This window comes from Lithobates pipiens, unplaced genomic scaffold (genome assembly GCF_037356315.1).
Source record: "Lithobates pipiens isolate NorthernLeopardFrog02 unplaced genomic scaffold, aLitPip1_a1.2 Scaffold_18, whole genome shotgun sequence".
In the NCBI taxonomy this organism is placed as follows: Eukaryota; Metazoa; Chordata; class Amphibia; order Anura; family Ranidae; genus Lithobates; species Lithobates pipiens.
In genome coordinates this window covers 82,218,244-82,290,332 of record NW_027507758.1, presented here as the reverse complement: position 1 = coordinate 82,290,332, position 72,089 = coordinate 82,218,244, and the positions used below count along the sequence as shown (strand labels likewise).

Here is a 72,089-nt window from a genome sequence, read left to right as displayed (position 1 = left end):
CTGTTCCTCCTCAGTAAGCTGTTCAGTAAGCTGTTCTGGCTGACTAAACACCGCTCAGATGATGGTGTGAAGTTTACTGAGGAGAAAAAGGAAGTGAGAAATTCAGACAAAGAAAAAAAAACATTTAGAAGGGAAATCGAAGGAAAAGGTAAGTGAACCAACAATGCAGTAGCTTAAAGGAACCTATTTAGAAAATAAAAAACAAAGCTTTACAACCCCTTTAAGACTTCCTGTGTCCTTCAATGGATAAAAAAGAAAATGTTTGAAAGGCCAAGTCCACCTTATTTAAAGCGGACCTTCAGTCATTTTTTCATCTTTCCAACTATTAAATCTTGTTGTTTTAATTTTGGATAGTAAAACAATTTTTTTTCTACCCGTAAATACCTTATACCAGGGGTTGACAAATTTGCTTGGAATCTAGGAGCCAGCTAAAAAAGTTAGGAGCCAGGTCCGTGACGGCGATCTAGACCTGTCCCTGGCCTGACATGGAGACGAGTGAGGGGAAGATAGCCCCCAGCCCCCCACCCGTCTCCAAGTCATTGCCCATAGCTCTTAGAGGGACATTTTTAAATTGCATTTTAGTGTAAATATGAGATGTGAGGTCTCTCTGACCCCAGATCTCATATATAAAAGAGGACCTGTCATGCTTTTTTCTATTACAAGGGATTTTTACATTCCTTGTAATAGGAATAAAAGTGACACACATTTTTTTTTTTTTTAAAAGAACAGTGAAAAAAATAAAAATAAAAGTTAAAATAAGAAAAAAAAATTGTTTTAAATGCGCCCTGTCTTGCCAAGCTTGCGTGCAGAAGCGAACGCATATATGAAAGCGGTGTTCAAACCACACATGTGAGGTATCGCTGCGATCGGTAGAGTAAGAGCAATAATTCTAGCCCCAGACCTCCTCTGTAACTCAAAACGTGCAACCTGAAGAATTTTTTAAACGTCGCCTATGGAGATTTTAAAGGGTAAAAGTTTGTCGCCATTCCATGAGCGGGCGCAATTTTGAAGCGTGACATGTTGGGTATCGATTTACTCGGCGTAACATTATCTTTCACAATATAAAAAAAAAAAAAATTGGGCTAACTTTACTGTTGTCTTTTTTTTTTTATTAAATAAATTTTTTTTCCCCAAAAAAAGTGCGCTTGTAAGTCCGCTGTGCAAATATGGTGTGACAGACAGTATTGCAACGACCACCATTTTACTCTCTAGGGTGTTAGAATAAATAATAAAAAAAAAAAAAAAAAAAATATATATATATATATATATATATATATATATATATATATATATATATATATATATATATATATATATATATATATATATATATATATATATATATATATATTGTTTGTTTTGTTTAGGGGTTCTAAGTAAAGGGATGGAGAAAGACTGGCCCATTAGCATTGTTGATTGTAATTCCAACGGCCACCACAAGAGGGCGCCAGAATCCAGAAGGAACCATAGGATCACAGAAGGCCTCAAAGCCGGGGGCTCAATTACCGGCCGCCTGCGGCGCGGCCCGACGCGATCGCGCGGGGGGGGGTCCACGGAGACGGGATACCCCCAGCTATGCTGCCCCAGGCGCAAGGTCGCTGATTCTAGTCGCCAATGCGACCTGGCGACCGGGTTTTGTCGAGCACTGCCTTATACAGCCCACTTACTGTTTCTTGTCTGGTAATAAGCCTAGGCTTATGAAATGCACAATTCTCTCTCTAACTCTTGTGGGAGTTTGCCAGGAAGAGAGGGGGGGGGGGGTGAGTCATAAGAGAGCCAATGAGAGCTGCAGGGAGGCAGAGCTGGAGGTGTGCCTCTGTATGTCTGTGTAAATGCTGGAAGTGAACAAGCAGCGGCTTTAGCTGCCCACAGTTAAAAAGATTGCAGCCAGACTTTGTAGAGGGAGATTTCTGTAGCATATTTGGCAAGTACACAATCACAGTATACATAGAATAATATGTGTAGCACCCTCTACCAGAATGTAGGTACAAGTAGGGGTTATTTTACTAGGTTTGTTCAGCACAGACACATTTAGGCAGGCTTATGCTGCCAACTAGGCCTGTCTGTTTTGATCTGGGGGCGGAGAGTGATCAGAGTAGCAGTAGGGGTGATCACCTGCATTTCGGTTCTTAGGCACCCCCCCCCGCTTCCAGGGAGAATGTTCTGGAAGAGGAGGCTGATCCTAGGGCTGGAGTGGAAGGCAGCACATGTGGGAGCTCTGACCAATCCCTAACTGGCATTGGCAGTGGGAGGGCCTCCTATATATGCTGAGGTCACATGCTGCTGGGGAGGAGTAGTCAACTGGGTGACGTGAGGAATGGAGTGCTAGACAGCCGCAGGAGCACACCCCCTTCTAGGGGAGGGGGGTGGGATCACAGGAGGAGGCCCGGGGAGAACTGTGAGAGAACATTGCCTTTACACGGTCACTGGCAATGTCTCTGTCACCACACGATCGGTGGCAGGGAACCCCTGGGGCAGAAGGGCAGGGGAAGCTGTCGGAACGCATGGTCTGGGAAAGTTCCTCAAGGACTCAGGGCTGGAAGGTTGGTGAGTGATACCACAGTGGATGGCTGGAGGATGTGCCAGGAATTCTGTAAGGGAACTCTGCTTCTACACGGTCATTAGCCTGCTAGTCTTTATCATGCACACGGGGATAGTAAAGAATCCTGGATCAGAGAAGAGACTGTGGGGATGTGTGTGTCAAATCAGTATGGCCAGAGAACACAATTTGCAAGTTGGACTGGCTGGGAGCAGTAGTCCATTTCCTAGAAGATAGACTTTAACCTACTAGGCCTCCGGGGAGAGGTTCTGCAGGCTTCAGGCCTAGTAGCAGCGAGTCACCAGAGCCAGTAGAGGGGGCTATTCAAAGTGAGTTCTTCATGCCCATTAGAAGAGGATGTGTTATACCCTAATGTAATTACAAGTTGTGCAGAAGGAAACCATGAGAGCAAGGAGAAGCAAGTTTGGGCAGGTTGTGAAGAGAGCTAAGACCATTACATTTACACGGTCAAAAGTGATGTTTCTGTCCCTCACATGTTGATGGATGGAGAACTCTCCATCGGATTTGTTCTGATGGATTTTGTCCTAAACTTGTCTTGCATACACATGGTTGGACAAAGTTGTCAGAAAATCCGATCGTTCGGAACGTAATGACGTTCGTTCGTTACGACGGGACTACGTTGAGGCTAGTAGTCAATAGCTTTGGTCTCGTAATTTGATCTGAGCATGCGTGGCACTTTGTCCGATTGGAATTCTCTAGAAATGATCGGAAAAGGTCTGATCGGATATTTTTGTCAGAAAATTTTAGATCCTGCTCTCCAATTTTTTCCGTCGGAATTTCCGATGGAAAAAGTCCGATAGAGCCCACACACGATCGGATTTTCCGACAATATAATCCGATCGGACCCTTTCGGTCTGAATTTCCGACCCTGTGTACAAGGCATTAGAAACAGCAGTCTGCATTAAGATGCAGGGAGCTATAGTCTGCATTGGAGATGCAGAGGGAATAACAGTCTGCAGGGAGCTACAGGAGAAGATTTCTACTTAGTCAAGTGTTCACATTCAATCTTCAGGCTCTAAATATGATCAACGTATGTTGAATTCTGTAAATATGATGGCAATGATTAATTCTATGGGCATCTCATATCCCGATCCCTATCCAAGTTGTACCCCCCAATAAAACAACAAAAACAAACCTTGCAAATGACTGTTCATTGTCTCTGGAAAGGATGCTTGAAGTCTGGCAGTGGGGTGATTTGGTGGATTGTTTGTCAGTAGTGCTAACACCATGGCTACATATGCAAAGCGGTTGGAAGGAAGCTTCAGAATGGCAAAGATGTCTTTATTACAAATTATGTGAGCAGACTGCATTCCATCTTTAACCACATGCCCACTGGGAGTTTTCACTCCCTTCCTGTCCTGGCGAATTTTCACTTTTCTGTTCTGTAGCACTTTGAATGGCAATTGCGCAGTAGTGCAACACTGTACCCCTCTGAAATTGTTATAATTTTTTTGAGACAGATAGAACTTTCTTTTGGTGGTATTTACTCACCACTGGGTTTTTTTTTTTTTTTTGCTAAACAAACAAAAAAAGCAGACTGACTCCTGATCAGCACTCTCAGCCAATGGCAGAGAGCGCTAAATGGAGTGCACTGGCGGGGGGCTGTCCCCCTCTCAGAACACAACAGCTCATCGGCAGAGATCGCTGGATTAACCTTGCATGGTTAATACAGTGGCTCCCGACCGGAGCTGTCTGGATTTTTTTTTTTTGTGCAACCCCACGTAGTATGTACCAGGCATTAGACACCATCCATGCACCAAAAACCTCACATGACCCTCAGGTACTGGACAGGTAAGCAAGGTGCATCGCTGATAAAGGTCACACAAAAAGCCAGAGGATGAAAGACCTGTGCAAACAGGTGGGTATTTCTTTGCCCTTCTATATCCTGACATCGGCCTCTGTCTACCCTGTCCACAGGTTAACAAAGCTGCTACACAATTTCACTGCCGAATGAACAGTGTTGTCATGCCGTTAAAGGTGGTTCAAATAATGAATGTATAAAAACTATGTTACAGGGGACTCAGAGAAACAAAAACTTTGATGGGCTGCATCATACATTTCATTTTTGACGTTGCCCACATAATAGATTGTCATTTGAGACATTTTTCCACTTCTTTTCTTCTTCCCTGTTAATAAGTAGAATTCCCCTAATCCACAGGGAGCAGGCAGGTTTAAAAAGGTGTTCTAAATAGTCATTCACAACAATGTCTCTGAGGACCAAGAAGCATTATCTTCCCTGCCAAACTGAGATACAGGTGCTTATTATTTTAACTACTCCTTCATTGCAGCCTACAGAATATCACTGAGGACTCATTTACAGATCAGTGTTTAAAGTTGAAGTTTAGGCATGGCTTTTTTTTTTTTTTGCATAGTTACATTGGCTCAGCTTGGAACAATGTAAGTATACTTGTGGCATACCTGTGGATGTTCTAAATCACTGACACAGAAATGCTCTCAATGAATGCAAGTTATTCTTTGCTTAAATGAGAAGGAGCTTGTGTTGTCACCTCCCTGCCTTTACACCTTCTCCATTCAGAGAAAGCTTTGCATTTATTGAGAAAATACAAAGTGTTCTCTAATTGGAACCCATGCTGAACCAGTGACCCCTTTGTTTACTATGCAGCAGGCCAGCTGCTCAGCATGGGACCTGGAAGCTAGTCCAGATCACTGCAGTAGAGGTGCCTACTACAGTGATTTGTAGCTTCTAACTTCTTCTTCAATGCAAAACAGTGGTCTCCAAACTGCAGCCCTTTGTATTCTTTTATCTGGCCTTTGTGGCACTTTTCCTCCACTGACACAAACAATGAGGCATAATTCCTGTTACTGACATCATCAATGGAACACTATTTTTCCGTCAGACACCAACGATGGGGAACAGTGGCGGCTGGTGTTTTTTTATTTGGGGGGTGGTGGCATACAACCACTCCCCCCCCCCCCCCCGAGCAGCACACAACTACCCCCCCGAGTGGCACACATCTACCCCCCGCCCACCCGAGCGACACATCCGGCACTCACCCCATCGTGGTGGGTGGCAGGCTGCGTGTAGCGGCTTGGCTGGGCTCTGAGTCCTGTCCTCCATGGTGGCGAGTGGCAGGCAGCGTGTATCGGCTTGGCACCGAGTCCTGTCCTCCATGGCGGCTTCCAGCTTCTCTCCTCCTCCTCCAAGGCATCCAATAGGATCACATGTCCTTTCGGCCAATCGGGTGAACAGTGTCAAAGCCCACTTCCTGATTGGCCAGGAGGAGGATCAGTGTTACAACGGCGAATGTTCATTCGCTGTAGTAAAACACCTGGGTGGGATCGGAGTGCACTCTCTGCGACCTGAGCCCATCCTATATTGAAGCCTATTAGAGCCAGAGGCTCCAATAGGTGCTTAAAAAAAAAGACCCCTCCACATTGGACACCATGGTCTGGTGTCCTGAAAGGGGCCTGATGCATGTATAGGGAAGGTCGCGCCCATGCGCCCTTAATGGATGGGCTGCCCCTGATGGGGAGCTACTCCTCCCACTGATACAAAGGGGCATTATACTTCCCACTGACACCAAAAATGGGGCAATATTCTCCCCACTGATACCAATGATGGGGCACTATTCCTTCCACTGACTCCAATGATGGGGCACTATTCTTCCCACGATTTTAGGATTTTACATATTTAGTATCTATTTACTCAATGCAAGCCCATCTTTTATATTTTACCAAAAAAAATGGGTACTATATTATGTGTGTACACTAAAATGTATTTTATTTTTTTCTGTGAATATGCATTTGATAAACAGTTGTGCCACATAAAAAATTGAAAATCCTACCTTTTTATCCCTAATGGTAATACTTTTTTATTTTATTATTATAATGTTCCTAAGCCCCATACACACTATCAGATTTTCTTCCGAGTTTTTCCCTCAGATTTACCAAAACCATATAATATGAGGTCAAACCTTCGGAGTTTCAATTTGTATGCAATCAGGCAGTCCCTTGCACTACATGGTTTTGACAAATCTGAAGACAAAAATCAGCAGAAAATCTGATAATGTGTATGGGGCTTTAGAGTTTTTTTGAGATAATTTTATACCCAAAATGCAGATTTTCTTTTTACAAAAAAATTCTCAAATGGCAAAGTGGTTTACCTCTTGCCACCCACTTAATGCATATGTGCGGCAGCAAAGAGGATGGGCTTTCATGCCCACATGACACACATGTGTCCATTAGCAACAGAGGTTTCTTTCCTGATGAGTGCATCCCCAGTAGGGATGAGCTTCGTGTTCGAGTCGAACGTACGTTCGACTCGAACATTGGCTGTTCGTGCGTTCGGCGAATTCCGAACGTTTTGGCCGTTCGCGTCAAAATTCGAGTGACGCGCGCGCGGACCATAATGCACTGCGTTGGCGCAGTGCATTGCTGCCCGATGATTGGCCAAGCATGCACTGTGACCCCGCATGCTTGGCCAATCGCAGCGCCGGCAGCGAGGAGAGCCATGATTGGCCACAGGCATCCTGCCTGTGGCCAATCATAGCTCAGGCTGTGTAGTGCACGCCCCACACTATATAAGGCCGCCTTTGAGGCGGCTTCGTGTAGTGTGTTACTTAGCATCTGAAGCAGTGGGTGTTCTGTGTACCTTCAACACAGTACACACCAATCGTTTTTGGCTGATTTCCTATCTTGCTGCTGTGTAGTGGTTGTTGTCTGTGCCCTGACTGCAGTATACACCACTATATTCACCTCACCTATATAGCTAGTGATCTAGCTTTAACCACTTAACAACTGCCCATTGCCGATTAATGGCTTCAGGGCGGTTGTTTAACTCTGAGAGGCCGTTAATTAACGGCCTCCCAGAATTCTGCTCTCGCGTGCCCCGAGGTGTGCGCACTCGAGAGCATCCGTGACCGCCGGGTCCACAGGACCCGGCGCATCACGGATCACGGTAAACGGCCGCTCATAGCGGCCGTTTACCACGTGATTGCTCTGTCAAATGACGGAGTGATCACTTGGAAACAAACCGGCGTCATGTTATGACGCCGGTTCCTCCCTCCCCTCTCTGTACCGATCGGTACAGCGGAGGGGAAAGAGATCGGTGTCAGCAGCGATGTGGGCTGCATCTGCAGTGCCCACATCGCTGCTCACCGAATTTAACCCCTCAATTCCCTGCCAATACTCTGCAATACCAGTGCATACTCTGCAGTACCCTGCCATTACTCTGCAGTACCCCGCCATTACTCTGCAGTACCCCGCCATTACTCTGCAGTGCAGTACCCTGCCATTACTCTGCAGTACCCCCCATTACTCTGCAGTAACCCCCATTACTCTGCAGTACCCCCCAATACTCTGCAGTACCCTGCCATTACTCTGCAGTACCCTGCCATTACTCTGCAGTAACCCCCATTACTCTGCAGTAACCCCCACTACTCTGTAGTACCCCCCAATACTCTGCAGTACCCGCCATTACTCTGCAGTACCCGCCATTACTCTGCAGTACCCCCAATACTCTGCAGTACCCTGCCATTACTCTGTAGTACCCCCCAATACTCTGCAGTACCCTGCTATTACTCTGTAGTACCCCGCCAATACCCCGCCAATACTCTGTAATACCCTGCCATAAATTGCCATACCCAGCCATACTCAGAGATACCCAGCCATACTCGGTGATACCCTGAAATACCCAGCCATAGACGCCCCCCACCCCTCACCGCCCTCCGGTGCTTCTACCAACTCGCCAGTACAATCAAAGCCAGAATCTTTTTTTTATTTTTTATTTTAGGCTTCCCAGCCTAGAGGTGAGATGTGGGGTCATATTGACCCCCCAGATTTCACTGTAAAGAGGACCTGTCAACCCATATTCCTATTACAAGGGATGTTTATATTTCTTGTAATAGGAATAAAAGTGATCAAAAATATATTTTTGGGGAAAAAAATGTCAAACTAAAATAAATAAAGTAAAATGAACAATAAAAAAATAAAATTAAAATTAAAGTGCCCATGTCCCCATGTGCTCGCATGTGCCACACATGTGAGGTATCGCCGAGAATGTTAGAGCGAGAGCAATAATTCTAGTCCTAGACCTCCTCTGCAACTCAAAACATGTAACCAGTAAAAAAAAAATTAAAGCGTAGCCTATGGGGATTTTTTAAGTAGCGACGTTTGGCGCCATTCCACGGGCATGTGCAATTTTGAAGAGTGACATGTTTGATATCTATTTACTCAGCATAACTTCATCTTTCACTTTATGCAAACATTGGACTAACAAGTGGTTAATAATAGAGCTTGCAGTCAGTAGTGTTAGGAGATAGTGCGTGCTGTCTGCATGCTCTGTACCCAGTACATACCGCTATAATATAGGGCAGGCCCCTACTTTCAAACATCCAACTTACAAACATCTCCTACTTGCAAACGCAAGGAGACAGCAGCAAGTGAGATGAAAAAAGATGGACGACAAAACAAATTATACAGGGCTGATAACCCTTCCCTATGTTTTCCAAAAAGCTTAAAGATAGTTTTTTTGACTGGAGCTACACTTTAAAAATGTACCGGTTGAAAATGACAAACAGATTCAACTTAACACAACAAACCTACACAGTCCCTGTCTTGTTTGCACCGCCTGTATACTGCTGTTCTGAGTATATAGGGCCTGGGGGCCACACGCATTTCCTTTTTTTAATATGGGTACGGGGTTCCCCTTAATATGCGTACAAGACCCAAATAGGCTGGTAATGGGCAGGGAGGGCTACCCATGCCATGTTTCTCAATGATTTTCAACCATATTGCAGGAACCAGATATAACATTAAAACCGCAAGCAGTTTTAAATGGTGTTATTTCCGTTTAATGTCATTTTGTGCAGGGACTGTTCTAAACACGGGAAACACGTGGCACTTCACAGGCATACTACAGACACCCCCCAGGCACCATATTTAAAGGAATATTTCACTTTTCACTTTTCACTTTAATCGTCATTAAAATCAGTGTTCCCGCCAAAACGGCAGTTTTTAAAACTTTTTTTTGCAGTGACCCATGTCCCCTGAGGCAGGAGGCAGGTCCCCAAACCCTTTTTAGGACACTATCTTGCATATTAGCCGTTAAAATTAGCACTTTCCACTTCGAACGTTCGAGTCCCATAGACTTCAATGGGGTTCTAACGTTCGTACCGAACGCGGGGGTCGTTCGCAAGTTCTGGTGCGAACCGAACCGGGGGGTGTTCGGCTCATCCCTAATCCCCAGCACAGATACTGAGCTGTCACAGTCAGGACCGGCTCCTGGTAGTGTGACCACTATGACAGCCAATCACAGTGGTCATGTGATCAGGCAGACCTTCCCACTCCCCAGGCATAATAGCCCAGTTAAAGGGACACTTGGGCTAGACGAGAAGGGATTAACCAAAAATACAGATGAGAAGTGTCTACAATAGATGCGTTATTATAATCACTTCTCTGGCAACCTGTATCTTCTAACTTTCTCCCATTCCAGTGCAGCAGTCTCTATCAATGTCTTCAGCATTCATCACTTCCTCCATAGGAATCATGGTGATGGGCAAGCACATTAGGGCCTGTGTTGATGGACTCTCGGCTTGCGTTGATGGAATCAGTTTGAGATGCTTCTGAGATCATTCAGAATTCATTGACACATGCATCTGGCCTGAAGGTGACCTGCTGACCTGCATTTCAGCTGCTTCATGTGGGTTTTGCATTCCTACAAACTTGTATAAGAATGCAAAATCAGCTTGAAGTGAACAAAAGCCTGTTGTCACAAGCCTTGTGCCATTAGTGGCTGCCTACTAAGAAGTTATGGGAGTCATCAAATGTTTGTTTGAAGTCATCTGTCTGAAATAACACCTACAGCTGCTCAAATATGAAAGCTGACATCTTCCAGCACACATTAGGGAATTCCAGGGACAGTCCCTGGAAATTAGTTCCAGCTAGTAGGGAGACCCAGGTGACACCTGTCACTGGGACTGGCATATGCACAAAAGAAACTACTAATTACAGCAACTGAAATTCTCATTTGATTTTTTTTTCCAAGACACCAGTGTGTTTTGAAGTGAGGATGACAAGTCAACCTGAAGCCACATCCTGTGATAAATTAATCAAGCACACTACATAGTATTACTTATATTCAAATAAGCATGCTTCCTGGCAAGTCCACTACCTGTCAGCAGGAAATAAAGCACCGTCATTTGGCATACTTGTCAGGGTTTCTGTGTATCCCCACACACCGCTGGGACCGGCGACATGTCTCCCGGAATAATTTCCGGGTTCACGGGCTTCGGCGCACACTCGCGGGACCTGCCGGTCACAGCAGAGACCTTTTAGAAACGGCACGATCAAGCCATTTCTCCAGTGCGCATATGGTAAATAAACCGTGCAGGTTTAGCAGATATTTAGTCCCGGGCAGCTGACACGCTTGTGCAACATCACTAGATGGAGATGGGCTCAGGTATTAGGGGGTTCTGCTGCACACAGAAGGCATTTTATCTTAATGCATATAATATATTGAGATAAAAAAAAACTTGTGACTTTAGAACCGCTTTAACTACTCTTAAAACTGCCCTCCCTAACACCTTTTCTGGGCAAGAAAAGATTTGTATACTTACCTATTTCAGGCCATATTTTAAGGCCACTCCGGTCCAATCATTTGATCTGACTCCCCTGTGTCAGCAGTGGCTGCAGGGGAGAGGAAGAACCACTGACAATGGATGGGCCATAAGAGCCTATGGGTGACGTCACCACTCCCAGGCATTACCAAAGTGCTCTCCCCACTCCCCAGCTGGCTAACACATGGGAGATCATGTGACTGGACTGGAGCGGCCTGAAAATAAGTAAGTATACAAATCTTTCTTATACAGATTAGTCATAATAGGTGTTGTGAAGGGAGCATTTTTGAGAGTAGTTAGGTTTTCACTGAAATTCTACTTTAAGCAGAGTTCAAGCTGCAAATATTAGAAAACAGGAATCGGTAGGGTTTCCAGACAGGATTGATCAAGCTCAGCTGAAGCCAAATTATAAAATAGGACTCACTTTAAGCTTTTGGCTCACAGTCTGAAACCATCGTTTTTTTATAAGCATCAGCATCATCAAACTCGCACCACAGATGAAACAGGTGTGTGGACCTAGACTTTACATAACGGAGACTAGACCACACTGCAACCCCTTCTGCAAACTTTCGGACTTGCCAGATGCTGGTAAAAATATCCCCTGCATGACTAAGTCTAATGAGGAATGTTTTCCCAGCTAAGCCACAAACAGGGGAGAGGAGGAAAGTAGCATTTGAAGTGTAACTTCTGCCAAGTGTTTTTTTTTTCTTTTTTCGGTAGAGTGGGAAAGCATTAGAACTTCTATCACAAACAGGGTACAGGGTTTGGTGTTCACCTGATCTGAGGTCTGACGTTTTTGCATTGGGGGCAATCTGAGGTCTGATGATTTTGCATTGGGGTTGATCTGAGGTCTGAAGTTTATAAATTGGGGCTGATCTGCGGTCTGAAGGGCATGTATTGGGGCTGACCTGGGGTCTGAAGGGCATGTATTGGGGCTGATCTGAGGTCTGAAGTTTATGAATTGGGACTGATCTGAGGTCTGAAGTTTATGAATTGGGACTGATCTGAGGTCTGAAGGGCATGTATTGGGGCTGACCTGAGGTCTGAAGGGCATGTATTGGGGCTGATCTGAGGTCTGAAGTTTATGAATTGGGACTGATCTGAGGTCTGAAGTTTATGAATTGGGACTGATCTGAGGTCTGAAGGGCATGTATTGGGGCTGATCTGAGGTCTGAAGTTTATGAATTGGGACTGATCTGAGGTCTGAAGTTTATGAATTGGGACTGATCTGAGGTCTGAAGTTTATGAATTGGGGCTGATCTGAGGTCTGAAGGGCATGTATTTAGGCTGATCTGAGGTCTGAAGTTTATGAATTGGGACTGATCTGAGGTCTGAAGTTTATGAATTGGGACTGATCTGAGGTCTGAAGTTTATGAATTGGGGCTGATCTAAGGTCTGAAGTTTATGAATTGGGGCTGATCTGAGGTCTGAAGGGCATGTATTTAGGCTGATCTGAGGTCTGAAGTTTATGAATTGGGACTGATCTGAGGTCTGAAGTTTATGAATTGGGACTGATCTGAGGTCTGAAGTTTATGAATTGGGACTGATCTGAGGTCTGAAGTTTATGAATTGGGGCTGATCTAAGGTCTGAAGTTTATGAATTGGGACTGATCTGAGGTCTGAAGTTTATGAATTGGGGCTGATCTAAGGTCTGAAGTTTATGAATTGGGGCTGATCTAAGGTCTGAAGTTTATGAATTGGGACTGATCTGAGGTCTGAAGTTTATGAATTGGGGCTGATCTAAGGTCTGAAGTTTATGAATTGGGACTGATCTGAGGTCTGAAGTTTATGAATTGGGGCTGATCTGAGGTCTGAAGTTTATGAATTGGGACTGATCTGAGGTCTGAAGTTTATGAATTGGGACTGATCTGAGGTCTGAAGTTTATGAATTGGGACTGATCTAAGGTCTGAAGTTTATGAATTGGGGCTGATCTAAGGTCTGAAGTTTATGAATTGGGACTGATCTGAGGTCTGAAGTTTATGAATTGGGGCTGATCTGAGGTCTAAAGGGCATGTATTTAGGCTGATCTGAGGTCTGAAGTTTATGAATTGGGACTGATCTGAGGTCTGAAGTTTATGAATTGGGACTGATCTGAGGTCTGAAGTTTATGAATTGGGACTGATCTGAGGTCTGAAGTTTATGAATTGGGGCTGATCTAAGGTCTGAAGTTTATGAATTGGGGCTGATCTAAGGTCTGAAGTTTATGCATTGGGACTGATCTGAGGTCTGAAGTTTATGAATTGGGGCTGATCTAAGGTCTGAAGTTTATGAATTGGGACTGATCTGAGGTCTGAAGTTTATGAATTGGGGCTGATCTAAGGTCTGAAGTTTATGAATTGGGGCTGATCTGAGGTCTGAAGGGCATGTATTTAGGCTGATCTGAGGTCTGAAGTTTATGAATTGGGACTGATCTGAGGTCTGAAGTTTATGAATTGGGGCTGATCTAAGGTCTGAAGTTCATGAATTGGGGCTGATCTAAGGTCTGAAGTTTATGAATTGGGGCTGATCTGAGGTCTGAAGTTTATGAATTGGGGCTGATCTAAGGTCTGAAGTTTATGAATTGGGACTGATCTGAGGTCTGAAGTTTATGAATTGGGGCTGATCTGAGGTCTGAAGTTTATGAATTGGGACTGATCTGAGGTCTGAAGTTTATGAATTGGGACTGATCTGAGGTCTGAAGTTTATGAATTGGGGCTGATCTAAGGTCTGAAGTTTATGAATTGGGACTGATCTGAGGTCTGAAGTTTATGAATTGGGGCTGATCTGAGGTCTGAAGTTTATGAATTGGGACTGATCTGAGGTCTGAAGTTTATGAATTGGGACTGATCTGAGGTCTGAAGTTTATGAATTGGGACTGATCTAAGGTCTGAAGTTTATGAATTGGGGCTGATCTAAGGTCTGAAGTTTATGAATTGGGACTGATCTGAGGTCTGAAGTTTATGAATTGGGGCTGATCTGAGGTCTAAAGGGCATGTATTTAGGCTGATCTGAGGTCTGAAGTTTATGAATTGGGACTGATCTGAGGTCTGAAGTTTATGAATTGGGACTGATCTGAGGTCTGAAGTTTATGAATTGGGACTGATCTGAGGTCTGAAGTTTATGAATTGGGGCTGATCTAAGGTCTGAAGTTTATGAATTGGGGCTGATCTAAGGTCTGAAGTTTATGAATTGGGACTGATCTGAGGTCTGAAGTTTATGAATTGGGGCTGATCTAAGGTCTGAAGTTTATGAATTGGGACTGATCTGAGGTCTGAAGTTTATGAATTGGGGCTGATCTAAGGTCTGAAGTTTATGAATTGGGGCTGATCTGAGGTCTGAAGGGCATGTATTTAGGCTGATCTGAGGTCTGAAGTTTATGAATTGGGACTGATCTGAGGTCTGAAGTTTATGAATTGGGGCTGATCTAAGGTCTGAAGTTTATGAATTGGGGCTGATCTAAGGTCTGAAGTTTATGAATTGGGGCTGATCTGAGGTCTGAAGTTTATGAATTGGGGCTGATCTAAGGTCTGAAGTTTATGAATTGGGACTGATCTGAGGTCTGAAGTTTATGAATTGGGGCTGATCTGAGGTCTGAAGTTTATGAATTGGGACTGATCTGAGGTCTGAAGTTTATGAATTGGGACTGATCTGAGGTCTGAAGTTTATGAATTGGGACTGATCTAAGGTCTGAAGTTTATGAATTGGGGCTGATCTAAGGTCTGAAGTTTATGAATTGGGACTGATCTGAGGTCTGAAGTTTATGAATTGGGGCTGATCTGAGGTCTGAAGGGCATGTATTTAGGCTGATCTGAGGTCTGAAGTTTATGAATTGGGACTGATCTGAGGTCTGAAGTTTATGAATTGGGACTGATCTGAGGTCTGAAGTTTATGAATTGGGACTGATCTGAGGTCTGAAGTTTATGAATTGGGGCTGATCTAAGGTCTGAAGTTTATGAATTGGGGCTGATCTAAGGTCTGAAGTTTATGAATTGGGACTGATCTGAGGTCTGAAGTTTATGAATTGGGGCTGATCTGAGGTCTGAAGTTTATGAATTGGGACTGATCTGAGGTCTGAAGTTTATGAATTGGGACTGATCTGAGGTCTGAAGGGCATGTATTGGGGCTGACCTGAGGTCTGAAGGGTATGTATTGGGGCTGACCTGAGGTCTGAAGGGTATGTATTGGGGCTGACCTGAGGTCTGAAGGGCATGTATTAGGGCTGATCTGAGGTCTGAAGTTTATGAATTGGGGCTGATCTGAGGTCTGAAATGCATGTATTGTGCTGATCTGAGGTCTGAAGGGTATGTATTGGGGCTGGTCTGAGGTCTGAAGGGCATGTATTCGGGCTGATCTGAGGTCTGAAGTTTATGAATTGGGGCTGATCTGAGGTCTGAAGGGCATGTATTGGGGCTGACCTGAGGTCTGAAGGGTATGTATTGGGGCTGACCTGAGGTCTGAAGGGCATGTATTGGGGCTGACCTGAGGTCTGAAGGGCATGTATTGGGGCTGACCTGAGGTCTGAAGGGTATGTATTGGGGCTGACCTGAGGTCTGAAGGGCATGTATTTGGGCTGATCTGAGGTCTGAAGTTTATGAATTGAGGCTGATTTGAGGTCTGAAGGGCATGTATTGGGGCTGATCTGAGGTCTGAAGTGCATGTATTGGGCTGATCTGAGGTCTGTGGTTTATGAATTGGAGCTGATCTGACATCTGAAGGGCATGTATTTGGGCTGATCTGAGGTCTGAAGTTTATGAATTGGGGCTGATCTGAGGTCTGAAGTTTATGAATTGGGGCTAATCTGAGGTCTGAAGTTTATGAATTGGGGGTGATCTGAGGTCTGAAGTTTATGAATTGGGACTGATCTGAGGTCTGAAGTTTATGAATTGGGGCTGATCTAAGGTCTGAAGTTTATGAATTGGGACTGATCTGAGGTCTGAAGGGCATTTTATTGGGGCTGACCGGAGGTCTGAAGGGCATGTATTGGGGCTCACCTGAGGTCTGAAGGGCATGTATTGGGGCTGACCTGAGGTCTGAAGGGTATGTATTGGGGCTGACCTGAGGTCTGAAGGGTATGTATTGGGGCTGACCTGAGGTCTGAAGGGCATGTATTGGGGCTGATCTAAGGTCTGAAGTTTATGAATTGGGGCTGATTTTAGGTCTGAAGGGCATGTATTGGGGCTGATCTGAGGTCTGAAGTGCATGTATTGGGCTGATCTGAGGTCTGTGGTTTATGAATTGGAGCTGATCTGACGTCTGAAGGGCATGTATTCGGGCTGATCTGAGGTCTGAAAGTTATGAATTGGGGCTGATCTGAGGTCTGAAGTTTATGAATTGGGGCTGATCTGAGGTCTGAAGGGCATGTATTGGGGCTGACCTGAGGTCTGAAGGGCATGTATTGGGGCTGACCTGAGGTCTGAAGGGTATGTATTGGGGCTGACCTGAGGTCTGAAGGGCATGTATTGGGGCTGATCTAAGGTCTGAAGTTTATGAATTGGGGCTGATCTGAGGTCTGAAGGACATGTATTCGGGCTGATCTGAGGTCTGAAGGGTATGTATTGGGGTTGGTCTGAGGTCTAAAGGGCATGTATTAGGGCTGATCTGAGGTCTGAAGTTTATGAATTGGGGCTGATCTGAGGTCTGAAGTGCATGTATTGGGCTGATCTGAGGTCTGCAGTTTATGAATTGGGGCTGATCTGAGGTCTGAAGGGCATGTATTTGGGCTGATCTGAGGTCTGAAGTTCATGAATTGGGGCTGATTTGAGGTCTGAAGTTTATGAATTGGGACTGATTTGAGGTCTGAAGGGCATGTCTTCGGGCTGATCTGAGGTCTGAAAGGCATGTATTGGGGCTGATCTGAGGTCTAAAGGGCATGTATTCGGGCTGATCTGAGGTCTGGAGGGCATGTATTCGGGCTGATCTGAGGTCTGAAGGGCATGTATTGGGGCTGATCTGAGGTCTGAAGGGCATGTATTGGGGCTGATCTGAGGTCTGAAGTGCATATATTAGGGCTGATATGAGGTCTGAAGTGCATATATTAGGGCTGATATGAGGTCTGAAGTTTATGAATTGGGACTGATCTGAGGTCTGAAGTGCATGTATTGGGGCTGATCTGAGGTCTGAAGTTTATGAATTGGGGCTGATTTGAGGTCTGAAGGGCATGTATTGGGGCTCATCTGAGGTTTGAAGGGCATGTATTGGAGCTAATCTGAGGTCTGAAGTGCATGTATTGGAGCTAATCTGAGGTCTGAAGTGCATGTATTAGGGCTGATCTGAGGTCTGAAGTGCATGTATTAGGGCTGATCTGAGGTCTGAAGTTTATGAATTGGGACTGATCTGAGGTCTGAAGGGCATGTATTGGGGGTGACCTGAGGTCTGAAGGGCATGTATTGGGGGTGACCTGAGGTCTGAAGGGCATGTATTGGGGGTGATCTGAGGTTTGAAGGGCATGTATTGGGCTGATCTGAGGTCTGAAGTTTATGAATTGGGGCTAATCTGAGGTCTGAAGGGCATGTATTGGGGCTGATCTGAGGTCTGAAGGGCATGTATTGGGGCTGATCTGAGGTCTGAACGGCATGTATTGGATGATATTTACTCCTGGCAGCACGCATACTAGGGGAAGAACAGGAAAGACCCATGATATCATGTGATCAGGAAAAAAACTGCAGAATTTGGGGTCCATTCCTTCCATTTAACACCCTATCACACTTAATGGGCAATGTGGCACTTAGAATTTCATAGATGTGGTGGCTGCATTTGTTTTCTTTTTTTTTAAACAAGTACATTTTCAGAAAGTATGGATAATACCTGCTTATTCTGAAATGTAGCATCCTTGTCACTTCCCGTGAAATAAATTGACAGTACAAGCATCTTTATCTTGCTTGTCTAAACTACTATTTTCATCAATCCACCGTGTAATGGAGATGAACAAAGGCTGACATGTTTGAAGTCCCAAGTCATATCAATTGCTGCCCCCATACAGTGGAGAAATGGGTATACAGTAGGCAGGGAGTGTGTTATTCAAAGGAGCACCAGGTAAAAATTAGACATGTGCAATTTGTTTAGTCCAGGTACTCTTATTGTCAAAATCAGTATAAAAAGGAATCTCTTACTTTGCATAAATCCAGAGAATAGCCATTCACAGCTGGATCCTCACCCTAATTGGATAGTCCTTCTCTCAGCAGGCCTAGCAGCCAACGGGGTACTCGAGTTAGATATAAGTCTCTGCCACAGACTTTGTTATAGAACACATGAGGGAAACTTGAAACTTGTAGAACACTCGTGTGATACCAGTATCTTGCAGTCGGTCCGGCGATACCGCACAAGATTGGATTCGCTTAAGTCCTTCAGCTTTTCCAGGCTCTTGTTGAGAAGCCAACCCTTACGTGGCCTTCTCCCGAAGAGTCCTACCCTGGATAACATCACAGTTGCTGGGCCTCTCCACTAACCGAGATGGCACCGGACCACCTTCGAATCCTTTTTTCAGTTTCCTTGCCTTGGGCTAGTCAGCCCCGAGATGCAAAGTCGGGTGGATCCGCACCCCAGGCCATGGAAGTCCTGGGGGCTGGTCAGGAGGACCAGGACCATACAGTCAGAACATGCTTCTGGAACGGAACCCCGAAACTCTTGACATCTGCACCTTAAGTACCCTCTCCCAGAAAGCACAGCAAGAGCGACACTCCCACTGGGCTGGCTCAGAGAGAAACTAACCTTAATGCACCCAACTAGACTGTAATTCCATGCCTGCCAAAAGTGACAGCGCCCCCTATGGCCAGGCGGAACACCCTGCAGTCCAGTCAGACTGGCGTTGAGGTCAAAATTTAGAGTAATCAAACCCAAACCAACCTGCGGTTTAACATTAAATTAAAAAAAGACACATAGCTCGTGCTCTTCAGGGGACGGCGCTAAACTAATTTTCCGAAAAAAGCAAAAAAACAAATGAAATACAAACAAACACATTTTTTTGTCAGTACACATGTCTAGTAGGGGTGCAACGAATCAGAAAACTCACGAATGTGGCTGGGTATTGCAGAGTATTGGCACTGGCAGAGTATTGGCAAGGTATGGTAGAGTATTGGCACTAGCAGGGTATGGCAGAGTATTGCAGAGCATTGAAGGGCATTGCAGGGTATTACAGAGTATTGGCTTGGTATGGCAGAGTATTGGCTGGGTATGGCGGAGTATTGGCTGGGTATTGCAGAGTATTGGCTGGGTATTGCAGAGTATTGGCAGGGTATTGCAGAGTATTGGCAGGGTATGGAAGGATCTCTCCCTTCCACTGTACAGATCTGTACACAGAGGGGAGAGAGGAACCAGCATCACCATGACGCCGGTTTGTTTACAAGTGATCGCTCTGTCATTTGACGGAGCAATCACATTGTAAACGGCCGACGGGTGCACCAAGATGGCCGCCACTCCGGAACTAGGCCAAGGCCGCAGCCTTTCCTAAAGCCGAGACCGTGGAGCTCTCCACGGATCGTGGCGTGTGCCGATCCGAATGGGGTGACCTGTTCGGATCACTGATCGATGACGATCCGTTGCAGCCCTAATGTCTAGTAGAAATAGAGGAAACAAAACCTGAGAAAAGAAAACTAGAGCAGCCACAACTATTGACTGGTATGCTGCATTATGTTACATTTTTTTGTTATGAGTTTAGGAACACTTTAACGTAGCATTAAATGCTTAATCTAGCAAGACTTAATTTTCTGAGTAAAGTTCCACTTTACTTTATAAGTAACTCAGTTTGCACTTTGAAAAGAAAAGCTAAAAGCTGATTGGTTACTTCAGTTTTGATAAATTCCCCCCAGAGTGTTTCCAGGGCAACAACTATGAGGCCTCAGGTGACATCTCAGGCCTGACTGACTCTCAAGCTTGGCGAAAAGTAATAAACAAAGGCAAATAGAAATCTTTCAGACGTACAACGATAACACTGACTACTGAGATTACATGAAGCCACTCATGACAGGCTCTCTCCAGTCTCAGCAGAGCATGGCGGTTCAGGCAGCTCTAACATAAAGCTCACAAATCCCTGAAGGAACTCCCAGCTGCTGCTGCCAAATCTACGTACACGTTACATAGCCCCGCCCACCAACACGAACCACCAATCACAGCAATATAAATCTCACCTCACGCCCTCTGCTGCTTCCTATCGACCATCTTTGTTATGGGCGCACTTACTCCGTCTCACAGCGAAAAGAATCGCCATACGAGACGCCAGATTCATTTACAATTCCACTACCTCAAGAAAAAAAAAGTCTTACCAACGAAATCATCGCTTTTTAAGACTAAACAATTAAACAGCAGTCAATACAACTTTAGGCGCCTGTTTATTTACAAAATTGACTCGGCTTTGTTTTCTGTGGAGGGCAGGCGACATTTTCTAGAAATTTCTCTGACATTGTGAAAGCCAAGCCCGCCTTTGGCTTTACCTCAACAAAGATGGCGGCTGTGGGAAGACGTCAAGGTCTTGCGTGAGCGACGGATTAGCGGTCACGTGAGCTCACGCCTAGCCGACGTTCTGTGCCTGGATGACGTTTCGGCGGCGCCTGTGTTTGGGGGAAGAAAAAGATGGAGGTGTCTGTGGTGCAAGTGTGGCGGAGGGACCCGGGGAATGGGCGGCTGTGCCAGGCGGAGCTACCACAGGGATCCACCGTGAGAGAGCTCCTTCCCCTCAGCAGCCTGGTGAGTGTCTGTGTGTTCATATTAGGGCGGGTAATCTACAAGGAGCTCCAGGGACGTGTATGATGGAGTCACTGACAAGAACACAGCAGCTTTTGGCTTCCCTGTGTAATATAAGTGTAGTTCTTCTGGATCTTGCCAGGAAGGCTGCTCGTTTTCAACTTCCTTCCAAATGTTGACACCACCGTTCATTCCCCAGTGATGTCACACAGCGGTGTTGTCACCCTGTGCACAGGATAGTCTCACATGGACATGGAGCTCTTTCCACTTCCCTTCTTATATCGCTTCACCCTCCATGGACCAGAGCAATGTTTACCGTTCTGCAATGGACTTGTTTATTTGGCAATAACTTTACGTCCTGCTGTATACACAGATGGCGGACAGGATCCACTCTCGTTCTGGGGCGATGTCATTTGATATCAGCCCATCCTCACTGCGCTTGTGTACACGAGGGGACGCAGTGATCGGTGGTGCGCCGTGTCACTGGGAACACCGTGTACTTTCGAGGAATGCCCTCCATTGCAAAAATGCCTGGAGTGCTTTTTTTTTTTTGTGGTGTGAACCAGCCCTTTTGCTTAATTTCTTTTTGATCGTTTTATTTGCTATCGCAAAAGAATGGCAATATGGCAAATTACAGGTCGTCTTTATGGAGAGATCTTTACTCTATAAGACCTCAAATCCCTCTGCCCTTAAAAACCTTCATAACGCCAAGATTGGTGGTTTTAGATTGATTTAAAAAAAATGGCAACATAGACATTAGGATGAATCGGAAGTGATGTCAGGTGATTGCTTCTGGGTTACCTTAGTGGAGAGCCGATTTCGGCTTTGTTTGGCTTCCTTCCAGCCTGCAGTCAAGTTGGCTGGTCTCTCGGTAGGACAGGAGAGCCGGAGAAAGCCACAGCGAGAGTGAGGGGGGGGGTCCCCTACCGCTGCTTTTAAAAGCAGTCCATCAGCTAGTTAGCCGATAGGCTTGCTTTTACAAGAGCCAACCGCCGGTGTTCTGCCGTATAGAGTCCAGCCATCAAATAGTGTCCGCTCCGTACTGCGTAAAATCTCCGAAGCTGAACGGCGCCTGCGCTGTGAGTGGAGGAGGTAGCCCCACCATCCAAGCGGACATAGGGTTGTGAATTTTAGACGGTCCCTCGCGGGCGAGCTTCACTCCCCACGCTTCGGGCTCGGCCTCGCTGTGCTCGGCTCTTTTTTATTCTAACTCTATGTCCACTTGGATAGTGGGGATAGAACCTGGACTCGCGGCGCAGGCGCCGTTCATCCTCGGCAATTTTCGGAATCTGTGTTCCTGTGTACTGCGCATGCGCAGTACGCAGGGGACACTATCCGATGGAGGACGCTATTAGACAAGACACCGGCTATAAAAAAAAAAACATTTAAAAAAAGGTACCGGGTGATTCCTGCCGGTGCAGGTATAACCACCCAAAGTCCAGCGACATACAGGTATGTTGCTGGTCCAGAAGTGGTTAAAGAATAAGTTCACCTTTTATAACAGTACACACATATTCAGGATGTAACATGTTGCAGCTGCCTGCACAAAAAGAGGTGCCTTAAAAAAAATTTTTTAGGTGAACTTTTTTTTAAAATGGGTAAATATATTAACCAACAAAAACAGTGTGTGTTTGACATGCGTTTTGGGTATCATTACCTCATTAACGCCTGCTGCAGATCGCAGCTGAAGTGCCTTCTAGTGTGAACCTAGATTTAAAGGACCTCATCCGCACATTGAAGTTTATCCCTTTCAACTGCAGGTAAATTAAACAGAAAAGATTCAAAAGTAATGATATTACTTCATATCTTTCTATTATGCTTTTGAACAGTGTTGTTGATGAACACAGTCAGATAACGCATTATTATTTACATATATAACGAGGGTTGCGCTAACGTTACTTTTTATTATATTATTGTATTTTCAAAGACCCATTCGGTAGAGTCTAAACACTGTGATTCAAGTTATGAACCTATAAATAAGTTGATACCACTACCAAACGCACCGCTTTTACAAACTATAAACCCCATAATATTTGATGCTACCACTACAGGGTATGCCTGTCAACCAGGTCACTGACCTCTGCACTGGTATTAAATATTTGAAAATTAATATATAATTAATCCTACTCGGACCACAAATGACTAAAGTGCTGAAATAAGCAAAGAGGAAGAAACTGCGCTACGGAATAAGAATGATATTGGTCGGAAGCAGCAATTCAAATGTACACCAAAAATACACGAAACAAAAAGAGAAAAAAAGAGAACTGCGCTAACCTCAAATACCCAAAGTGAATGGGGTATGTGTATGTGCCAAACCCACGATATGAGTCTTAGTGTCTTATTGTCTCTAAGACCACCTCAAAAATATAATGCATACTATTATACAAATACAAATACAAATTGTACAAATAAGTGAAATTAAATACAAAAATGGGACACAGATACGTGTCAATGTGAATTACCCAAATGCAATACAGATTGTGTAGATCTCTGTGCAAATACCCCTAAAATGAAAAAATTATTTTGTTTCCAATTTTTTACATAAAATAAATTGTCAAAAAATATATATATTCTGAGACACTCTATATAATGTCCATATAGTTGTATACCAAAATATTATAAAATGTCCATATGGTAAATAACACCGGTGAAGAAAAACTTCATGTGAGAGCTGGATTAGAAGTGCACAAATTAAAAATCTTCTCCAGAAATATAATGTGCTTTTCCCATCACCGAATGAATGAATTGGCTCCTTACCAGATCCAAGCGACCCCCCGTTACAGAGGGTCACCACAGGCAAAAACAATCAAAGGATATCCGGGTAACGGTTCCCCCTCAGGCGATCCCGAATCCTTCACGCAATAGGGCTGTGGCTGTTGTTCCAAATGTCACTCCCAACTCAACGTGATATCACATAGGGAAAAACATAGGCTCCAGATAGTGTAAAACCAATGATTTTAATTTGCAAAAAACGAACGTATACACTTACATAAAAGACTTTAAAAACAGGTTCAAAACAGAGGCGTGCACCGGCTGGACACACGCCAACGCAGAGACCAACCCGTCCTTCCTGGTCTGAAAAGAACGAGCACGACTGGGGTGACGTCGACACGTTCGCACCGCCCTACGCGTTTCGTAATAATTTACGTCGTCCAGGGGCACGGGCGGCGTGCGACGTCACCCCTTTTATAACCAACAACATAACCAAGCCTCGCTTTGGGTCAGCGGCCATCTTAGATATCACATAAGCGTTAGAAATCAATGACCATGGGCCAAGCCTCACTCTCGATCCACGAACGTCATGTGTATATATATATATATCCCCCAACGAACGTCCTATGATTATGGACCAAGCCTCGTTCCCAAACGAACGTCATATGGTTATGAACCAAGTCTCACTTCCAGGTGATAGCCATATTGGAAGAGAGACATGGCAAGTTACCCTTATTTTTCCTGTGTACAAAGACAAGGCAGAGTATAGGTCCCGAATGGGGCATAAACCAAAATAAAATATAAAAATGAAATGAATACAATAAAATAATAATAAAAAAATAAAAATAATACCGGTAATAAAAATAAAATGAGGTGAAGTATCCCAAATTGGTATAGAGATACACCAAAAAAAAAAATTTGTATTTCTTGGTGTATTCGCATATCCATCAAATTCAGTTGAGAGATAGGGCAACATAAACATGTATTTCCAATTCCTTACTACCCCACATATGCCCCAGAGATTAGCCTTGGGCATCCCAAACAAATGTTGAGGAATACGACTAAAAGTGAATCCCCGCATCTAGAGGGCCGCCTAACCCAAAGCTAGGCTTACCAACCAACAGAGGCCAAAGAGAGTGGAGAAAAACAGGAATATATTCTACAATAACATGTGCCAAAAAACAACAGAATAGAAACACAGTAGAATAGTATTTTACAATAACTGGTACAGAAACTGCAATAAACATACATTGCATCAGAAAGGGTCCCCTCAAGAATTATTAATAAAGGCATTTACATCGGTGTCCACATTGAGGCCAAACGGAGCATATGTCTTTAATTTGTGGATCCAGGCCATTTCGAGCTTGGATATTTCCCTAACCAAGGACCCACCCCTCCAGTGGGGCCTATATTTGTCTAAACCGACAAATAGGGTACCTGATGGATCTCTCTTATGTGTTTGGTCATAATGCCTGGACACAGGGTGTTTGTCAAACCCACGTCTAATGTTGCCTATGTGTTCATTCAGCCTGACGCGAAGTGCCCTCTTGGTCCGCCCTATATATTGGAGGCCACAAGGGCACTGTAAAAGGTAAACCACAGCCTCCGAAGAGCAAGTAATAAAAGACTATTTCATATGTTCTAGTGGTGCTTGAGGATACAATATTAGAAATCTTAGAGCCCCTATATGAATTCAAGGTACAAACCTGACAGTTTTTACACTTGTAATAACCAATTAGATTTTGAAAAAAACATCTATTGGCCCTAAAGTGCTGAAATACCTAAAATTATATAGGGTTGCTGTGAATAAAATTAATCCACAGAATACAACTTCAATAATGTGCAAAAAATGCTTTTTGTAAACTACATACAGTATAAACCACACCATAGCATAATATACCGTAAATATCACAAGTGCATTAATTCCTCCTGTAAAAAAAGTGCATAGTGCATGTGTGTATATATATGTGTGTGTATATTATTGCACTATATATATATATATATATAACAGTCCCTTCAGTGTCTGCGAATTTCTAAAATGGTGCTTCTGTCTCAAACCAAAGTGCTTTAATACAAACACCGACTGAGTGCTTCTACCACCACCGAATAGAATGGCCACTCACCAGACCCAGTCTGTGCTTTCGCCTTTAGTTCATTTAAGGATAACCATTTCTTCACTGATCACATCAATAGTTTCTCCTGACGGAAAGTAAAACCTCTGGTACTAGTTGATTCAAAGAGATATACAAAGGACCATCATAGTGTAGCAAATAAATGCAAATTTATTAAAAATTCGTTTAAAATCAATCAGATGTGCACTCGCATAGATGAGTGCTCCGGCCGGCACCAAGCTTGTCCAGCAATGTACGTGGGAGCAAGTCTAACTCTCCATCCATTCACAGCCTTCAGTGGTGACCTGTGGTTTTCCAGGAATATGTCCCAGCCTCCCTTCCAAATTAGATGGGGTTCAGACGGCCGCTACGCCTTTCACAAATCGGTATTGCGTCATTAGGTGGCATTATTATTATTATTATTATTATTATTATTATATATATTTTTTTTTCTTTTGGGAGGAGGTCCCATCAGCAGGACAGAAGGACTGGATGTGTTGCACACATCCTGTCTACTATGATGATGTGTTGTGGATTTTTAGTATGTCCAAAATCTTTAGTTAAATAGGCTAACGCATATCTCCAGCTTTAACACCTTCCCGTGAACCCTATGTATACATTTGACCTCACTGAAGTGGGTCTTCCATGGGGACCCGTATGTGCGTACTTCTGTGCTGAGAGCACACAGGCTACACTGTCAGATGGCTTCAGGTCCCATATTACTGATCGGGAGGACTAGCCCTTAAACGTCTTATTGGCTATCTGTGATCAGGCCCCTTTCTAGTGGGCTTTTACTGCCACTGATGCCAAACAGCAGTACAAGGATGTAAACAAACTCATGGGTCTGCTTACATCTTAAAGAGCCAACTTCATTATCACTAATAGAAATGATATGGCTCATGCCTGTAAAGATGTCTGCTCACAAGCAAATGTGCTATGTAAACAAACATGTATAACTCCCTTTTCCTATCCTCAAACCAACACACATGTCCAGGATCACCCGGGGCCTGGCTCAGTACATCCGTTGCAGCCTTTAGGATGGACAGCAGAGGGCGCAACATTTTAGATGTGATGTCGGCAGTTTTGGCACTTGAGTTGCTCTAGTATTCCCCTTTGTTCATCCCCTCACAGCCACATAATAGATTATGTAGGGAGGGGCAAAAGATCTGGGCCAGCACATAAATTACTTAGAAAATCCCCCCCCCCATGACATCACGTAAACAAAGCCTTTCCAGCCTGAAGGAGAGTTGTGGGGTCTTATTGATCGCAGTTATATTACTTGGGGTGTCTGATGGTATGGTGACCGGGGTCTCGCTGAGAGCCCTGTACTAATGATCAGGACCTGGAATACCTGATTTTGGGTCACCTGATCGCTGTTATAGCATCCAATTGGCTACCACAGTGATCGGTCACTGTGAAGCCTGACCCCATGTTTTTTTCTCTCTGAATGGAGGAGAGAGATGCAACATATCTCTTTACCTCCAGAGAAAAAAAAGTGTAGAAGAAAGAAAATACAAAAAATACCTAGATCAAGGATTCATCTAGGTCAGTGCCAGGGTTAGTGTTTGGGTCAAGGTCAAAGATCAGGGTCAGTATTTTTTCTTTTTTTTTCTTTCTCTAATTGGTGTCTGTGTGTTCTAGGTAGGCTAAAAAAAAAACACGCATAATGCACATTTGCACACTATTGTTTCTGGGTTGTACTACGGGTACAAACAGCTAAGCTACACATGTTGTATGACTGTGATGTCGGGAGTGGGAGAATTTGTTTTGGGTTGTTCTTTGGTGGTAGGTTATGGTAGCAGCAAGAAATATATGGAAATAAATGATATTTTGTACTATTTTTGGGCCAGTTTTTCTTTGATAAAAAAATAAAAAAATTAGGAGATATCCATTACCATTTATCAGCAAATGAAAGCCCAATTCGTCCTGAGAAAAAAGAGGTATAATAAACCTGGATGCACAAAGCAGTCGTGATATATGTGATTTTACTAACACATGTCAAAGTTGCAAAATTGTGCTTGGGCATTAAGATTTGTTTTACCCTTAGGTGTGAAGGGGTTAATTGAAAGAAAAATGCAGCAAATAATTAGATAAAATGCTTGATTTTTGATGTGCATTTGCAAAAGATTATAATTTTTTTTTTTTTTTGGTTTTTTAGTTGGTAGCAGGGTCCTTTTAAGAAATATTTGGTGTATTTTGATGGTTGTTTGGCTTCTTTTCAGGGAATATCTTGCTGTGATTTTTATGTGACCTGTAACGGGCAACGAGTTAGCAGAGATGAAGCTTTGCAGAATGGATTCACTTACAGTGTGGAGCCGCGACTCTGTGGCGGAAAAGGAGGTATGTGAAGTTTTTCTGACACACATAAGTTATTGGAAAGTCTTATCTACACTGTCAGGAAAATCATCAAATTATAACCCCTTATTGCCAGCTCATTAGGAGCTTATAATGCCACATGCGTTTTTAGGGCTTCCTGATATGTTCACTGTAATTGGCTGTCACAGTGATTATGTGGATTCTGATCTTCACTGTGTGGCTGGAAGTTGTATATGACAGTGTGGTCATGATAGAGCGTGCTCCCAGCACAAACTACGAACACACATAGATATATATAATCTATTAGCACAGAAGAAAGACCACCTTTGTGATATATATATATATATATATATATATATATATATATATATATATATATATATATATATATATATATATATATATATATATATATATAAAATACACGCACAGCTGGCCGCAAGAGGGTAAAAACATACATGTCCTAACCCCTAAATCTAGAATATAATGAAGATTGTATTGTATGTCTTAATTGTTTAGGATTTGCATTATGACCTTTATCTCCAGTCAGATTATCTGTTACTGCCTACTAGAGACTTGAAAGCAGAGCTTCAGGCACTCTCTGCTGCTCAATGCACAGTTTTTAAGACCTTCAGTCTTTTTTTATTTATTTATTTCCCAACTTTTCAACCAGTAAATCTTCTGTCCTTGTTCTAACTTGGTGGGGGGGGGGGGCGTAGAAATGACTCATAAGAGGGCCAATGAGAGCTGCGGGGCTTGAGGTGTGCCTCCTTTTATAAATCCAGAAAAAGAACAGGGTGGGACTTTAAATGAGACGTGCAGTGGACAGTGGTGGGTGTAAGAAGCGGCATATTTAATATACATCATAATTAAAATTCATAAAAGATAAGACAGCAAATTTCATATATATATATGAGTTTACATGACAGTATATAGCCCTTATACTACATTGACTGAGAAACTTCCTGTTTGACTGAGAATGTTATCAGCCTTTTTAAGCAATGTAGTATAAGGGCTATATACTGTCATGTAAAATAAATATATATACATATATAATCTTATGTGTATATATATTTATTTATTTTACATGACAGTATATAGCCCTTATACTACATTGACTGAGAATGTTATCAGCCTTTTTAAGCAAACAGGAAGTTTCTCAGTCAATGTAGTATAAGGGCTATATACTGTCATGTAAACTCATGTTCTTATTATATATATATATATATATATATATATATATATATATATATATATATATATATATATATATATATATATATATATATATATATATATATATATATATATACTGTCTTATCTTTTATCTTATTTTATGAATTTTAATTATGATGTATATTAAATATGCCGCTTCTTACACCCACCACTGTCGACTGCACGTCTCATTTAAAGTCCCACCCTGTTCTCCTTTTTTCTCACATAACCAGGATGGAGGTATTTACCTCATTTAAAGTCCCAACCCTTCCTGTCTGCCTTTTTATAAATCCAGGAAGTGACCAGGCAGCAGCTTCAGCTGCCTCAGTTAAAATGGTTGCAGCCAGACTCGGTGGAGGGAGACTTCTGCAGCATGTTTGGCAAATTATAAAATTGCAGTGTATATAAAATAGTATCCAAAATGGTTGGAGGGAAGCCTCAGAATGGCAAAGATGTTTTTATTACAAATTATGTGAGCAGACTGCAGTTCCTCTTTAAATGTATATTTACTGTTCAATATGCCTAAAGACTTTGTAATTCTGTGTGGTTTATGCACAGCAAGGCATTTAACATAGTTTGGGATTATTGTTATACAGCATTTATATAGTGAGAGATATTCAGTGCAAAACGGTGGCGTTAAAAACAAAACTAAAACCCCCCCCTAAATAGTCAATCAGTATGCGGGGAAAAAACATATGAAGTTCTTATAAAAAGTGCTCCGTATCCCCTGAGCGGCAAGGCTAGACTCCTCATCTGAATACTGTCACTGGAAGACACCTCGTGCACGGATAATCCCTGTTGGTAATAAACTCACTACAGGTAAACGATAAAGGGAGCCTTATATCACCATACACTGTTCAAAGATCTCCTCTCCTTTGATTCCTCCAGGAACTGTGCATCCTGGTGATTCTGGTGATCCTGATAACTAGGAAATTCCTCTCATTCCGGTTTTGGCTATGCGACAGTAAGGGAAGGGAAATCTCATCCCATTGGGACACAGATGACCAAATAGATCATCACTGAAAATCCCAGTTTCCTGGGACGACCTAAAGTGTGGTGACTTTATATAATTCCAAAGATTGGCTTTAACATATCGCCTATGAAGGATTTTGGGCACCAAACATTGTTGCTGTTTCACAGGCCCATGCCATTTTGATGCTTGAAATATTTAGTACCTATATACTTGACACAATCTCATCTTTTATAGTTTACAAACACATTGGTTATAGTGTTTTGTGTGCACTAAAATACATTTTTAGTGTAGCTCTTACTAAAAATATGGGTTTGATAAATGTGCACTAATATTGTGGGACATAAAAATTTGCAACTACCACCTTTTTATTGTCCTGGGTCTCTGCTTTCAGAAAATGAAAAGTGAATAAACAACTCCAGTATCAAATTGACTAAATGGGGAAATGTGAACACATTGCAGAGAAATACTGTATTTGTGTGTTTTTATTTATGAAAAAGGAGATAACTGGTGTATACTGTATTTGTAGGTTTCGGTTCCATGCTTAGGGCACTGGGGGCTCAAATTGAGAAGACCACAAACAGAGAGGCCTGTCGTGATCTCAGTGGAAGGCGATTGAGAGATGTTAACCATGAAAAAGCGTAAGTCGCAAATTCTTGCTAGTTATAATATAAGTGTATTATGAACTGACTGAAAAAAAAAATAATCCTGTATTTTGTTGTACTTTTCCTGGATTACACAATACATTTAGGCCTTGTATTAGGATGCCTATTTCAGTGCCTGCAAAGTGGAAAAGTATAACAAAACTGGGATCTGCATTGCAGTTCTGCTCATTATTGTCCATGCGATGCAAAAGAAATGTTTGTGCGTGGGAGTGCGTTTATTTGTAGAGAAGGCAAAGGCGTACTGAGTTAATCATGACATTGAAGGCAGAGGGTCAGTATGACAGCCAGTCAACTAGTAGTTTTTTTTTCTTAAGACTGAATTTAGCAATGGCAGCACCCCCCACCCACCTATCCATTCACTTGTCTGGAGTGATAGAAAAACCTCGTATAAGCGAAGTTGCTGGCTACTTACCTTTTTTATGCAGGGTTATTGATGCTCCATATGACAGAAATTAATGATTTCTCTCAGTGTTTTTGCGTGGGGGTTTTATTTTTATTTTTTTTCCTCGCAGATTATTCGTTTATTTTTTTTAAAATGACAAACATGTCATACTTGCCTCCACGGTGCAGTTCAATTTTGAGAGTGTCCCCGATCCTCGACTTCTGTAGTCCCCCGGCGGCGCTGGTAGCTCCTCCCTGCATTGTATAACCCCCTAGGATAAGTGTTCTCCTGGGGGGTTTCCTTGCGGGCGTGCGTGCGTGCTCCCGGGTCTAGCATTGGGCATCCATAAATGCTGAATGTAGGACTTGGCCCCTGACGCCCCTGTCATTGGATTCGATTGACAGCAGCGCAGCCGTTGACTCCCCCTGCCATCAAGCTATCCAATCAAGAGCTGAGAACCCCTGGGCAGAGAGGAAGAGCGCGTCTCCGGCGGGGGAGTACAGGACTCACTAGGTGAGTAAAGCGGGGGGGGGATTGGGGGGGGCGGTCAGTAACAAGTTTTTTCACCTTAATGCATAGAATTCATTAAGGTGAGAAAACATGAGGGTTTACAACTCCTTTAAAGTGATATTAAACCCTTAAGTGTTGTGCGTGTGTGTTTTTTTTATTTTTTCCCACGCCATTCCACGAGCGGGCGCAATTTTGAAGCGTGATATGTTGGATATCAATTTATTCAGCATAACATTATCTTTCACATTCTAAAAAAAAATAAAATTGGGTTAACTTTACGTTTTTGTTATTATTCAAAAAAGTAAATTTTTTCCAAAAGTGCGCTTGTAAAACCGCCGCACAAATACGGTGTAACAAAAAGTATTGCAATGACCACCATTTTATTCTCTAGGGCAGCCTTTCTCAACCTTTTCAATACAGAGGAACCCTTGAAATAGTTCTCCGGTCCCGGGGAACCCCTGCTAAAATTTAGAAATCTACAACTCGTGATACGTTGGTGTGATGGTCAGTTGGAAGAATGGTCTTTACACTTGTGGACATTGGGAGGAATTGCCTCTTTACAGATAGCTAAAAAGATCAGTTGTGTCAGTGGGAACTTATCTGAGAGGCAGAAATTGCCCAATGCTGAAGGAACCCCTAGCAACCTTTGGAGGAACCCTATTTGAGAATCACTGCCCTAGGGTATTAGAAAAAAAATGTATAATGTTTGGTGGTTCTAAGTCATTTTCTAGCAAAAAAAAACTTGTTTTTAACTTGTAAACAGTCTGAAAAAGAGGCCTGGTCTTTAAGTGATTAATAGTAATAAAAAGTGTCCTGTTGAGGGGGAAAAAAACAAACTATTTTAGATAAAGTGCAGGTAGGATGTAATAGCCATGAATTAAAAGATGGGCTTTAGCAAACGTGTATTAGTAAAAAAACATGGCCGTTTAGTATACGGACCACTGAACTAGGATCTGGCGTGAGAGGTTGTTTCCAGTGGCGAGCAAAGGATAGTCTGGCTGCTATAAAGATGCGGGTAGGGATAGTGTGGAATTCAAGGGCCAAGAATCCATGTCTATGCCTAACTAGGCTCATTTTGGATCCATTGGAATAGGAATACCAATAACATAGGAAGCAAATGAAAATGTGTCCAAAAGCACTGAATTTGAGGGCAATACCACCAAATATGGGATAGAGATCCTGAACCTCCGCATTGTCTCCAGCAAAGAGCAGATTGGTCTGGCAATATTAAAGTGATTGTAAAGGGGTGTATTTATTTTTTTAATTTTTTTTTATAACAAACTTGCTATACTTGCCTTCTCTGTGCAGTTGGTTTTGCACAGAGCAGCCCAGATCTTTCTCTTCTCGGGTTCCTCTTTGCTGCTCCTGGATCCTCCCCACTATCGAGTGCCACCAATCAGTAGCTTCACAGCTCCATGTGTCCATTCAGACAGAGCCAGCCCCCCTCTCACCCCTGATTGGCTGACACTTTGACAGCTGTGTCTCAGCTAATTAGGGATGGTCCCAGACGGTGTGGACATCGCTGGAGAGAGGTGGGGCTTAGGTAAGTAATTAGGTGGCTGCTACACACAAGGTTTTTTTTTATCTTAATGCATATTTACAACCCCTTTTTAAGGCCAGTTTCACTGTGGAATACCAGTTGTGTAGTACATTTTTGTAAGGATTCCCAGTGCGTTATACATTGGGAGTGTTTTAAGGGGTAGAGAAACCTATGTGTGCCATTTAGGTATGGTGTTAGAATAGTTAAGCACTTGTTCCCAGTGCACCATAGAAGTCGTTTTCTCTGTAGCTGATGGTTGGGAAAGAATGACGTAAATGGGAGAATTGTCCTTTGCTCGATGTTGCAAAGGATTCGAAAAGTTTGAAGAGTCGGTGTAAATTTGGAAGGTGTAGGTTTCCTAGGGTGTGATGTATCTGTAGAATGTAGAACTGGTTATGGAGTAGGCAGAATGAAGATCCTGGAATCCGTAGTTGTGGGTGTTGGTATAGACAAACAATGGAGTGAATGTCTGCACTTTCCCAGGATTTTAAAGATAAGTCCGGAATTATAAGTTCCAAGGATCGCAGAGAGTGCGATTTTGTAGGGATAAAGATGAGACTCCCGTTGGTGTCCCGTTCCATGTTCTGAATGCAGCTATTATGGTGTCCAAGAAATGTTTAGTTGAGGCTGGTCTTTATAAGGTGGCACTCAGAGCCCATTAACAGTTCGAGTTTGTAGCTGAAGTTTGTCTGTGCCCATGATTATGGGTCTTTCGAGTACACCTAGTCTGGCAAATTTTGCAGGTCAAAGGAGATCAGAAGATTTTATACAGGGGCGTGAGAAGCAAGGATGGCTTGTAACGTCTGTGAGTAAGGGCCGGTTCACACTGCGGCGCGAGGCGAGGCGACACGGCTCGCCTCGCCTCGCTCCCGCAAGTCGCCCCCATTCTGTACAATGGAACCGTTCTGAGAGGAGCGACTCGAGTCGCTCCGACTCAGAAAAAAGGTTCCTGTACTACTTTGGGGCGACTTCGGGGGCGACTTGCATTGACTTCTATACAGAAGTCCTCTGCAAGTCGCCGCTGAGGTCCGTGCAGGTCGCGGCGAGGCAAGTCGGAGACGCCTCGCCGCGCATCGCTGTGTGCACCGGCCCTAACAAGAAGAGTATGGGCAGGGCTCTGAATACATATAGGCTATGTGGAAGGAGGTACATTTTTGCTAAAGCAATATGACCTGCCCAGGGGGGCGTGACAGAAGGCAAGTTGGTGCATAAGAGGGTACCTTTCAAGGTAAGGTTGAGTATTAAAGCAAGAAGGTCAGCATGGCTATTGGGCAGCTCATATTTACAAAAGGAGAGTTTCATCAGATTTTAACATACAAAAGACAAACCTACACAAACTGAAACTTTCCCTAAAAGTGCCGTATTGTCTCCTCGTGCTTTCAGGATTACAATAACAAGCTGTAGTTTGTAGATGGACATAATAGAATAAAAAAAAAATAGATTAATTGCAATAAGAAGCCTAGGAACCACCAGAATCAGCAGAGGGTAAGTATTGATGTTAGCCAGAAGATGACATCTTCTACAACAACCAAGTATGCATAGGAACTAAAGTAATCATTCCCACCCACCTGCATAGTAGTTCGGGAGTTCTACATTATATGTTCTGTAAGACATACACAGTTGTGTGAGGTTACTGAAGACAGACTGAAAAACTGGAGTCTCCAGTATTCCCCCCCCCCCCCCCCCCCCCAATCTCTGGATGGCAAGTTCTTAAATGGTCGTTTTTTTTTTTTTTTCCCTCAATAGCATGGCTGAATGGAGTAAAAGACAAGCAGAGCGTGAAGCAGAGAAGGAACAGAGGCGAGTGGAAAGACTAAAACGTAAACTGGAAGAGCCAAAACACTTCTTCACTGACCCAGAGTATCACAAACAACGCAGCGACATGTCGGAGAGGCTGGAGGACTCTGTCATCAAAGGTGAGAGTGTTAAAGGCCGCTTTCTGAAAAAAATGCAGACACCTCCTATATATATATATATTTTTTTTTTTTTATTGGTCTGATTAAATACATGTGGTAGAGTAGCTGCTACATTGACTGCCTCCTTGTTTAATGCCCAGCTTGGGACAATAACGTTACTAGGGTTAAAGCAGTCTGGAAATCGGAATAGTGATGGCACTCCTTCAGGTATTTGACACTACTCAGTCCTTGCGATTGGCCGCTAGGCCTGGGCTCTGAGAAAAGATTGGCCATACAGAGGACGTTATTTTCAGCAGGTCTGCTGAATTGTTAATTTCCCTTTGTGAGAAGCAGTAAAGCACAACCATTGTGCACACGGAAAAGCAGAACCTAAGGCCGGATTCACACCTATGCAGTTTTCGTGCTTTTTGCATTTTGCAGATTTGCACTATAGAACATGTTCCATAGGAAAACATGTTAAATGGACTGTAGTGCAAATCTGCAAAATGCAGAAAGCACTAAAACGGCATAGGTGTAAATCCAGCCTAAGTATGTAATGAACACAAATGCGTGTGTGTGTCTGGAAAAACTTTCGACTATACACTGATTAGCCATAACTTTGACCACTGACAGGTTAAAGCGGAGGTCCACCCTAAAGTGGACCTTCCGCTCATCGGAACCCTCCCCCCCTCCGGTGCCACAATCGGCACCTTTCAGGGGGGAGGGGGGTGCAGTTACCTGGATAATCCAGGTATCTGCACCCACTTCCGGGATAGCTCTCTGTGGAAAGGGGCGTAACTTACACCCCTTTTCGCAAGTGCCCGCCCCTTCCCGCAAGTGCCCCGCTGCCTGCTGGGAAACGCACAGATCCCAGAGGCAGCGGGGAGCGTCCTTATTGCGCAGTGCGATTCGCGCATGCGCAGTAGGGAACCGGGAAATGAAGCCGAAAGGCTCCATTTCCTGATTCCCATACCCAAGATGGCGGCGGCAGGACCCGACAGACGACCTAGAGATCGGCTTCGGGTGCCGACATCGCGGGCGCGCTGGACAGGTAAGTGTCACTATTTTAAAAGTCAGCAGCTGCAGTATTTGTAGCTGCTGGCTTTAAAAAAAAAAAAAAAAAACGCGGAGTCCCGGTGGACTCCCGCTTTAAGTGAATAATATTCTCATTACAATAGCATAATGATAATTTTTCATGCACCATTTTGCGCAGGGCTGCCAACCTGCCGATGTACAGTGCCTTGAAAAAGTATTCATACCTTTTTGACATTTTCCACATTTTTGTCATGTTACAACCATAAACGTTAATGTATTTTATTGGGATTTTATGTGATAACACAAAGTGGTACATAATTGTGAAGTGGAAGGAAAATGATAAATGGTTTCCATTTTTTTTTTTTTTTTTTTTTTTACAAATATGTGAAAAGTGTGCGTCAATACTTTGTAGAACCACCTTTTGCTGCCATTACAGCTGCAAGTCTTTTTGGGGATACAGTGGGGACAGAAAGTATTCAGACCCCCTTACATTTTTCACTCTTTGTTGCAGCCATTTGCTAAAATCATTTAATTTTTTTCCTCATTAATGTACACACAGCACCCCATATTGACAGAAAAACACAGAATTGTTGACATTTTTGCAGATTAAAAAAAAAAAAGAAACTGAAATATCATATGGTCCTAAGTATTTAGACCCTTTGCTCACTATTTAGTAGAAGAACCCTTTTGAACTAATACAGCCATGAGTCTTTTTGGGAAAGATGCAACAAGTTTTTCACACCTGGATTTGGGGATCCTCTACCATTCCTTCTTGCAGATTCTCTCCAGTTCTGTCAGGTTGTATGGTAAAGGTTGGTGGACAGCCATTTTTAGGTCTCTCCAGAGATTCTCAATTGGGTTTAAGTCAGGGCTCTGGCTTGGCCATTCAAGAACAGTCACGGAATTGTTGTGAAGCCAGTCCTTCGTTATTTTAGCTGTGTTCTTGGGGTCATTGTCATGTTGGAAGGTAAACCTTCGGTCCTGTCTGAAGTCCTGAGCACTCTGGAGAAGGGTTTTTTTACAGGATATCCCTGTACTGCATCTCTGGAGCTCAGCCACAGTAATTTTTGGGTTCTTCTTTACCACTCTCACCAAGGCTCTTCTCCCCTCATTAGCTCAGTTTGACCGCCAGCTCTAGGAAGGGTTCTGGTCGTCCCAAATGTCTTCCATTTTAGGATTATGGAGGCCACTGTGCTCCTAGGAACCTTAAGTGCAGCAGAAATTTTTTTTGTAACCTTGGCCAGAGCTGTGCCCTGCCACAATTCTCTCTGAGCTCTTCAGCCTGTTCCTTTGACCTCATTCTCATTTGCTCTGACATGCACTGTACAGTGTGTGGCTTTCCTAATCGGGTATAATCAAACACAGCTGGACTCAAAATTGGAATAGTTTCCGTCCCCAATGTATTTCTACCAGCTTTGCACATCTAGAGTGACATTTTCGCTCATTCTTTGCTAAATAGCTCAATCTCTGTCAGATTGAATGGAGAGTCTTGCCACAAATTCTCAATTGGATTTAGATCTCGACTTTGACTGAGCCATTCTAACATATAAATATGCTTGAGCTAAACCATTTCATTGTAGCTCTGGCTGTATGGTTGGGGTTGTTGCCCTGCTGAAAGGTGAACCTCCACTCCAGTCAATTCTTTTGCAGACTCTATCAGGGTTTTCTTCTAAGATTGCCCTGTATTTGCCTCCATCCATCTTCCCATTCACACTGACCAGCTTCCATGTCCCCACTGAAGAGAAGCATCCCCACAACATGACGCTGCCACCACTATGTTTCATGGTGGGGATGGGACATACTCTTTCCATTTTAGGATGATGGATTGAACAGAGCTCCGTGAGATCTTCGAAGCTTAGGATATATATATATATATATGTATATGTGTGTGTGTGTATGTACACACATATATTAGTGTGTGTATATATAAAAAATATAACTGCCTGCTTTAAACCTCTCCACAACTTTATCCCTGACCTGCCTGGTGGGTTCCTTGGCCTTCATGATGCTGTTTGTTCACTAAGGTTCTCTAACAAACCTTTTGAGGGCTTCACAAAACATCTGTATTTATACTGAAAATATATTACACAGAGGTGGACTCTATTTATTTACTAATTAGGTGACTTCTTAAAGCAATTTGTTCCACTAGATCAGTGAAGGTTATCCTCAGCACCCCAGATGTTTTGAAACTACATTTCCCATGATGCTCGTGCGCTATGCTCTTGAGTTAAAAAAACAAACAAACAAACGGATTTTATTGGTACAAAAATACACAAATGTCAATCACAGAATCAGCATAACATACATGTTCAAGCAGCATACAGAGAAATGCACTTTTCACTTAGCAATGTCATGTACCGCAATTGTAATAAATTATCTCCTGTCTTAACAGCATACCAAATTTGCGCTATGGTTTTTTAGTAGAGCATCATGGAAAATGTTCCAAAACCTCTGGGTTGCCAAGGTTTGCCATCACTGCACTAGATATTGGGGTATTGGAGTAAAGAGAGCTGAATACAAATGCACGCCACACTTTTCAGATTTTGTAAAAAAAAAAAAAAAAAAGTGAAGACATTTTATAATTTTCCTTCCACGTCACAATTTGTGCCATTTTGTGCTAATCACATACAAACATAAAATACATTTACAATTTTCGTTGTAACGTGACGACAAAATGTGGAAAAGTTCAAGGGGTATGAATACTTTTTTCAAGGCACTGTATATGTACGTGAGCCGATCGGGAAGTGGTTAATGTATGTTTATTATTAGTAGCTAACTGGCATTAAAGTGGTACTAAACCAAGGTTTTTCACCTTGTTGCAGATCCTCCCCACTTTTGTTTACTCTGAGCTCAATCCAATCCTGCGATGAGTGCAGTGGCTCCAGCTGCTGTCTCTCTCATTGGCCAGTTGCTCCCGCTGCGGTCAATCAAATCCTGTGATGCAGGGCTGAGTCCTGCTCTGTCAGCAGTAGGACTAGGGAGTGAGCCTGCACGTGGCTTTCGGTGGGGGTACCTGCTGAAGAGGGGCCTGTAGCACCGGCAGGGGACCCTAGAAGAGGATCAGGGCTGCTCTGTGAGAAACGAATGCACAGAGCAGGTAGGTGTAGGCATGCTTGTTTTTATAAAAAAAAATCTAAAGGTTTACAACCACTTTAAATTAGTTGCTTTTATGAAGATTTCTAAAAGCTTGGTAAATGGCATTGGAAGCTGTGCAACATTTTTAACCCTTTGTAGGTGCAAGTCTGTGTCGTGCATATTTCCTTTTTCTGTAGCTGAATGTGTTTATTGGACTGATGTTCTTTTTAACTAGGTCTGCAAGCTTCTTCGAGTACAGTGGTTTCTCCAGAGTCGAGCGACTGTTGCAAACGTAATAAAAAGACACCAAGTGGCAAAGAAAAATCCAGCAAGAAATTCCTATGGTAAGCACAGTTATTGACCATTTTTATAAAAACAAGTTGATGTTATAAAACAGAGGGAACATCTCATGGTCTCTCTTGGGGAAACCACTTCATGTATGAATTGGAGCACTTGTTTAAAAAACTTTTATTGCATATGTGGAACAAATTGTACATATCTACATGTTGTAAATAAAGCATATTTAAAAAAATGCACATTTTGCAGGTAAAAAAGTATTTTTTTTTTTTTATTTTTTTTATTTTACGCTGCGGCCTGTAAAGAATTGCACCCACAATCCGATTGCAGGTTCGATTGCCAGCTGTCTGCCTGTACCACTTGAATTGCAGTAAGTGTAAATGAATTACGAGTGTGCATTTCAGCGCCCTTGCAGCTCAGTTTACAGTTATGCCATGCTCAATCCAGCATCTGAAAATGGAAAGAACAGTGCTCTAAGAAATGTTCAAAGCTTGGGATATTTTTGTATAACCTAACCCTTCTTTAAACATTTCCACAACTTTATCCCTGACCTGTCTGGTGTGTTCCTTGGCCTTCATGATGCTGTGTGTTCACTAAGGTTCTCTAACCAACCTTAGAGGGCGTCACAGAACAGCTTAATTTATACTGAGATTAAATTACACACAGGTGGCCTCTATTTACTAATTAGGTGACTTCTGAAGGTAATTGGTTCCACTGGATTTTAGTTATGGGTATAAAAATAAAGGGGGCTGAATACCAATGCACTCCAAAAATATTTGAAAAACATTTATTTTCCTGCTACTTTGTATTGTTCTATCACATAAAATACATTTTGTGTTTTTGGTTGTAACATGACATTATGTGGAACATTTCAAGGGTTATTGATACTTTTTCAAGGCACTGTATATCCTCTGAAAGACCCATAAGTGCCTCTATACCTGTTTTGGATTTATGTGGCCAAAAGTATATGGATACCCTTACAAATTATTTCCCAAGTAAGCTTCCAGGATCCACATTACTTAAAGCATGCACCACAGTATACCCTCAGTTCTTGTTTCCTCCAGCTAGACAGGCGCATGCTACATGCTATGAAACTTTCCAGGAGATCTTTGTGCTAGGTGGCAGGAGCAAGCAGTATAGGGACCTAGTTTAGCTTTTTTTTTTTTTTTATTTTTTTATTTTTTTTTTTTTTTAAAGCATTCCTAGGTGTGGGGATTATTTCTGGCAGAGGAGGGTAGGTACTCACAGGAGTCCTTATTGGGGGATGGCTGGGCAGCTGCTGCTGTTATCTGGCAGGGTGCTGGTTGTTCTAGGTCAGGCAAGCCTATGGTGGATGCTGCTCTCCATGCAGTTCTTCTCCCTCCTAGATTCCCCATCTCCTAGATGCCCCATTCTCGGCAGCGCCAGTGAATGACAGCGCGACCATTGTGGAAGTGAAATCGGGCCAGCAGGAAGTCATCTTATGGCAAAAAAATTACCTGGAGGTTGCTGAGGCTGTGGAACGCCTCAGGCTCCCTTCTAATCTCCAATGCGGTGCCGGATCCACAGCTCCAGGCCAGGATCCTCACTGCAGGACTTGAGGGTGTGGAGGACGCTATCTTTTATTAACTTGCTGTGCACCATGGAGGCTGCTGGTGGTGATGCAGGTCTGGAGACACCCAACCTGAAATGTTCAGTCTGTAAGAAAAGTGTCTTCCAGCTGGAAGTAAAGTCTCTGTCAGGAATGCATGGATTATCTCTTTAAAAAGGAGGCTGGCTCTCTCCAAGAATTTATTGAAAACAATGAAGAAAGAAATGGCTGTAACTATGCAATCTTTCCAAACTAACAAATCGGGCATCTGGGGGGTAGAGCCTCTACCTCTTCTGCACTTTCACAGGCCTCAGAGTTCTCCCCTCAAGAGCAGAGAACTTTAAGTTGGGAGAAAGCTCTAACTCGTACTCGGTATTGGAGGAAGGAGAACTAAAAAAGGAAAAAGTTGCTAAATTTCAGCGATTACGGTTTCCCTCGGAAGACATAGAGGGATTGCTGGAGGCCATTTGTGATACGTTGGGCTTAGAAGTGGAAGAAAATAAGGAACTCTTGGTCCACGATCAGTTATACATAGGTCTGCAACCAAAACAAGCTTAGACCTTTCCAATCCATGAGACCCTAAAAGATATGCTACTCGGGGAATAGAAAAAGATTTGACTATTTCCCTTTCCACTTCAGTCCCGGAAAGATTTACCCCCTTCCTGGCCAGGCCATTTTTTGCGATACAGCATTACGTCGCCTTAACTGACAATTGCACGGTCATGCGATGTTGTACTAAATTGATGTCCCTTTTTTTTTTTTTTCTCCCCCCCCCCCCACAAATATTGCTTTCTTTTGGTGGTATTTGATCACCTCTGCTATAAATAGCCACTGATCTCTGTATAAATGTCACCGGTAGGGAAGTTAACACGGGAACGATCAAGGGGTTAAATGTGTTCCCTCACTGTGTTCTAACGGGGGGGGGGTGGGACTGACTAGGGGAGGAGACCGATCTGTGTTCCTATAAGCTAGGAACACATGATCTGTCTCCTCTCCCCTGACAGGATGTGAAGTTGTGTGTTTTACACACACAGATCCACGGTCCTGCTCTGTCGTGAGCAATCGTAGGTGTCCGGTAGACGACATGGCCACCAGGCACATGCATCGGCTCCTCAGTGACGTGGCAGGTGCCCTATCACCCCCTATACCCGTTAAAGCAGCCGCCGTTCGCCGAGTTTGTCAAGTGATGGCGAGCGGGCAGTCGGCATGTGGTTAAAGAGGCCGACGCGGCTTATGGGGCAAATGCCCCAAATTGGATGCATCCTCAGCTAAAGTGTCCAAAAACTCTAGACTTATCCTTTTTGAAGCTTCAGGTTTTTTTCAAGGACCCAATGGATAGGAAAGTGGAGGGCTACCTCAAATGGCCAAGGGAGGCTTGCTCCGTAAACTTCAAACCAAACCAGCACTGGCCAGTACGTGCGTAGTGCGTTCAACCTCTGGTTGAAACAATTGCGGGTACTGCTGGAAAGTGACACACCAAAAAAATAAATTCTGGACACTCTTCCTACTCTTAAAGCAGCACGGAATCTGCAAAATTTACAGCTAGCTCTATGGCGTTTATAAATGAAGAGAGGAGAGCGATTTGGCTCAAATATTGGAGCATGGACGTTGCCAAGGTTGTGCGTGCTTCTTTTTTCAGGGGAACTCATGTTCAGTAAGGAAATGGAGTCAGCCCTAGAGAGGACTGCAGACAGTAAAAATAGATTTACCATTCCAAGAAAAAGACAAAAAATTTTCGTCCCTTCAAGCGGCCACAAGTTAAAGATCCCAGAAAGCAGGATCAAAAAATGGCAAAACAACCGTGGGAGTGGGAGAAAAGAGTTTCTTTTCAACCCAGCGCAGACTAAAGATGAAACCCCAGTGACTCACTTTGCGTGGTGGGAGGGAGACTGTGGGGTCCTTCCTTGCACTGTAGCAATCAATGACGAGCAACAAATTCATCCTGGACCTCCATAGCATGTGGGTACCGGATAGAATTCAGCGGCAGACTCCAAACAGATTTTGCCTGACAACTCTTTCAAAAGATTTAAAAAAAGTGCTCAGCTATGACATCTGTTGGATATGCTGCGCAAAACAGCAATAAGCTTGATTCTGAGGTTTCAAGCAGAAGGAAGCTTCTTCTCCCACATTTTTTGAGGAAAAAACCCTAATGAAAATTCTGATTAATTCTGCACTTGAAAAAAGTGAATGCGTTTGTAAGGTACAAGAAGTTCAAGATGGAATCTACACAGTAAAGGAACTCTGTCTCACAAGGTGTTCATGGTCTCCCTTGCCTTGTCAGACGCTTACCTGCATATCCCGAAGCATCCAGAATCAAAAATCTTCCTATGATTTGCGGTAAAAAGATCAGGGAAGATGCTGTTCTTCCAGTGCAATGCACTCCACTTTGGCCTTGCCTTTTATATATTAACCAAGGTCCTGGCATTGGCCTTATTGATGGTAAGAATGGAGGGCGTATGGGTCATCCCCCTATCTGAACTACCTTCTGCTCTTTGGGGACTCAGAGGAAGAAGTAGCGCAGCATTTGAATTTGATCAACCATCTACAGAAATCAGGGTGGTTAATAAACCTGGAAAAATCTCAGAGCCAGCCCAGAAATTGATGTTCCTAGGCTACATGATCGATTCTACAGTGAACCAAATTTTTCTCACTGGAGAAAATCCTAACTCTAGCCATATCCGCTCTGTACCGGAATGCTCAATCCTCAATAAAATACCTGATGTGATTTTTTTTTTTTATTAGGCCTGATGACCAGTTTCACATGCGTCACCTTCAAAACTTTTTGCGCTCTGTGTGAAACGGGCAGGTGGGAGCCAGACCAACACTGGTGGAAGTCACTCGAGCAGTGAAAAAAAATCATTAAAATGAATAGACGCAGAAAACCTGTCAATCGTCTGGCTATGGTCTCAGCCAAAACTGGTTGTAATCACTACAGACGCAAGTGCATGGGGTTGGGGGTGCACTTTTTTTTTCTTTAGGGCACTGGGCCCAAGAAGCATGGCCACCGCAGATGGACAATGCCTCATCCAATGCAAAAGTTAAGGGCAGTCGTGGAAGCCTTAATTGCATTAGGATGCAAACGTATTCAAATTCTTTTGGACAACTGTTTGTTACATAAACAATCAAGGCGGCACAAGACCTGCAGGACTAATGGAGATTTTTTTGGCCTGGGCAGAAAGTAACCGGGCATCTTTCAGCTGTACATTTTAAAAGGAGAAATTAACAGTCTGGCGGAGCAGGAGAAAAATAGTACAGACTGGTCCCCGAATCAAGCAATCTTCAATCAAACCTGTCTAAAATGGGAACACCAGAAATCCATCTGTTTGCCACACAGTAAAACAGTGGACAAGTTTTACTCATTATGGAGGGACCCCCTCAGTTTAGGTGTAGATGCCTTTCTTAATCTGAGGGGGGGGGGGGGGGGGGGTTTATGCCTTCCCTCCATTTTCATTAATACCAAAAGTAATTCGGAAGATATCATTTTCAGCAGCGAAGGGGATCCTTGTCCCCTTCTGGCCCAGGAGGGCATGGTTCACCAGGTTGCTCAGTGTAGCAGATCCCTGGAAGCTTCCTCGCCCCACAGATCTCATCCATCAAGGAGCGTTAACACATCCAGCTGTGGAGCAGTTTTCACTGACGGCATGGCTTCTGAAAGGGTATTGCTCAAACAAAAAGGATTATCTCAAAGTAATTGAAACAATTCTCAGCAGTAGGAAAGATTCAACTAACGTTATTTACAACAAAGTGTGGAAAAGATTCTTTAGTTAGCGTACAGATGATAGAATAGCTGGTCCCATTATTCCGTCAGTACTGGACTTCCAGAAAGCAGGGTCAGACCTCAATCTGGTCCCTAGCACCTTTTTAAAAGTGCTTGTAGCGGCCCTTTCAAATTCTTTGGAGATGCGCCTGACAGAACACTTAATTTAAACGTTTTTTTTTTTTTTTTATGGCTATAGGTCGCAAAGCTAAGCCAAAAATCCCAGAATTCCTTCCTGGGATCTCTTGCTTGTTCTAAAAAGCTTCTGTAAAGAACCTTTTCGAAGAGTCTTCTACCAGGCTATCAACTGTGAAAATGGCGCTCCTAGTATCTATAGTTTCAGCTAGAATTGGTGAGCTCCAAGTCCTCTCAATTTCAGAGCCCTATTGTATCATCTTGCCTGACAAAATAGTCCTAATCTTGGATCCCGCTTTCCTGCCTGCAGTGACCACGGACTTCCATTCAGAAGAAATTATCATTGTCTTTTTGTAATGGGCTCAGACATGATAAAGAAGTAGAGTTCAACAAAGTTGATGTCCAAAAGGTGCCTAATTGCTTACATAGAACGTACTAAGGATTGGTGATCTTCCTCTAGTCTTTTCCTTTGGTTTTCTGTGCCTAACAAAGGTAAGTGCTTCGAAAAACAGAACTGCACAGTGGCTAAAGCTGGCGATCTCTGAAGCTTATTTAACATCTGCTACCACCTACTTCTAATTTTAAAAGCCCACTCTACAAGGGCGATGGCCACCTCATGGGCAGAACGGGCAGGAGCTTCCCCTATCCAGCTACCATACCAACATTGGGCACTACTGGTTGGAACACCCCCCCCCCCCCCCCCCATATCAGTTATCTTTATCTGTTAAGGGTTCAGTTAATGCTGCAGCATGCAAAGTCAACATTTTCTTTCAACTATTATTATTATTATTATTATAATACAGGATTTATATAGCGCCGACAGTTTACGCAGCGCTTTACAACATTAGGGTAGACATTACGATACAATTCAAGACAGGGGGAATCGGAGGGCCCTGCTCGTTAGAGCTTACAATCTAGGAGGGAGGGTCAAGTTATACAAAAGGGTAATAGCTGTGGGGGATGAGCTAATGGAGAAAATAGTGCAGTTGTTAGATGGAGGCAGGATAGGCTTCTCTGAAGAGGAAAGTTTTCAGGGATCGCCTAAAAGTGGATACATTTGGAGACATTCTGACAGCTTGGGGTAGTGAGTTCGAGGATGGGTGAGGCTTGAGAGAAGTCCTGGAGGCGGATATGGCAGGAGGTGATGAGGGAGCTAGAGAGCAGGAGGTCTTGGGAGGAAAGAAGTGGGCAATTCGGTTGGCATTTTGAGACTAGGCTAGTGATGTAGCTGGGGGCAGAGTTGTAGATGGCTTTGTAAGTAAGTGTTAGTATTTTGAATTTAATTCGTTGGGCTAGTGGCAGCCAGTGGAGGGATTGGCAGAGAGGGGTAGCAGACACTGTGCGGTTTGTAAGGTGTATGAGTCTGACAGCAGCATTCATGATGGACGGAAGGGGATATGGTCTATATAAAGGTGAGCCATTGAGGAGGGAGTTGCAGTAGTCAAGGCGAGAGATAACCAGGAGCTTTGTGGTTTCATTGGTTAGAAAGGGACATAGTTTAGAGATGTTTCAGAGGTTGAGGTGGCAAGCTTTGGAAAGTGATTGGATGTGGGGCTGAAATACCATGGGCCTCTTGGCTGCATCTCTGATTAATGCTCTCCTTGCCCGGCCTGTCAGTTTAGGTGGACGGCCATGTCTTGGTAGATTTGCAGTTGTGCCATACTCTTTCCATTTTTTCGGATGATAAATTGAACAGTGCTCCATGAGATATTTAAAACTTGGGATATTATTATTATTATTATTATTATTATTATTATTATTATTATTATTATTATTATTATTATTATTTAATCTAACCCTGCTTTAACTCTACAACTTCATGTCAGACCTGAAAAAACAAAGTGTTAGGGACTTTGAGGAAGCCAAAACCTAGTAAGATCATGTATTTCCATCCCTTGTTTGAATCAAAAGAAGAGAGCACAGAGGGTGGGACTTTATATGAAGAACATGGTTGCAAATGGGTAAATGGGTGAACACTGGGAATTTATTTTGATAAAATATAGAAACAAAATTGATATCAAGAAAAGCAATAAACATGATACTCACAATAAACAGAATGACCTAAAATCCTACAATGTAACCATTGCCAAAAACATAACGTGCAGTCGCACAATATAACCATTGCCATAAATAATAAATATGGATAAGATCATTAATGATAATAATAGTAAAGATAATAAAGAATTCATGTGATCAAACGTATAATAAATTCCAATAGTCGCCAGAAAATGGGGGTTAAATACAGTAATACTGAAAATAGTATCTGCAAGACCTAAGGCCTCGCTAAACCTGTGTAGATTGCGGTTACATGATATTGGATAAAAATGTATAAAGGTTGAGGTACACGGCATTGGATAGCTCGACACATTTCGTGGCTTTCACGCCACTCATCGGTAGCATGCACGTGATTTATCTGGAATAAACATATTATGTAAATCATTAGTAAGGGTATAGGAGGGGGTGAAATGTACAACCCCCTGCACCGTAATGCATACTTGCTAATTATGGTAAATGTGTTGGCGATGTAATGGACAGGCATCCGGAGACATCTCCAACCGGGAGCCATGGCGGGAAGACCCACACGGGCAACCACCAGGCGGGCATGGGAACCAGGGCAACCCTGTGAAAAAGGATGCTGGGAAAGAAAGCTGAAAACCAAAAAGGTGCCAGGAAATGTGATAAACTGACATCAGTGAAACGAAGTGGGGGGGGTCCGCAGTGGATACCTAAAAAGTGAGAGTGAGGGGCGTAGTGAGCTGAAGGGAGGAAAACGAGTTTACCTCAATAGAACAAAGTGACCAGCTAGAGAGGAGAGTATTCCATGTGCATTGAAGTGACATAGATGGTGAGCCTCGAGTAACAAACCCGCCCAGGGGCACGCCCAGGTATAGGCCACTGCAGAACCGCCCACCAGCGTAACGTCGTGTGGCAAATGATGAGGGGAGGGTGCCGCCAGCCAGAGATAATCTCTAGTCAGATGGCATCTGGGACCTATATATCAGACCTGTCTGGTGTGTTCCTTGGCCTTCATGATGCTGATTGTTTACTATGGTTCTCTAACAAAATGAAAAATACACTAGGTCGAAAACCGATACCGAAACGGCACCGATACAGAAAATGACTGTTTTTTAAAAAAAATATTTTCATACAGCAGATGGTCAGAGACTGGGGACATATTACAGGAGATGGTCAGAGACTGGGGACATATTACAGGAGATGGTCAGAGACTGGGGACATATTACAGGAGATGGTCAGAGACTGGGGACATATTACAGGAGATGGTCAGAGACTGGGGACATATTACAGGAGATGGTCAGAGACTGGGGACATATTACAGGAGATGGTCAGAGACTGGGGACATATTACAGGAGATGGTCAGAGACTGGGGACATATTACAGGAGATGGTCAGAGACTGGGGACATATTACAGGAGATGGTCAGAGACTGGGGACATATTACAGGAGATGGTCAGAGACTGGGGACATATTACAGGAGATGGTCAGAGACTGGGGACATATTACAGGAGATGGTCAGAGACTGGGGACATATTACAGGAGATGGTCAGAGACTGGGGACATATTACAGGAGATGGTCAGAGACTGGGGACATATTACAGGAGATGGTCAGAGACTGGGGACATATTACAGGAGATGGTCAGAGACTGGGGACATATTACAGGAGATGGTCAGAGACTGGGGACATATTACAGGAGATGGTCAGAGACTGCGGGCATGGTACAGGAGATCAAAGCAGCCTCACCAGTTCCCCTCAGATGCAGCCTGCCGGATAAAAAATACATGCACAGTGTTTTCCTTGTATTCCAATGGCTTTAGTTCACACCATGCAGTCAGTTTCCGTTGCGGAAACTGACTGCATGGTGTGAACTAGAGCCATTGGAATACATGGAAAACACTGCGCATGCATTTTGTGCAAAAAAGAAAAGCACACGGAACTGCATCTGGTGTGAACTGGCCCCAAGCAAGCTACCTGGTTCCGTTCCAACAGACTTCTATTGGGAATGCTCATATCGTTACCTCTACTAGCAATAACTTAACCCTTCCCCATTCTATCACATGGCGATAAAACCTAGCTGGGTCAAAATCAAGATTATTATTTATTTTTTATATGGCCAATAAAGGGAGTACAGCCTTTGTCCTGTGACCTGGTTTATATAGCATGGCTACATTCACACAAGTGGCCAGAGGTAGATAGCTTCAGACTTGAACTTTTATTTTTATTGGGCCAGTTTGATATATGCAGTAAGCAGCATGTTGCATCAAGTACCAATGTGGTCTCTGTAATCAATTTGATTAGTTCTGTTACTTTGTCCTAAAAAGGGATGATTACGGCACACTGCCACCAAATATGTATTAAGGATCCAATGTAACACATGCATCTCCACTTACCCATGCCCGCATCAGAGCAGGGATCTCCGTGTGTCACGGAGCTGTGCATTGAATTGCCTGGGCGGCTGCAGTAACAATGTCCTGCCTCCTGTAATCATGTCACGCTGATTAAATGTCCCGCCATTGGATCAGTGTACCGTCTGTCACAGGAGGCGGGACATTGTTACTGCAGCCACCCAGGCAATTCAATGTACAGCTCCGTGACACACTGAGATCACCGAACTGTCGGGCAGGAGGAAAGGAGGAGGGAGGAGGGAGGACTGGGGACGAGCCAGGAAAACACCCGTGCAATGGGCGGCACCAGGGGGCAGAGCCCCACAAGGCCCCGCCTTCATTATCGGCCCTATTATCGGCAAGATTTTCCTTTCGGCAATTTGCCGAAAACACCATTTTCGGCCGATATGTTTCGGCGGCCGAAATTTCGGTGCATCCCTAGTATTTATACTGAGATCATTAAATTACAAACATGTGGATTCTATTTACTAATTGGGTAACTTATGAAGGCAATTTGTTCCAGCAGATTTTAGTTAGGGTATCAGAGTAAAAGGGGCTGAATACAAATGCACACCACCTTTTTCAGGTATTTGTAAAAAAAAAAATGTTGTAAATCAGTTTTACTTCCACAATTATGTGCCACTGTATTGGTATATCACATAAAAATCCCTATATGTTTGTTTTTGGTTGTAACATGACAATTTCAAGGGGTATGAATACTTTTTCAAGGCACAAACAAAATTTTAGTCTTGAGTGGAGGCTTTTTTGATAGGGCGACAACAAAACTGGAGTTGAGGATAATTTTGGCACTGTGTGAATAAGGACCTCCATGGCACGGGGTCACACTTTTTTTTTTTTTTTTTTTTTTAATTTGTGATTCCACTAGTGAAATCTGGTTTGAATCCTGGATGTGCACATCTACCTCACTCAAGTGAATCTCGCTTTACCCGTGATTTGGATATTTTTATAATGTACATTAAAACGCAACAAGAGAAGAAAGCACTCCCATAATTGCAAAGTGGGTGGAAACGGGGCCAGAACCTATAGCTGGAAGTAGCAAAATCCAGGTTTGTGCAAGAACACAGATGCAGCCACTGGAGGGAGCTGGTGTCTGCACAAAATTGTAACAAATCATCATGTAAATTGCCTGCTGTGTATAACTCGGGGTGTGAGTAACATTCCAGCTGGTGAAAACTTCAACACACTGACAGTAAATGTGTCATATTTTACATCTTTTTTAGTGAAGAATTAAATTCCTAAAGGCTGCATCTTCTATATAAAGCTTTGTCTTCTTGGCATCTTCTGTGGTGTATGATGTATAACGTTTTTGTTTTGATTTCAGGACCGGAGTGGAAGGGATGGAAGTGTCGAGTTCTGACAGTGACTCAGAATCTCCCAGCACATCGGCATCTTGTCAAAGTGGAGAGCAGAGACTGCACAGCTCTGAGAGCGATTCTGATGAACAGGCAGAGTGTTCCTCATCCACCTCGATAACCACACACAGTCCAGAGCCCAGTAACCACATCAACCCTGACGAAGAGTCCACAGGCCATGAACAATTTGTTTCTGATTCTGGCCAGACAGAAGTTGTCGATGATGAGGCTGCAGACAAAGGAAAGCCAGTCTCTGACCCTGGTCAGATAGAACTTTCTGAGGAGGCCATAGATAAAGGGCAGTCGGTCTCTGGTTCTGGCCAGGCAGAACATTCAGAGGCTATACCAGAATCTGAGAAACCAACCTTCATCCCTGACCCACCAAAAGAGCCTGGCATGGTAAGTAAACCCCTTTATAGTGCTAGAGGTTTTTCTTCAACACTGTTAGTGAAAAACAAAGTGGTAAAGTATTAATCCCTTCCCAGCAAAAGTATTACATTTTTAAATGCCTAGAGTTTTTTTTTTTTTAAAGTGAACCTGCCATCTGCATGACTATTGGAGAAAACTTTATTAACCGCTTCAACCCCGGAAGATTTGGCTGCTGAATGACCAGGCCATTTTTTTTCAATTCTGCACTGTCTCTTTAACTGACAAGTGCAGGCTCGTGCGGCGCTGCACCCAAACAAAAGTTACGTCCTTTTTTTTCCCCCCCACAATTCGAGCTTTCTTTTGCGGGTATTTGTCTCTGTGGTTTTTATTTTTTGTGCTATAAACAAGTGACAATTTTGAAAAAAACACAATATTTTGTACTTTTTGGTATAATAAATATCCCCATTTGTTTTTTTGTTTAACCACTTGACCACTGGGCACTTAAACACCCTTAATAACCAGACCAATTTTCAGCTTTCGGTGCGCTCACATTTTGAATGACAATTACTGAGTCATGCAACATGGTACCCATATGAAATTTTTGTCTATTTTTTTCACACAAATAGAGGTTTCTTTTGGTGGTATTTAATCACCGCTGGGTTTTTTATTTTTTGTGCTATAAAAGAAAAAAAACGAAAATTCTGTAAAAAAAAAAAAAAAAAAAAAAGAATTTTTCTTTGTTTCTGTTATAAAATTTAGCGGATTAGTAATTTTTCTTCATAAATTTTGGCCAAAATTTACACCACTACATATCTTTGGTAAAAATAAGTACAAATTGGTGGATATTATTTGGTCTTTGTGAAAGTTATAGAGTCCACAAGCTATGGTGCCAATATCTGAAAATTGATCACGCCTAAAGTACTGACGGCCTATTTCAATTCTTAAGACCCTAACATGCCATAAATGTACAAATACCCCCCAAATTACCCCTTTTTGGAAAGTAGACATTCCAAGGTATTTAGTAAGAGGCATGATGAGTTTTTTGAAGTTGTAATTTTTCCCCACAATTCTTTGCAAAATCAAAAATTTTTTATTGTTTTTTCACAAAATTGTCATATCAGTTTATTTCTCACACACAGCATATATGCATACCACAAATTACACCCCAAAACATATTCTACTATTACTCCCGAGTATGACAATACCACGTGTGAGACTTTTACACAGCGTGGCCACATACAGAGGCCCATCATCGGCTAGAAAATTACATGGAACCCCAAAACATTATATATGTTTTTTTTTTTTTTAGAAAACACCGGAGAATACAATGGTGGTCGTTGCAACTTTTTTATTTCGCACGGTATTTGCGCATCAATTTTTCAAACGTGTTTTTTTTGGAAAAAAAACAGTTTTGTGCTTAAAAAAAAAAAAAAAAGAAAAAAAACAGTAAAGTTAGCCCAATTTTTGCATAATGTGAAAGATGAAGTTACACTGAGTAAATAGATACCTAACATGTCACTCTTCAAAATTGCACACGCTCGTGGAATGGCGCCAAACGTCGCTACTTAAAAATCTCCATAGGCAACGCTTTAAATTTTTTTTACTGGTTACATGTTTTAAGTTACAGAGGAGGTCTAGGGCTAGAATTATTGCTCTCGCTCTAACGTTCGCAGCGATGCCTCACATGTGTGGTTTGAATACCGTTTTCATATGTGGGTGGGACTTGCGTATGCGTTCGCTTCTGCGTGCGAGCACATGGGGACAGGGGCGCTTTATTTTTATTTATTTTTTTATTCATTTTACTTTAGTTTGACTTTTTGGGGAAAAAAATAAAAAATAATTTTTTTGATCACTTTTATTCCTATTACAACGAATGTAAACATCACTTGTAATAGGAATATGGCATGACAGGTCCTTTTTGCAGTGAGATATGGGGTCAATAAGACCCCACATCTCACCTCTAGGGGGAGATCAAGGGGTTAAAGGGGTTGTAAAGGTAAATGTTTTTTCACCTTAATGCATTCTATGCATTAAGATGAAAAAACATCTGACAGTGCCTGCGCCCCCAGCCCCCCCCCCCCCGTTTTACTTGCCTCACCCCTCGAAAGTCCCACGCTCGCCCCCGCCGTCCTTTCCACCATTCAGCCTGGCCACTGATTGGCTGGAGTGGATGGATGGAAAGCAGCGCAGCCATTGGCTCGTGCTGCTGTCAATCACATCCACTGACGCGGAGCGCCGGGGGCGGGCCGTGTGATACAGCGAGCGGCTATAGCCGCCGGCTGTATCACGGGAGCACGCCCGAAGATGTTTCTCACCATGCGAGGGAGCTCGCATGAACGTGAGAAGCATCTGAGGGAGGAAGCGGAGACAGCCGCCGAGGGACCCCAGAAGAGCAGGTTCGGGGGCCACTCTGTGCAAAACGAGCTGCACAGTGGAGGTAAGTATAACATGTTTGTTATTAAAAAAAAAAAAAAAAAAAATTCTCTTTACAACCCTTTCACTGTGTTCCCTCTGTGTTTTAACTGAAGATGGGACTGTCTAGGGGAGATGGCAGATTGCTGTTAGTCTCTTCTCCCCTCAGAGAACCAGGATCTGTGTGTTTACACACACATTCTGGTTCTTGGTGTGTCTCTAGCAATTATCGTTTTGCCCAGCTGTGCCATTCTGCCGCAGTAAAACTGTGGCAGCTGGTCGGCAAGTGGTTAAAGCTGAACTCCAACCCAGAACACAGTGCTGTATGTTGTGTAGCCTCTGCTACATACAGGTTATAGTGGCCTCACTTGTTAGTAAAGTACATACGTTGTTTGGGCCAGCTTGGCCCTAACAATCTATGAAAAGTGTATTAAAAGCTAGAGTTCAGCTTTAGACTTGGGCATGTACCTTTTATCAGGAAGATATAAAAGTGACTACTTAGATACATTTCCTGCTATAATTCATAATGTAGAGAGGACACTTCTGAAGATTTTGTTTGTATTGCATTGTGGGATAAATTAGTCACTACTAAGATGTGACATGAAAAGGAGAGTAACCTGAACATGCTGGCTTTTGGGGACACTTTTGGCTTGCAGGAGATGGTAAATAAAATGAAGGTCCTCAGGAAGAACCAGTAAGAGCTGTGGGAGGGACCCAGGAGAATAACAGCCCAGAAGTGTTGCTTTCCAAACTGATGTTTATGGGTCATTTATCACAAACGGAGAGGTGTTCAGCAGCGCATGCAGCAGGAAAACCAAGTATTTACAATGTTGTTTCACAGGTGATAGTTCCAAGTAATTTTACAATATCACACAGGGTCAGTACTATACAATAAAAAATCTTCACAGTAGCGTCCTGGAATAAGCACACAGCAAACATGACTCATGTCCTTCATGCTTGTTCCAAGTCAGTAACCCAAAGTGAAGCTGGATGGTAGCATCAGAGCCTGCCCAGGTAATAAGCATGCGCCTATGTTCAGACTTTACAGGATCTTTTTAATAAGTCTTCCTCCTAAATATTCTCTCTGGAGTAACTTGCCCCTCTTCTCTAGAGCATTGAATCTTGAATTATGGGAAGGCTGGAAAGTGTCAGAAAACTAAAGAGAGGTGCTCAGCAGTGCATGCTCAGCTCTTGGGTTTCACTGCGTTTACTCCACCTTAGGGAGTCTATAAATCAAACAGAAACAGCAATAATTCTAGCCTGACAGGTCTACTTTATGGAGATAGAGAACATGTTAATGTTAATATTTCCTCTTTTTTTTCCTGCAGGACTCTGCTCCATTTGACCTCATGTCATTCTCCTCTGCTGTGCAACTGGAGGCCCTGGGTCTTGACAAGTTGAAGATGGAACTGATAGCGCTGGGTCTGAAGTGTGGCGGGACTTTACAAGAGCGTGCAGCCAGACTCTTCTCTGTGCGTGGCCTTTCCAAAGATCAGATAGACCCGGCTCTTTTTGCCAAACCAGCCAAAGCAAAGAAAAAATAAAGCGTTGAGAAGGTCTCTGTGGATTGGGTTGAAGACAGCTGGGAGCAATGGGACACAGATTGTCCCCAAAGCTTCTGGAACCAGTCACAGTGAGGGCCGGTTCACACTGGGGGCGATGCGAGGCGACACGACTTGCCTCGCCGCGACCTCAGCGGCGACTTGCAAATGACTTCTGTATAGAAGTCAATGCAAGTCGCCTCGAGGTCGCCCAAAAGTAGTACAGGAACCTTTTTTCTAAGACGGAGCGACTCGACTCGCTCCTCTTAGAACGGTTCCATTGTACAGAATGGGGGCGACTTGTCAGATCGCGGCACGGCAAGTCGTGTCGCCCCCTGTGTGAACCGGCCCTTATGGTCAAAGTCAGACATTCAGTATCAATAAACAAAGCCATTATCTGCATTTTGTTTTAAATAAACTTTGTACATTTTCATTTTAAATGGGTTTTGTTTTTGTTTTTTGGGCAAGATTCAGATTAACATCACGTTTGCTTGTGGGGGGGAATAATATCTGGGTAATCAATGTACGTTGCAAGAATTTTAAGAACTTTTTTTTTTTTTCATATTTGTGGATTCCTACCTGCTCCAGATGTAGCTGTTTTGGTTGGCCATGTCCTTTGCAGACTATAATGAGCTGGTCACTCCTATTCAGAATCCAATCACCTGGTGGTGTTTTGATGGGAAAAGGTGTAGTGTCTGCCTCCCTTGGGAAGCATTATTCATCAAAAATAATATTTTTTGTTGCATGGTCTAAAAACTTGCATCTTAGTGCAGAGTTCTGAAAAAATTGGTGAGCCAATCACACAAGCAGAAGTTAATATTTATGAGCCCTTCTGTACACTGGTGCTATACAGAACATTTCCAGTTTGCCATTATGCATTGAATTTTACAGAAAATTACAGCTCTTTGCGTTGCTTTTTTGTTTTTTTTTCCTGTGAAAGTGAACTAGCTGCCCTTTTATCTAAATTTCCTTTTTCCTCCCTCTTTTATATATATTTTTTCCCATAGTGACAGTTTAAACTTGTAAAAAGTAAAAGTCCTAAGAAGTACCACAGTATCTGTTATATTTATTATAAATGTGGCTTCTGTTTCTCTCGCTGATTTAGTTTCACTTTTTAATGTGTTTGAGAGCATTTTAATGAGGTATGAGCAGCAGACAGAATATCTTTCCATTTCATTTTTTAGGCAAGCACATGCAAATCCCCTGCATGGAAATGGAGCACATTGATTTGCGTTAGAAACGTGCATCAGTGTGCAAGAGGCATGCTGTAACCCGTGTTGATAAAATGCACAACGGCTTTCACAATGCAAAGTGTGAATCTAGCCTTGCTATGTGATGCATTTGTCTGCATGATGCATGACTTTAAGGTGAGAGCGCACGTTTATTTTGTGAAGGTTTCTGTTAATTAAGTAATCATCACTGATTTGGATTAACTAGTAAAAAGCGATGCGTTTCTCAGCTTCTTGTTTGTTGCTGTTCATTACCTACGCTGTGCAAACGCTGAATGGCAATCCTATTTTACCTGCAAATTGCTGCAGAAAAGCTGACAAGTTCGTAATGCAGATAAACAGACAACAGGGGGTTATTAGCAGTCTGTGCTTTGGGTGTTGTCTCCTTTTAGGATTACCAAGCTTGTTGATAATTATGTTTATACAAATTCAGATAGTTGATGACTGGTTGCTACATTAGCCCAAGCGTTTGCTAACCGTAATCTGATTGTGTAAGGGTTAAAACGATTTGTATAAGTACATATTTTTTACATATATCTGAGATGTATGCTGCAAACATTGGGCATCCGATATTTTTTTTTATTTTTCCACCAAAATTATTTTTTTCCCCTGTTTTCTATATACCTATTTTATGAACTTCCTCCTTTATAGTACCTTTAGATTGCCACAGCTTCCTAGTGGTGGAGCGCACTCCCTCATATGTGAACTACAATTCCCTTTCTGCTTGGCGGCATGCGCACTGCCGCTTTTTTTTTTTTTTCCCCTTTTTTTTTTTTTTGTTGCCTTATTGTATAAATGTTCGTGTTTTTTGTTTTTTTGCTGCTGTCATTCTCTAAAAGTCTGCAGCTGATGAATTGCAGACTAGAGCCATGGTTGCTTCTAAAAAAACATGGGGTGGAGGAAAGGCGGGGCTTACACGCCCGCTTACACGCCCGCGGCTCCCGTGCCCGTGAGCACAGACAGTTTCCCCACAGGGATGTAGTTCCAGTGGAGGGAGTGCGCACGCACAGGACACCCCCTTCAGAATGACTCTGCTGATAGGGCAACTGTCTGGGAGAACAGGAAGTGTGGAAAATGGACCCCAAAAAAGAAACATTTGAAAATGAAGGAAAAGTTAAGTGAAAACACACTATTACTTTTAAAGGAGTAGGATTAGCAGAAAAAGGCCAAGGGTTTAGTATCACTTTAAAGCGGTTGTATACCCCTTTTTATATTTTTACCTCCAGGTAAGCCTATAATAAGGTACTATTTAGGAGTTATTGACTTTGCATGCAGATGAAGTCTCATGCGCAGGAGTGACAACATCACGGCTCTGGCCACTCACAGCACCAGAGCCACAAACCCGGAAGACACGCAGAGGGGAAATGTCGGCTCCCTCTGTGGTGAGCAGGATCAGCTGTCGACTCCACGTTCTAAGGTATTTCATAATGAGCTAGTATGCGGTGCATAGCGCCTGGTTTATAAAGTTTGTGGCTTAACCACTTGCCGACCAGCCGCTGCAGTTGTACTGCGGCAGAAATATGTAACGTCCCTTTGCCCTGTGGCCACTAGGGGCTCTCGCCCATGGGGCTGATGCGAGTGCCCAGTGATCGAAGCTGGGCTCCCGCAATCGATCGGTGCACACAGAACTGGGATCTGTGTGTGTAAACGGTTTCCGGTACTCTTAGGGGAGAAGTGACTGATCGTCTGTTAATACAGAGTATGAACAGCAATCGGTCATCTCCCCTACACAGTCCCCTCCCCCCTTCAGTTGGAACACACACTAGGGAACACAACCCATTGATTGCCCCCCCCCCCCCCCCCCTAGTGTATCTGTAGAAGAAATATGTAGAATACATATCGGCCTAAACTGAGGAAAAAGTTTTTTTTTTTTTTATATATATTTTTGGGGGATAATTTTTATAGCAAAAAGTAAAAAATATATATTTTTTTTCCTTAACCACTTCCCACCCGGCCAATGTACGTATACGGCCGGGTGGGAGCTCTTTACTTCTGAGAGGACGTTCAGGAACGTCCTTCAGAAGAAAGGGGATCGTGCCCGCGCAGCGGCGCGATCCCGATGTGCTCGTGTCACCCGGACACGGCGCATCTCAGATTGGCAGGAGGGCTCTGTGATTGGCCCTCCTGATCACATTACGGCCGTGTCCAATCATGGCCGTCATGTGATGTAAACAAACAGCCGGTTGCTAGGCAATCGTCCCTCCTCTCCTCACACGGAAGTTGTCGCTGAGGAGAGCAGATCGCTGCAGCCGGCTGGTGATCAATGAGTATGAGCTGTTTTTACAGCTTTTTACTAACTGATCACCAGTCTAGTATAAACCTACAGTGTAAACGCACATGTCGCCACAATACATGTCCCCAAAACACACATGTCCCCAAATAATAAAAAGACATGTCCCCCACATATGTCCCACTAAAATCACATGTTCCAATGATTATCTGCACACATATGTACGTGATCACCTGCATACATATGTACATGATCATTTGCGTACATATGTCTGTGATCACACAAACCAATTATTATACATGTAACGGAATTTTTTTTTTACCAAAAACATGTAGCAGAATACATTTTGGCTTAAATTTATGACAAAATTTGATTTTATTGGATTTCTTTTAAAATAGAAAAAAGAAAATATTGTTTTTTTCCAAATTTCCGCTTTTTTTGCGCTTATATCGCAAAAAATAAAGTCGTGAATGTATACCACCAAAATTAAGCTCTATTTGTGCGAACAAAATGATAAAAATTTCATTTGGGTACAGTGTAGCATGACCGCGCAATTGTCATTGAAAGTGCGAGAGCGATGAAAGCTGAAAATTGGGCTGGGAAGGAAGGGGGCGAAAGTACCCTGTATTGTAGTGGTAAATTGTCGCTTTAACCACTTGCTTACTGGGCACTTAAACCCCCCTCATGCCCAGACCAATTTTCAGCTTTCAGCGCTGATGCACTTTGAATGACATTTGCGCGGGCATACAACACTGTACCCAAATGAAATTTTTATCATTTTTTTTCCCACAAATAGAGCTTTCTTTTGGTGGTATTTAATTACAGCTGGGAGTTTTATTTTTTGCTAAACAAACAAAAAAAGATGCAAAAAAATAAATAAAAAAATTATGTTTAATAGTTTGTTATAAAATTTTGCAAACGGGTCATTTTTCTCCTTCATTGAAGTGCGCTGATGAGGCGGCACTGATAGGCGGCACTGATGGGCACAGATAAGATGGCACGGATGGGTGGCACTAAGGGGCACTGATAGGTACCACTGATGGGCGGCACTGCTGGGCACTGGTAGATGACACTGATGGGCACAGATATGTGGCACTGGGGTGCAGCACCTTTGAGGCAGATTGTGGGCACTGCTGGGTGGCACTGTGGGCACTGCTGGGTGGCACTGACAGGGGGGGGGGCACATTTTTTTATTGATGTGGCACTGGCAAGGGGCAGGTGGGCACTGGCAGGGCTGGGCGTGATCGGGACTGATGTCCCGATCACGGCCGCCGGTGATCGGCTCTTTTTTTTTCTCCTCGCGCTGTCAGCGTGAGGAGGAATAATAGCCGATTACCGGGTCCGTTGTATCACATGATCAGCTGTCATTGGCTGACAGCTGATCACGTGATAAGGGGTTGGGATCGACCCCTTGCTCGGATCGGTGATCAGGCGAGTCTCAGACTCGCCGATCACAGGGCGCGCAGGCCGCTCGTGCACGGGACGACATCAATAGACGTAGTCCCGGCAAAGGAGATCCGCGCTGTAGCCGTCATTCGGCTATAGCGTGGGTCTCAAGTGGTTAAAGGGGTTGTAAAGTCGGGAGGGTTTATTTTTTATTTTTTTTATATCTTAATGCATCAAGATAAAAAGCCTTCTGTGTGCAAGTAAGTTTGACATGGCAGTATCTTCTGTTATAGCATTAATAGGCTTGTACCGCGTTAGCCATTAACCACTTCGCATCCAGGCCAATTCTGACATTTCTCTCCTACATGTAAAATTCATCATTTTTTTGCTAGAAAATTACATAGAACCCCCAAACATTATGTATGTTTTTTAAGCAAAGACCCTAGAGAATACAATGGCGGTCGTTGCAACTTTTTATCTCGCACAGTATTTGCGCAGCAATTTTTCGAACATGTTTTTTTTCAGAAAAAAAACAGTTTCATGCTTTAAAAAAAAAAGAATTTTTTTTTGCATATTGTGAAAGAGGAAGATACACCGAGTAAATAGATACCCAACATGTCACGCTTCAAAATTGCACATGCTCGTGGAATGGCGCCAAACTTTGGTATTTAAAAATCCCCATAAGCGACACTAAATTTTTTTACTGGTTACATGTTTTGAGTTACAGGAGGTCTAGGGCTAGAATCATTGCTCTCGCTCTAACGTTCGTGGCGATACCTCACATGTATTGTTTATATGTGGGCGGGACTTGCGTATGCGTTTGCTTCTGCGTACAAGCTCACGGGGACAGGGGCACTTTAAATTTTTTTTTTTTTTTTTTTTTTTTTTCATTAATTTTACTTTTATTTTTTTCGTTTCACACTTAAAAAAAAAAAAAAAAAATTTATTACTTTTATTCCTATACAAGGAATGTAAACATCCCTTGTAATAGGAATATGGCATGTTCGGACCTATTTACAATAAGACCCCACATCTCACCTCTAGGCTGGGAAGCCTAAAATCAAAAAAAACAAAAAACAATCACGGCTTCCCAGCCAAGGCAGCACCGTTATTTGAATGCAGAGGCCGGGCGTGGCGTCAAAACATCGCGCCCGGACTCCGAACGATCATAGAGACTCTGGCGACCGTCTGGTCCTCTGGAAATCTCTGATCACCATCCGGGGGCCGGCGGATCCTGTGTCTGACTCACCGATGGAAGTAGTGAGTCGGTAGAAGCACCGGAGGGCGGCGGGAGGGGACGCCCCCCCCCCCGTAAGAACGATCAAGTGGCGGAACAGTCGCTATGATCATTCTTATGGTGCAGGGAATCACCGTCTGAAAATGCCGATATCTGAATTATGTCTGTAGCCTCGGATATCATTCAGATATAACCCCGGAAAGTCAAGACCGTCATATGTTGTACCTTGGGTGCCAATTGGTTAATGCCAGCTTTTTGAGTTTAATTGCTCTTTATTGGCTATAAATTATATGACCAAATATATGTGGACAGTTGACCATCACAACTTTGTTATATGGCCAAAATCCTTGAGAAAGATGGGACTGAGCTTCATCAAAACGGCAATAAAATGCTGCTATTTTATGTTATAGACTAACATGAAGTGGAAGGAAAATGATAAATGGTTTTCAAAACTTTTTGCAAATATCTGAAAAGTGTGGTGTGCATTTGTATTCAGCCCCCCCCCCCCCCCCACCCCACCCCATTCATCTTTGCAAAATGGCTCAACTTCTTTGGATTGGATGGAGAGCGTCTGTGTACAGCAATTTTAAAGTCTTGCCACAAATTCTCATTTGAATTTGGTCTGGACTTTGGGCCATTCTAACACATGAATATGCTTTGCTCTAATCTAAACCAATCCATTGTAGATCTGGCTGTATGTTTAGGGTCATTGTCCTGCTGGAAGGTGAACCTCTGCCCCAGTCTTGTCTTTCTTCTAAGAATGCCCTGTATTTGGCTCCATCCATCTCCCCATGTCCTTGCTGAAGAAAAGCATTTCCACAACATTATGCTGCAACTACCATGTTTAACCGTGGGGATGGTGTGTTCAGGGAGATGTGCAGTATTAGTTTTCCACCACACATAGCGTCTTGCTTTTAGGCCAAAAAGTTCAATTTTGGTCTCATCTGACCAGAGAACCTTCTTCCATATTTTTGTTGTGTCCCCCACATGGCTTCTCGCAAACTGCAAATGAGACGTTTTATGGCTGCTTTCTTGCAACTCTTCCATTATTACCAGATTTGTGGAGTGCGCGACTAATAGTTGTCCTGTGGACAGATTCCTCCCACCTGAGCTGTGGATCCCTGCAACTCCTCCAGTGTTACCATGGGCCTCTTGGCTGTTTCTTTGGTTAATGCCCGGCCTGTCGTTAGGTGGATGGCCATGTCTTGGTAGGTTTGCAGTTGTGCCATAGTCTTTCCATTTTCAGATGATAGATTGAACAGTTCGCCGTGAGATGTTCAAAGCTTGGCATTTTTTTTTGTAATACCCTAACCCTGCTTTAAACTTCTCCACAACCTTTATTTCTGACCTGCCTGGTGTGTTTTTTGGCCTTCATGATGCTGTTCACTCCCACAGGCCAGGGAGGCTAAGGAGCCACGCCGTAGGCAAGGGCCCTCATTCTCCGCTCACAAACTGCTTTTTCATCCGCCCAGGGCTTCAACCAAGCGCCCCCAGCCAGACAGAACGACCTCTGAAGGAGCAAAGCATCCCTGGAACCGCAAGCCTAACAAGCCGGCACAGTGGTGCATCGGCGGCACAGTTGTGTAGTGGTTAGCACTCTCGCCTAGCAGTAAAAAGGGTCGCTGGTTCGAATCCCAAACTACCTGCCTGGAGTTTGCATGTTCTCTCTGTACCTGCGTGGGTTTCCTCCGGGTACTCCGGTTTCCTTCCACACTCCAAAGACATGCAGGTAGGTTAATTGGCTTCTGTCCAAAATTGGCCCTAGTATATGAATGGGGGCCTGAGGGTAGGGACTGATGTGAGTGTGCAATGTACAGGGATAGGGACAATTGTAGACACTCACTCAGGTTGAACTGGATGGACTGGTGTCTTTATTCAACCTTACTAACTATGTAACTCTGTAAGCTTGGGAGCAAAAGTGCTACTGCATGAAGGTTTGCCCCCATCTGCAACACGGCCGGGGGGTCACCTTCAGGAGTTTGCAGCCCGGTGGGCCTCTCGGCTGTCCGACCAATGGGTCTGCAATCTGTTTTCCTCAGGCTACAAGATGGAGTTCCTCTCTTGGCCGCAAAACAGATTCTTCCCCTCCAGCATACCTGTACTCCCAGCTTGCCGGGAGGCCCTATTGGGGGCGGTAAGGGACCTGCTGAGTCGAGGGGTGATCGTACCTGTTCGGGAATCGGAACGTTTCCAGGGGTTCTACTCAAACCTGTTTGTAGTCCCCAAAAAGGAAGGGGTATGTCCAATCTTGGACCTGAAAGCCCTCAATTACTTTGTAAAAGTACAGAGGTTCAGAATGGAATCAGTTCGCTCAGTAGTCGCTGCACTCCATCAAGGGGACTCCCTGTCATCCTTAGACATCCAGGATGCGTACCTGCACATACCTATATGCCTTCGGCATCAGAGGTTTCTGCGATTTGCAGTTCGGGAAGCCCACTACCAGTTTGTGGCTCTCCCTTTTGATTTGGAATCAGTCCCCCGAGTCTTTACCAAGGTATTGGGTCCTGTTTTGGCTTTGCTGCGGCAACACAGGATCGCGATCGTGGGATACCTAGATGATCTCCTCCTGAGAGCATCTTCTGCCTCAAAGTTAGAGGAGGATGTGGCGATCACCATGCAGACCCTGCAGGAATTTGGGTGGCTGTTGAGCCTAAAAAAGTTGGTGATCGCATTTGGAGTACCTAGGCTTACTGCTGGACTCCATGGAAGAGAGAGTGTTTCTCCCTTCAGACAAGCTGCAGACTCTCAGAGCCGTGGTAAAACTGTTGATGAACCGCAGGTGGTTGTCGCTACGCTTCTGCATGCGAGGTCTGGGACTCATGGTGGCCTCCTTCGAGGGCAGTAACGTATGCCCAGTTTCACACCAGAGTCCTGCAGAAGGAGGTTTTGACAAAATGAGACAAATCTCCGTTGTCCCTGGATCAGCAGATTCAGGTGAGCCAGTTAGTCAGGGATTCCCTGCTCTGGTGGCTAAGGTGCCCGGCACTTCGGTGCGGGAAGTCGTTCCTACCTCTGAAATGGACAGGGATCACAATGGACGCCAGCCTAACCGGCTGGGGTGGAGTAATGGGAGTTCAGTCGACCCAGGGCCTCTGGTCGGTGGAGGAATCCAAGTTGCTGAACAATCTGCTCAAGCTGAGAGGCTATGCCTCTCCACATGGTCAATAAGACTTCGAGGGCATCCGATCATTATCCAGCCAGACAATACCCCGTCGGTGGCATACGTCAATGACCAAGGAGGAAGAAGCAGCTCGGCCGCCGCACGGGAGTTCGCTCATATCCTTCAGTGGGCAGAGAGACATGTACCAGCCCTGTCGGCCATTTACATCCCGGGAGTGGAGAACTGGCAGGCTGACTATCTAAGTCGCCAGTTGCTGGACCCAGGAGAATGGGCATTGCACCCAGAGGTGTTTTGATGGGGCACACCAGACGTGGATCTTCTGGCCTCCTGTCTCAATCGGAAGGTGCAGAGATTCGTGTCCAGGACAAGAAATCCTTGGGCAGATGCGTCGGACGTGCTGGTGGCTCTGTGAGATCTGCTCCGCAGAGTGGAGGCCGAGGGGATCCCAGTAATACTGATTGCCCCAGATTGGCCTCAGCATCCTTGGTATGCAGACCTAGTGCACCTGGTGGAGGACGACCCTTGGCGACTGCTGTTACAAGAGGACCTTCTGTCTCAAGGTCCGATTCTCCATCCTGCTTTACCATCGCTGGTTTTAACTGCATGGGTATTGAGAGCCAGGTGTTGAGGAACCGGGGTCTTTCGGTCTCAGTGATTCCAGCTATGCTGAGAGCACAGAAATCTTCTCGGAAGATATATCATCGTACCTGGAAGGCCTACATCTCCATGTGCGAGGAGAAAGGATGGCGTCCGCGCTCCTTTTCTATATCCAGAATCTTGCTGTTTCTACAGCAAGGAGTAGACCAGAAATTGTCTATAAGCACCATTAAAGGACAAATATCAGCTTTGGCTGTCTTTTTTTCAGCGACCCCTGGCATCTCACTCTCACTAGTGAGCACTTTTGTTCAAGGGGTCCGGCATGTAGTTCCTCTGGTGCGTCCACCGTTACCACCATGGGATCTGAACCTGGTGTTATCGGCGCTTCAAAAACCGCCATTTGAAAATATCAGAGAGATCCCTCTGTTGACTCTTTCCCAGAAAGTGGTCTTTCTAGTGGCCATTACTTCGGCCAGGAGGGTTTTGGAACTGGCGGCCTTGTCTTGCAAGTCGCCCTATCTGGTTATCCACAAGGATAAGGTGATGTTGCGTCCGCAACCTTCTTTTCTGCCGAAGGTGGTTTTGGCGTTCCGCATCAATGAAGACATGGTGCTACCATCTCTGTGTCCAAAGCCGACACATCCTAAGGAGTTGGCCCTTCACTCCCTGGACGTGGTTCAGCCTCTGAGGGTGTATTTGTCTGCTACGGCTCCCTTTCGGAAGTCAAACTCCTTGTTTGTTTCGGTGGCTGGTCTGAAAAAAGGCATGGCGGTTTCATTGGCCACCATTTCCAGGTGGATCAGACAGATTGTAGTACAGGCCTACGCCTTGAAGGGGCAAGTGCCCCCCTTTCCAGTCACGGCCCACTCCACAAGGGCAATCGGAACGTCTTGGGCCTTCCGACATCAAGTGTCTGTCGCTCAAGTGTGTAAAGCGGGACTTGGTCGTCTGTTCACATTTTTACAAAATTCTACAAGATGGTGTCTGATGCCTGTTTTGGCCGCAAAGTTTTGCAGGTGGCTATATAATTGCAATTGCACATACATTTTTACCTGTTTTTTTGGTAAAAACGCAGTACTTTTAAGTAAATGCACTGTTGCATTTGTTACCGCAGTTCTGGTGCGGTTTGAATATAGTGCCTCTCTGTTGAGAAGCACCCGGTTTTTTTGTGGGTAAAAAAAGTTTAGCTATTCCCACACACTGTCGTTTTTGTGGGTAAAGTTTATACTAGTTTCCACATGCCTTTGTGGGTGAAGTTTTTATGCTGTTTCCCACCCCTCGTTTTGGCACTGTTTGGGGATGTCCCGATGGTCTAAAGAGAGGAGCTTTGTCGGTCGGTGAATATAAGAGAAAATAGGATTTTTTGTACTCACCGTAAAATCCTTTTGTCTGTAATTCACCGACTGACACAGCACCCGCCCCTCCTATTTTTTCTACGTTATACTGCTTGTTGACGTACTGAAGCTGCAAGGCAGGCTGTGGGGTTGTTACCTAAGGGACAGTCCCTTGGGTGGAACTAGAAAGTTTTAGTTTTTATATTACATGTTACATTACATTACATTTTATGGTCACAAACTCACCAGATAAAGCCAGAACTTGCGCCTGTGATAACGTGGCGAGTTTGTGACCATAGAGGAGATTTGTGCACGTGGTGCAATGATCGGAATCTAATTCGGAAGAGACACCGTTCATGAACGATCCCAATAGATCTTAATTTGAGCGATCTTGGACAATTAAGCAATCACTTTAATGCGGATTACTTGAGCGCTGCTAATGTTATAGCTTATCTGTAGCATATGCTTGTTTTTGGTTCTAGCAGCTGCCATGAATGTTTAGATTAGTACACAAGCATAAGACAGTTTGGGTAAAGGGCTGGACTGCAACTCACATGTGTAAGAAGTGTCTGGTCCAAATGGGCAAAGCAATGAGAACCACCATCACAAAATTATATAAAACGAACTATAGCAAATCTTTAAACATAAAAATATAAATAAATCTAGTAAGGGCCGGTTCACACAGCGATGCGATGCGAGGCGACACGGCTCGCCTCGCCTTGCTCCCGCAAGTCGCCCCTGTTCAGTACTATGGAACCGTTCTGAGAGGAGCGACTCGAGTCGCTCCGACTCAGAAAAAAGGTTCCTGTACTACTTCTGGGCGACTTCGGGGGCGACTTGCATTGACTTCTATACAGAAGTCCTCTGCAAGTCGCTGCTGAGATCCCCGCAGGTCGCGGCGAGGCAAGTCGGAGACGCCTCGCCGCGCCTTGCTGTGTGAACCGGCCCTTAATGTGCTGCGTGTCCAGTGATATTGTGCATCCACTCCTCTTTCTGTGATCACCAAAAAGTGATAACTCCCGAACATGCTCCCCACTCTGTGATTAAAACTCACCTTTTGGTCCAACCTAAGCTAATGTATATTACAACGTAGTTAAGTCAGACAATCTTGTGTATCTTAAACAATCACAGTAAATCACATCTGGTTTGTTCAGCACCTCGTACATCGGCACAAAGAGGCATTAAAATACACACAGCAGCCATAGTCTAAAACCATATACAGTGCCTTGAAAAAGTATTTACATTTTGTCATGTTGCAACTAAAAATGTAAATTTTTTATTTTTTGGGGGACTTTATGTGATAGGCCAACACAAAGTGGCACATAATTGTGATGTAGAAGGAAAATGATAGCAATTTTGAAAGCAAGCCATAAGAACTCCCGTTTTCAGTTTGCGAGAAGCCATGTGGGGGACACAGCAAACATGTGAAAAAAGGTGCTCTGGTCAAATGAGACTGAAATTGAATGTTTTGGCCTAAAGGCAAATTGCTATGTGGTGGAAAACTAACACTGCACATCACCCTAAACACACCATCCTCACCGTGAAGCATGGTGGTAGCAGCATCATGCTATGAGGATGCTTTTTTTCAGCAAGGACAGGGAAGCTGGTCAGAGTTGATGGGAAGATGGATGGAGCCAAAAACGAGGCAATCTTAGAAGAAAACCTGTTAGAGTCTGCAAAAGATATGAGACTGAGACGGAGGCTCACCTTCAATTAGGAAACCGACCCTAAACATACAGCCAGAGCTACAACGGAATGGTTTAGATCAAAATATATTCATGTTTTAGACTGGCCCGGTCAAAGTCCATAACTAAATCCAATTAAGAATCTGTGGCAAGACTTGAAAATTGCTGTTCACAGACGTTCTCCATCCAATCGGACAGAGCTTGAGCTATTTTGCAAAGATGTCACTCTCTAGATGTGCAAAGCTGGTAGAGACATACCCAAAAAGACTTGCAGCTGTGATTGCAGCGAAAGGGTGGTTCTACCAAGTTTTGACTCAGGGGGGCTGAATACAAATGCATGCCACACTTTTCCCATATTTCAATGAATCAATTACTAAATTCTGAAAACCTTTTATAATTTTTCTTCCAATGCACAATTATGTGCCACTTTGTTTTGGTCTATCACATAAAATCCCAATAAAATACATTTACGTTTTTGGGTGTAACATGACAAAATTTGGAAAACTTCAAGGGGTATAAATATTTTTTTCAAGGCACTGTAGCAAGTGTATTAAAACAGAAAACCAGTCAAGAACCGGCCGCACACCAAAACTCATGGACCAGGGAAAGGAGTGCATTAATCAGAGAGGAAGCACAGAGACCTAATGTAACTCTGGAGGAGCTGCAGAGTTCCACAGCAGAGACTGGTATATCTGTACATAGGACGATAATAAGCCATACGCTCCATAGGGTTGGGCTTTATGGCAGAGTGGCCAGGAGAAAGCCATTACTTTCAGCAAAAAACAAAATTGCAAGTTTTGAGTTTGTGAAAATGCATGTGGGAGACTCCCAAAATTTATGGAGGTATGATGAGACTAAAATATAACTTTTTGGTCATCAAAGAAAACGCTACGTCTGGTGCAAACCCATCACATCACCCACAGAACACCATCCCCCCAGTGAAACATGGTGGTGGTAGCATCATCGCGTTGTTGAAATATTTTTAACAGTTGGTACTGGGAAACTGGTCAGAGTTAAGGGAAAAGATGGATGGTGCTAAATACAGGGATATTCTTGAGCAAAACCTGTACCACTCTGTGTGATTTGAAACTAGGACGGGGGCGGGGGGGGGGGGGGGTTCACCTTCCAGCAGGACAATAACCCCAACCACACTGCTAAAGCAACACTTGAGTGGTTTAAGGGGAAACATGTAAATGTGTTGGCATGGCCTAGTCAAAGCCCAGACCTCGATCCAATAGAAAATCTGTGGACTAAATCCCCATATACACTATAAGATTTTCTGCTGATTTTTTTTTCCTTTAAATTTACCGAAACCATATAATATGAGGTCAAACCTTAGGAGTTTCAATTTGTATGCAATCAGGCAGGCCCTTGCATTACGTGGTTTTGCTAATCTGAAGACAAAAATCAGCATAAAATCTGATAGTGTGTATGGGACTTTAGATTGCTATTCATAAGCACAAACCATCCAACTTGAAGGAGCTGGAGCAGTTTTGCAGTGAGGAATGGTCAAAAATCCCAGTGGGTAAGATGAGGTAAGCTCATAGAGGCTTATCCAACTTGACTTGGAGCTGTGATAGCCGCAAAAGGTGGCTCTACAAAGTATTGACTTTAGGGGGGTGAATAGTTATGCACATTGACTTTTTCTGTTATTTTGTCCAATTTGTTGTTTGCTTCACAATAAAAAAAAAAAATCTTCAAAGTTGTGGGCATGTTCTTTAAATTAAATGATGTAAATCCTCAAACAATCCATGTTAATTCCATGTTGTGAGGCAACAAAACACGTAAAATGCCAAGGGGGTTGAATACATTTTGCAAGGCACTATATTTGAATCTACACAAAACAAATGCTTTAGTGGCATTTTGGGTATGCACACTCTGTTATATAACATGTAATGACAGTTTTACATAGTTTGGGCTTAATGACACTTTAAGATTGAAAAGACATTCCTCTAAAATTCTCCATGAGGGGCCTAGGCTTTATGGTAGCCTTGTTTGAGGTTGCTCCTATTCCTCAATTCCACTCATGGCCTCTTCAGCACAACATTCTGAAGGCCTAGAAGAAGAACACTCCTTTTCCATTCTTCCTATGCTTCATTCCCTAACTTGGTGTATTTCCAAATCTATTCTGGAAGTGAGTCATTTCTTCCATTCTCATGAAAGATGCTAACAGATGAAAGCCTCAGAGGCTGGGGAGGAGTGTTCCAACCTCTTACATTTCAGGGAACTTGGTCCCCACGGGAAACAGCGCTCTCCATCAACATCCTGGACTTCAAAGCAATTCAGCCTAGCTCTGCATCACTGGACTCCCCCTTCTTCAGGGTCACCCAATCAGGGTGCAGTCAGACAATGCCCCAGCTGTGGCCTATATCAAACATCAGGGTACCAGGATTCAGGCAGCCATTAAGGCAATAGGCAGACAACCACTGCCCAGCAATCTGTTATTCCCGTTCCTGAAGTGGACAATTGGCAAGTGGATTTCCTCAGCATTCCAACATCTTCAGCTCCCTATGTTAGAAATAGGGAATTCCAGATGTGGACACCCTGGCCTCGAAGTTCAGTAACAAGTTACCCCTGTTTGTGGCCAGGGCCGAGGATCCTCTACAACTGGCATCAGGTGCCCTGGTAATTTCCTGGACTTCATGCCAGCTAAGATATGCCTTTCCAGCAGTGCAGATTCTTACTTGATTGCTCTACAAAATAAAGGAAAAAAAATCTGTGATTTTTTTTTATCAAAAAGATGTTTACTGAACAATTTTAGATACAATTTCCAATGTACAAACAATGCATTAGCATAAGGTTACAGTTTAATTTCCTATTCATCTCAACGCTCCTATACATTTCTCCTTTCGTCACGCCCTTCAATGTTACTATATATTAAGGTACAATAGGGCATACATTTTCTAACTGTGAGGGGGCGTGGCTACATGTGACATGTCACTGATTTCTGCTCCCGATCACAGGGAGCAGAGATCAGTGACACTGTCACTAGGCAGAACAGGGAGATGCTTGTTTACATTAGCATCTCCCCGTGAGACGATCGCGAGTACCCCCCTTGGCCCGTCTCATGGAGGTCCCAGCCAGTGCGCACGCTGCCGGAAGCGCGCATGTGATGGCATGGTGGCAAATTAAAAGGGACGTGCCTGTACGCCCATTTGCCTGTTTGTGCCATTCTGCTGACGTACATAAGCTTACGCCAGTCAGGAACCGGTTAAATGATGTGTCTATAACATTTGGTAGCATTTTGAATAAATCCCTTTAGTTTCAGTGCTGGTTTGTAAAAAGTGGAAGAGGGGGGTATTGGACATATTGCACTGTTTAGCATTTCCTTGTGCTCCTATGACATACCTAAGCTGGAGTAAGGGGTAATACATGGTAGAGGGTAAATTAAATCTGTTTTGTAGTTTGGGAAATGAGAGCAGCTTACCATCTTGAAATATTTGTGACAGCAAAGTTGCACCAAGGGATTGCCAACTTTGCTAGTTCACCATAGGAAAGGTTACCCCATATCAGGCTATATTCAGTAAAGCCCAGCACCTCCTGCATCTGTCTACTCTTGTTCCACATTTTCTGGATTAGAGTAAAGATGGGTGTTTGTTTATTGGACTTATGGAACATCTGTGCCTCCAGGCCCTTCGGAACAGATTACGCTCCAGAGCTGATCAACATCAATAATCTCGCTGATGAACCCTCCAGATCAGCATCCATGGATCCAGTCAAATGTTGCATCTGGTCTGCAATGTAGTACAGCCAAGGGTTAAGCATTGTCAATACTCCGCCTTCCTTAGAGCGCTGTAGCTGCTCTAATTTGATCTTGGGGGGACCCGTGTTCCACATTAGGCGTCTAAAGAGAGTTGACTACTTTAAATATTTTAAAATGAATCACCACTGGGGAATTATGAAGCGGGTATAGTAATTGTGGCATCAGTATCATTTTTATCAGGTTGGCTCTACCCACCAGTGATAATATAAGGTTGCTCCTTGTGTTAATCTTATCTCAAAATTGGGACAGTAGGGGGTATATATTTGGTTGGCAATAATCAGCAAGTCTAGGTGTTATTTGTATTCTTAGGTATTTAGATGATGTCACCACTGGGATCAGACATGAGTCAGCAAGAACAACCTCCAGATAACCATCTCTGGATTGTTAACAACCCTGCCACTAGATGAACGGATCCCCCCAATAGCCGAGGACTGTT

The 72,089-nt window shown here is 43.6% G+C and overlaps 1 protein-coding gene across 1 annotated transcript; it reads left to right on the top strand.

Moving 5' to 3' along the window:
- The first annotated feature begins 20,612 nt into the window (after positions 1-20,612).
- SDE2 (spliceosome associated SDE2) lies at positions 20,613-55,511 on the top strand. The gene is made up of 7 exons (XM_077485850.1): positions 20,613-20,794; positions 27,837-27,954; positions 30,645-30,756; positions 34,959-35,128; positions 39,453-39,561; positions 50,719-51,148; positions 54,859-55,511. Exons 1-7 carry the CDS (start codon positions 20,681-20,683, stop codon positions 55,072-55,074), a joined length of 1,269 nt encoding a protein of 422 aa, XP_077341976.1. The 5' UTR covers positions 20,613-20,680; the 3' UTR covers positions 55,075-55,511.
- The last annotated feature ends 16,578 nt before the right edge of the window (positions 55,512-72,089 follow it).

What these genes read in the sequence shown, in the direction of transcription:
- SDE2 (XM_077485850.1), top strand. Translation starts at nt 20,681, where the DNA reads ATGGAGGTGTCTGTGGTGCAAGTGTGGCGGAGGGACCCGGGGAATGGG. An exon ending in ACTCTGTGGCGGAAAAGGAG is followed by an intron (nt 27,955 to 30,644) that starts GTATGTGAAGTT and finishes CTGTATTTGTAG; the next exon opens with GTTTCGGTTCCATGCTTAGG. An exon ending in TCCAGCAAGAAATTCCTATG is followed by an intron (nt 39,562 to 50,718) that starts GTAAGCACAGTT and finishes TTTTGATTTCAG; the next exon opens with GACCGGAGTGGAAGGGATGG.